General features: G+C 36.4%; 3 protein-coding genes and 1 long non-coding RNA gene across 9 annotated transcripts; 3 read left to right on the top strand and 1 right to left on the bottom strand.

Annotated features, from left to right (window-relative positions):
• The first annotated feature begins 17590 nt into the window (after window positions 1–17590).
• Window positions 17591–45308, top strand: ics (ras suppressor protein 1). 5 transcript variants are annotated; one of them, XM_073967594.1, is made up of 6 exons: window positions 17591–17636; window positions 35249–35412; window positions 35719–35897; window positions 44258–44320; window positions 44396–44954; window positions 45021–45308. In XM_073967594.1, the coding sequence occupies exons 2-6, from the start codon at window positions 35396–35398 to the stop codon at window positions 45109–45111; spliced, it is 909 nt and encodes a 302-aa protein (XP_073823695.1). In that variant the 5' UTR covers window positions 17591–17636; window positions 35249–35395; the 3' UTR covers window positions 45112–45308. The 5 variants fall into 5 exon arrangements, with proteins under 5 accessions (XP_073823695.1, XP_073823697.1, XP_073823694.1 ...); XM_073967595.1 differs by lacking the exon at window positions 17591–17636 and adding an exon at window positions 34349–34584 and having other exon boundaries at window positions 35299–35412; XM_073967596.1 differs by lacking the exon at window positions 35249–35412 and having other exon boundaries at window positions 17595–17785.
• A 7550-nt stretch (window positions 45309–52858) lies between these two features.
• Window positions 52859–54301, top strand: LOC141393948 (uncharacterized). The gene is made up of 3 exons (XR_012410216.1): window positions 52859–53544; window positions 53604–53763; window positions 53834–54301. It is a non-coding gene; the product is annotated as an uncharacterized lncRNA (long non-coding RNA).
• Window positions 54302–56173: 1872 nt separating this feature from the next.
• LOC141393947 (uncharacterized) lies at window positions 56174–62419 on the bottom strand. The gene is made up of 4 exons (XM_073967591.1): window positions 62239–62419; window positions 61992–62178; window positions 60467–60982; window positions 56174–57463 (listed from the first exon to the last, which is right to left on the bottom strand). Exons 1-4 carry the CDS (start codon window positions 62259–62261, stop codon window positions 56684–56686), a joined length of 1506 nt encoding a protein of 501 aa, XP_073823692.1. The 5' UTR covers window positions 62262–62419; the 3' UTR covers window positions 56174–56683.
• A 2684-nt stretch (window positions 62420–65103) lies between these two features.
• On the top strand, window positions 65104–67582 carry LOC141393946 (uncharacterized). Of its 2 annotated transcripts, XM_073967589.1 has the most exons (5): window positions 65121–65209; window positions 65272–65310; window positions 65622–65684; window positions 66140–66323; window positions 66394–67582. In XM_073967589.1, the coding sequence occupies exons 4-5, from the start codon at window positions 66189–66191 to the stop codon at window positions 67177–67179; spliced, it is 921 nt and encodes a 306-aa protein (XP_073823690.1). In that variant the 5' UTR covers window positions 65121–65209; window positions 65272–65310; window positions 65622–65684; window positions 66140–66188; the 3' UTR covers window positions 67180–67582. The 2 variants fall into 2 exon arrangements, with proteins under 2 accessions (XP_073823689.1, XP_073823690.1); XM_073967588.1 differs by lacking the exon at window positions 65622–65684 and having other exon boundaries at window positions 65104–65209.
• The last annotated feature ends 4507 nt before the right edge of the window (window positions 67583–72089 follow it).

The raw sequence follows: 72089 nt of genomic DNA, 5'->3' as shown, positions 1-72089 counted from the left end.
CTACTTCTTTTTTGCCTCTCAATCCCACCTAAATTACAAGATATTACAAAATAATAATTGCTGCTGTTGCACAACAACAATGACAACAAAGAAAGATTTTAATTACAACCTCAAAGTTTTCTTCTTTTACCTCGCCTCACCACACCACGCCATAAATCATAAACAAAAATTCATATAAATGTTATTATTTGACTTAAGTGGCGAATAATTTTAATTAGGACATCCATAAGATGCGAAAATGGCGAATACTGAAAAAAACTACTTATTTTGCCATTGTGTTAAATTAATATTAGCCAAGCATTTACAGTCATCATGGACACCAAACTGCCAAGCTAACATCCACAAGAAAAAATCCAACATTGCCAAATGCCAGCCAGGCAAATAAAACTCAAGCAAGTATCCTGCAGCAGCAGTACCAGCAGTTGTGAAAAAAAAACTCCTTCATAATCTACAATTCAATAAAACTAAAGCAGCTGGAAGAAAAAATCCAAAAATAAATGCAATTTTCTGTCATTAGAAAAGGGTGGCGCGAAAAGTATTACCAAGTTAAGTTCGGCCGGACGGAACTTCTATACCCTTCACCACGAAAACAAATTAGGATAAATTAGTTTCCTTTAGTTTATTAAAGTACTAAGCTCCTCCGCCACTCTGTCCCTACCAAAACATTGCCCTACTAAGACTAAATACGAAATATCAGCAATTTCCGTGTGATAATGAGGTTAAAAGCTTGAAAATACCGAAAATCAGGAGGTGCAGTTCTATGAGGTTAATATCAAACGTGAACCTATAGCAATTAATTGCTTGTGCGAAAGTTTAGCGACGAAGATTAAATACCAAATTTCAGCGATTTCGGTAAGATAATGTGGCTAAAATTCAATATACCGAAAATCGGGAAGTACCCTTCTATGGGGGCTATTTCAAAACGTGGACCTATACTGACAAATTTCTGAGGGAAAGTTTTGTAGCCCCCACAGAATACTAAACACCAATTTTCAGTCATTTCGGTGTGATAATAAGGCTTAAACCTCCAAAATATCGAAAATCGGGAGGTACCGTTCTATGGGTCGAAAATTACGCTGAAACATATAAAATGCCGAAAATTGGGGGTACCGTTTTATGGGGACAACGTGGACGGACCTATACTGATAATTCTCTTCCGGAATGTCTTATACCCCCATCGAAAACTTAAAATAAATACTTTTCGATTCGATAACGACGCTGAAACCTTCACATTATAGAAAATCGGGAGGAAAAATTCTAGTGGGCTATATAATGACATGGACCTCTACCGACAAATTACTGGTGGAAAGTTTTTACCCCCAACGAAGACTACCATATTTCAGCCATTTCGGTGGGACATTGAGCACCCGAGCAAGTAGTGCAACGAAAGCATGCCATTGTGTTGCTGTACCGGAACAATCTTTGTCTCCTCATGTAGATGGTCCCCTGTGGCAGTTCTCAAGCCGGTACCACTAAAAAATAATTTTTAAAAAAATTTAAGATTATTGAAAAATATTTTTTAAAAAAAATTCAAGATTATTGAAAAATATTTTTTAAAAACTTCACGATTATTGAAAAATATTTTTTAAAAACTTCACGATTATTGAAAGATATTTTTTAAAAACTTCACGATTATTGAAAAATATTTTTTAAAAACTTCACGATTATTGAAAAATATTTCTTAAAACCACGATTACTAAAAATATTTCTTAAAAAATACACGATTGATGAAACATATTTTTTTAAAAATCCACGATTGATGAAACATATTTTTAAAAAATCCACGATTATTGAAAAATATTTTTAAAAAATCAACGATTATTGAAAAATATTTTTTAAAAAATCCACGATTATTGAAAAATATTTTTAAAAAATCCACGATTATTGAAAAATATTTTTTAAAAAATCCACGATTATTGAAAAATATTTTTAAAAAATCCACGATTATTGAAAAATATTTTTAAAAAATCCACGATTATTGAAAAATATTTTTTAAAAATGGACGATTATTGAAGATTTTTTTAAATCCAAGATTATTGAAAACATTTTTTTTTAAATCAACGATTATTGAAAAATTATTTTTTAAAAAATCCACGATTATTGGAAAATATTTTTAAAAAAATCCACAATTATTAAAAAATATTTTTTAAAAAATTCACGACTATTTTTTAAAAAATCCAAGATTAATGAAAAATATTATTTTTTTAAAAAATCCACGAATAATGAAAAATGTTTTTTTTTAATCCACGATTATTGAAAATATTTTTTTTTTAATCCACGATTATTGACAAATATTTTTTTTTTAAATCCACGATTATAGAAAAATATTTTTTAAAAAATCCACGAATAATGAAAAATGTTTTTTTTTAATCCACGATTATTGAAAAATATTTTTTTTTAATCCACGATTATTGAAAAATATTTTTTTTAAATCCACGATTATTGAAAAATATTTTTTTTTAAAAATCCACGATTATTGAAAAATATATTTTAAAAAATCTACAATTATTGAAAAATATTTTTTTTAATATTCAGTAAAAATATTTTGTTTAAAAAATCCACGATTATTAACAAAAATTTTTTTTAAATTCCACGAATTTTAAATCCACGATTATTAAAATCTTTTTTTAAAAATAAACGATTATTGAAAAATATATTTTTTTAAATCCACGATTATTGAAAAATATATTTTAAAAAATCTACCATTATTGAAAAATATTTTTTAGTATTCAGTAAAAAATATTTGTTTTAAAAAATCCACGATTATTGACAAATATTTTTATTTTAAATTCACGATTAAAATTTTTATATATTTTTTCATCACGTTGTCCTTATATTCGCGCACCACACTGGTACAGCACAGTTTACCACAGACCGTCCTATCGCGTTATATATGGTCAACAAGGTTTCTTTATCTCCTGGCGGCTAGAAATTTCCAGACCTTGCCTTGACATGCGGACCTTGTAGTTGTGACATACTCAGTTGTCGTGAACATACTGTCGAATTTTACCCCTAGAATATTGTGATAGTTAATGGTCGGAAGTCTAATACCATCGACCCGGACATTCAGCTCTGTTAACTTCCAGTGTCAGCTCCCTGATGTTGACTCTGGGATCACTGGTGTTGGCTCGACAAAGTTCATCACGCTCATGTGCTAATCACGCCGCCTCATCTGGGAAATTTGGTCACTATTTGGGTATTTGACCAGCAGATCTATAGCGAGCGAATGCAGCAGCAGATGATGTCTCGGAACGTCTTTTCTGCTACCCAAACATCAGAAATGTTAGGCAGATCTCTGAAGCGGTGCGTTGTGAACTCTCTGAAACTATGGCAATTAGCTTTCCCAAGATTAATGAAAGTGCGGCGTTCCTTTCCTTTTTTAATGGTAAAAATGGTAAAAGAGAAAACTGTCAAAATTGCTTTCTCATGAACAGTTTTACCAGAAAAGTAAAGGAACGAAAAATTGTAGATCTGGTAGCAATGTCAAAAAGAAACATAAAAAACAATTTTCTTCTTTTATTTCACAGTTTTTAATTTTGTTTTGTCAGCGTTCGCATTTTTCTTCTGTTTTGTTCATTTTTTCTACATTGTCAAATAATCGTCGAAAAATATCGAAGAAACAGTTCTGCCATTTTTTACCCGAAGAAATTCGTGGTAGAAGAGAAAGGTATTTTTGCTCTCTCTCCTCTCTCACTCTCTTGAAAATGGCTCCCAGTTTTTGGGGTTAAGGAGCGCTTTGCTGGTTAAAAATGGTAACAAATGGTAAAAATGGTAACCTCAGGTAAGTAAAGGAACACAACTATCCTATCTGAACAGAATACTGCAGTAGAAAAGCTAGTCCCCCACCTAAACTTCTGAGGCGATCCTTCCTCAGTATACTGTAACCAGCACAACGCTGTAAGCTGATGTTGTTATTGAGCTTGGTTACTTGCACGGCTGCGACCATGATATTCTTCCAACTCATAAAATCCACTATTTCCTCGATCTTACCTCAGAGTCCATTCCCTGAGTCTCGTATTCTGATGGCGACTCACTGGGTGCTGTGTTCACGCATCATGCAGCAACATAGTCTCTATCGTAGTCCCATGGACGACCCCAGAACAACCCCTGAGATGCTTGGTGGATGCGGATGTGACAAACCGAGCGCATACATATTGGTCCTCAGTTTTTCTCCGTCCAGGCAGGGACCAAAAGATTTCGGAGTTGGCGCTCCATGATATGCTGCTGCCCACATAGACAAACGATACAAATACAGACATATGTATACTGAGGTACCAGCGGCTGACCTGAACAGGGGTGTTGTGTGGCTTCGGGTCAATCCGGTCCGTCGCTGTGGGTTTGCTGATATTTTTACGAAATTCTAAGAAATATTAAAGTTCCTTCCCATCGGCTTTTGCATCGCATTCGACCTTTTGTTTATCGCTGCATTGAATTCTTACCTAACAATCCCCTCAATAATAATCAAACACAATACTTCATCAGTCCCAATTTACAACACCCTATTTTGCAGCTCATTTATTGAAGTTTGCAATATGGTTGGTTGTGCGCTCAGCTAATTTTTGTTCAACAAACCTCCGCGAAACAAAAATTCAAAACTATAAAATGCAACTGCGGTACTTTTTTGTACTTCCTCATCCTCCTGCGTTTCATTTTAGTTGGTGTAAAGATTTCGTAAATGCCAAAAAAAATCTAAAGCTGTAGCAAAACATTTTCATAAAATTTTCATTAGAATGTTTTATAGTTTTATTGTTGTTTTTGCTGTTTCGATGGAGTTTTAATTTTAATGTGGGTGTGTATGTGTGTGTAGACCGAACGCGATATTATTTGCTAAGCTAAAGTTTGTGTAGTGGATAAAAGCAATGTAGTAGATGCTTAAAGAATTTGCTCACACAGTTACATACATATAAATATGTTCACATATATTGAAATTGTCCGAATGCTTTGTAGTAATAGTTGTCATAAACTGACAGAAAAAAAGAATATGACAAAAATAGCCCCAATGTCAACGACACCCGCATTGCTGAGGCACCCCTTGTAGTACAACTGGACATTCAAAACGAAACTCTACCCGCAATTTAGGGTTTAGACCAGTGCCCTAAGCTTGCACCAACATCTTTCATTGAAATTTCATGCTCAAGGTAGACAGATAATAGAAACGACGGACTTCACGGATATGAAATTGATCCCTCTAGCAGCAATATAGGAGACAAACTTGTCAAAGAGAAATAGACTTACAAAATCCTCATCCCACTCTGTTCTTAGACAAGACGGAAATAAGGATCCAGGTCCTGTTAAATGATATAATACCCACCGTGACAGCTGGCACTCAGAACTTGGCTGTGATACAAATTACTGCATCATAAATGAGAGCACGCTACCCGTTTAACAGTCACCTGATGTTACACTGGTCAACGCAGTTGCTCTTGGCATTTCGATGTAACATCAAATAGGTACCACCTCTCCACCCCCATTAAAATAGCGATACCACAAACAAAGTTAACTAGGAACTATCCATCAGAATGACAGAATCTGAACTTTCTGTCACCTACCAACATTGGCACCATTAAATTCAGGCAAATTATTCCCCTAACCTGCATGCAAATGCATACCATCAGGACGTATAAAAAGACTAGGCCATATTTTCAGACCCAAGCTTTCTGAAGACAATTTATAGTCCACCCCAACACCCAAAGATGCTGAAACACATTGGGCAACATGATGCAACCTATCTTCACCATACATTTAACCTATTTTTAAGTTAACTTTGAGGTCCTCGAACTGTGGAAAATAGAGAAATAAGTTCCTATGCCTAAACCATACACAACAAAGTGCACTAACACTTCTTTCAGCAGTGTTAAAGGTCCTAAAGAAATCCTGAATCATTTCACTGAAAAATTCCACTTTGGGCAAAATGCCTCTGAACCATACATTTGACCTATGTCGAAGAATCTTCGAGGTCCCCGACTATTACCAGTGTTAAAGGTTCTAGAGGTTCCACTTAGCCGACCACAAACATAGCTTCAGAGCTGGAAGCTAAAGTCACCAACAGGATTACAGAAGGCCGGACTTTGTAGCCAAATGTTAGCGCTACCAGAATACCACACTAAGGACTGCAATAGGGAGCCCTCATGACACCAGTGGGGCATCTTTATTAGGAGGCCAAAATTTTACCGATATTACTGGTACATCAGCACAACAACATTTTATCGATGCAGTGCTTGGTTGGATGTTATCACCATAAACAACCCTGCCACAACCTCATGGACAGTCTTCCCCGAACTGGGTAAGTCAGGAGAGATCGTCATGTTCAAATGATACAAATGAGAACATCTAGATCAAAGAGCCTATCTCTCAGGCTTGGATATCATTTACAAAGGCAAACACGAGTGGCTTTAGGTCAATTATAATCCGGAAAATGCAGCCTTCTGATAATACTAATTCAGAAGGCTGCATTTTCCGGCCCAAATTTATAGCACGATACCCAATAATTGCCGTTGTCGTTGACCATTTGCTCGTTGGCTAATTCAGTAGCATAGCACAGCTCCTCCATGTGGTGACATTTGGTTACATTAGCGTAAGTTGATGGCAGCTCCTTTCCAGTTTCCATGGGCTTTCGGAGTTCCCAGTCTTTTCAGAATATTCAGTGGTCGAACTAACTTCCTTCATGCCAGAGTTCACTTCATCGACCTCTGTCATAGGATTCGGTTCAGTCTCCTCCCCGTGGGTTGTGACGAAATTTGCTCGGCACATTTGAAGGTGACAAGCTCTTTTTCTTCGTCGATGGTTTAGCAGTGTTATGTTTTTCGGGAAATCTAATCCTCTTCCCCTCTTCCGAGGAAGTGAAAGGCAGTGCTTTTGTTCTCCTTTAGAGCATCCTGCAGTTTTTTTATTAAACCGCTTCTGGTCCTTCTTGACCTACCATCGTTGAGCCCCTAACAATTGCTTACTGCGAGCTTTACAATACTATCGCTCACTTCATCCTCTTTAGTAGAGAATTCCACAACCGTTATGTGAGCTTTTGCTATCAGATTTGGAGTTGGGCCGCTGCCAGTCTCTAATGGTTGTATCCAGATTAAGCTCAATTAAGCTTACCTTTCTCCTCCACAATCAAGGAGTATATCCGTACAATGCTTTGAGCACCTACCCACAAAAGACCAAAAATTTTCGCCAAAATGGTTCTCATGATAACTCGAAGGGAGTAGCAGATTTGGTCAACGCTTAGCACATTGTAATATTTCTTCCAGACATAGATTAGGTTCGAATATGGACCATATCGGCGGTCCACTCCATCCTCCCAACCTAAAATAACTGTTGTTTATTTTGAACTGCCCAACAACCACGAAAATGTTCATGGATGAACACTGCTACAACAACAACCATGTATAACCATGTATGTGTGTTCATGTGCTATATAGCATATGATATCATACGCTAAGGTGTGTGTCTTGACTACAATAATACCATACGTGCATATTATTTCAAACCATTTTCTTTTACAGTTTGAAAGTCACTGCATTTGGTCATTAATAATGGTTGGAGTCTTCAATAAATAAATGGAATTTGTTTTCGATAACACTTTATCGAAAAATTGAAAAAAAACCTGAACGACACACATGCACATAGGTAAAAAAAAATTGTAAATATGCAGATAAAATCAGAGCTCCGATTTACTCACGAGTAAAAAGGTAGGGGGGTGTAAGTTTTTTTGGGTGCAAGTTTTTTGGTGGCTGTGGGGCAAGTTTATTTGATGGTAGGGGAAGAGGACAGTTTGCCCTCCCCAACTTGCTCGAATTCAAGAAGAGTTTCACTCGCGAGTGAAATTAGAACGAGTATTCGGAGCTCTGGATAAAATACATACCTCTATGCGCCCAGATAACACGAAGTCTGGTATATCTAATAAATTTCCTGAAGTACTATTCGATATACAATATTATTTTAGTTTTTTGGTTATTTTTTAAAATACCTTGGATATAAGGCGTATTAGCGATGTGGGTGGAGCGGTGGTCTTCGATTACGACTTTCACACTGTACCTTTGTACAGCCTGCTGAACTACATCAGTGTGAATGCTATTCCCGCCTGTCTGATATGCTCGTTGATCTACAGGTTTTCGCTTGTACCTCTCTCTCTCTAACTCATGGAGATCTGTCCTTTCTGAAAGAAATTGTGCATCTATAGAACCCATCTGAATGAAAGGATGTAACTATATACACTACCATAAAGAAAGGGTGCAACTATATAATCTTTCTAAAAGAAAGGGTGTATTTGTATACATTTTCTAAAAGAAAGGGTGTATTTGTATACATTTTCTAAAAGAATGGATCCCTCTATAGTACCTTCTTGAAAGACTCGGTGCTTCTATAAAATATTCCTGAAAGAAAGGGTGCATCTGTAGACCCTTTCTGAATGAAAGGGTGCATCTATAGACCCCTTCTGAATGAAAGGGTGCATCTGTAGACACTTTCTGAGCAAAAGGGTGCATCTATAGACACTTTCTGAGCGAAAGGGTGCATCTATAGACCCTTTCTGAATGAAAGGGTGCATCTACAGACCCTTTCTGCATGATAGGGTGCATCTATATACCCTTTCTGAATAAAATGGTGCAGCTATAGATTCTTTCTGAATGAAAGGATGCATCTATAGACCCTTTCTGAATGAAAGGGTGCATCTACAGACCCTTTCTGAATAAAAGGGTGCATCTATAGACCCTTTCTGAATTAAAGGGTGCATCTACAGACCCTTTCTGCATAAAAGGGTGCATATATAGACCCCTTCTGAATGTAAGGGTGCATCTATAGATCCTTTCTGAATGAAAGGGTGCAGCTATAGACTCTTTCTGAATGAAAGGGTGCATCTTTTTTTTTTTTATTATTTTCTTTATTTGCAATCTATTTAAATATAAAATAATAAGCAAATGTTATAATGTATGTAATATTAACAGAGTAGTTAAGATCCTTTAATCTTAACTCATTTACAAATTTACATTGATCACTTATTCATAAATATATCTTTTCTATACTTCTTTGTGGTTAACATAACTCCTACACAAATATACATTGTTTTTTTATTTATACATTACATTTTGTATGATTATCCTAAAAAGGGAGATCTAAAATGTGTTTTCTTTTTAACCTTCGGACTTCATTACTATCATCTAGTAGAGCTATGGCTAGGGGATTAGAATGATTACTTAATCTGTTGAGGTAGTTTGTACTTCTCTTCGTTATTTCATCCTTCACTTTTGGAACGCCAAGATCATTGTGTATGCAATTATTATTTACAAACCAAGGTGCGTTTGATAACAATCTAAGTGTCTTCGATTGATATCTTTGCAAAATTTCTATATTTGAATTGCTCGCCGTTCCCCACAATTCGATACCATAAGACCATACAGGTTTCAAAACAGTTTTATAAAGTCGGACTTTATTTTCCAAACTTAGTTGAGATTTTGGATTAAGTAACCAATACATCTTTTTTGTCTTAATGTCAACCTCTTTTCTTTTTGATTGAATGTGTTCTTTCCATGTTAACCTTCGATCAATGCGGAACCCAAGATACTTCGCACAGTTTGAAGTAGGAATTTCAGCTCCATTCAGAGTGAGCGATGGACAATTTTCTTTTCTCAAAGTGTAAGTGACATTCGTAGACTTGTGAGGGTTGACTTTTATGTTCCACTTATTAAACCATGAATTTAGTTGATCAAGTTGCCTCTGAACTGTATTGGAAGCTTCGTGTGGGTTAACGCTTGTGGCCAAGATAGCGGTGTCATCGGCAAATGTGGCAATAGTGACATCAGTATTAGTTGGCATATCCGAGGTATATATTGTGTACAGGACAGGTCCCATAACACTCCCTTGAGGTACTCCAGATTGTATAATTCCAATATCGGATTCTTCATTATTAACGGACACGAAAAATCTTCGATCGCTTAGATATGATCTTAAAACCAAGAATAAAGGTGTTGGTAATATTTTTTTCAGCTTAAAGAGCAATCCGGCATGCCAGACTCTATCAAAAGCTTGCTTGACATCTACAAATGCTGCGCAACAATACATTTTCTTTTCCAGAGATTCTCTAATTACTCCAACGATCCTGTGACATTGCTCTGGTGTGCCATGTTTTTGTCTGAAGCCAAACTGATAGTCTGGAATAAGGTTCAAGCATTCAAGTATTGGAATCATACGCTTTTGGAAAAGCCTTTCAAAAATCTTCGAAAATACTGGAAGCAAGCTTATGGGTAGATACGAGCTTAGTATGTTTTCGGGCTTATTTGGCTTATGTACCATTATAATTTTTGCGTGTTTCCACTGAGAGGGAAAATGACCCAACCTCAGAATAGAGTTAAATAAAGTTGTCAGAAAAACAATCGCCTTTTTGGGTAATGATTTTAGTATTTTGGTATTTATGTTATCGTACCCAGGAGATTTCTTAGCTTTAAGTTTTTTTATTTCCATGACGACTTCCTGAAAGGTAAACGGTTTAACAGGGCGAGACATTTGACATGGACTGTCAAGAAAATCTTCAACTATTTGCCTATCATTAGTATTACATAACGAGAATGGTGTAAAAGTTTCTTCCAGAAACTCTTTATATGCATCAGCAATTTCTTTATCGGATCTGCACCAAGATCCGTTCGCTTTCTTAATTGGGGTGTTCCTTGTTTGAGGACGTTTTAAATATCTAGTACATTGGTATAAATTGTGATCATTGTTTTCAAATGGGCTCAGTTCCGAAAGATATCTTCCTGTCGCTTCGTTTTTCAAATCATTTAATCGTTTTTTAAGGTATTGAACTGCTCTGTTTAAGTTAGTTTTATCTTGTGGAAGACGAGTTCTTTGCCACACTTTCCTTAATTGCCTTTTTGATTTAATCAGGTTTCTTATTTCAAGCGATACCTGTATATTTGAACTACAATGATTTTCTTCTTCCGGCGTGGAATAAAACGCAGCTTCATGAATCAATTGTACGAAGTTCTCAACAGCATCATCAACTTCTTCACCAGATTTTAGAGATGTACCAAGGTTGATACGTCTGTCAATCCAATCTTGAAAACATTTAATATTTGTTTTTGATGATATTAGTGGCTTACTTGTTGTTAACGAACATACATTGACTTTGTAATTTAGCAGAACAGGGGTGTGATCAGAGCTTAAATCATCGCAAGATCTAATATCAAAGAAATGTCGTGGGATTGCTGAGCAAATAAAAAAATCCAACAAATCTGGAATTTTTCTAGGATCAGTTGGCCAATATGTTGGTGTTCCGGTGGCAAGAGCTAGATAATTATTTTTAGTAATACACTCATACAATCGTCTGCCTTTAGGATTACATAGGCGGGATCCCCACCAAACGTGTTTGGCGTTGAAATCACCGCCTACTATAAATCTTCTGCCGATGTTTTTGAAAAATTCTTCATAAGAATCACAGTCTATATTGAATCTCGGTGGGAAGTAAACTGAGTATATGTTTGTAAAGGTTTTATTTGCACATTTAATTCTCACACCTGCTGCCTGAAGATAGTTCCTAGAAATGTTAGGAAGAACTTCATATTTGATACCTCTTCTTATGAGAACAGCTGCTCCTCCATGAGCTCTGTCGTCAGGATGGTTGGATATGATTGAATCATATCCGTTTATTCGAAGGAATGATTTAGAAGTTAAATGTGTTTCACATACAAGAAAAACGTCAATACTGTATAGTTTTAAAAAAATTTGTATTTCATTTAAATGATTAATTATGCCATTGGCATTCCATTCCGCAATTATGAGATCTAATTGCATATTTTGGACATCAACATAGACATCATATTGATTAGAGTATTTGTCAACTCAATTTGTTTTTGCAGCATAGTCTCTATCTTCTGCAAAATTACATTTTCATCACCACGTACAGCTTGAGAGTAAGACACACCGTTTTGGAAATTATTTGAATTTGTTTGTTCATACATGCCGTTGTTGTTGTTATATGAAGGTGCAGCTCTTGTTGTTCTTTTTTTAATAAGGTTTTGGTAAAATTGACATCCTCTATAATTAGCAGTATGATTTTGCAAACAGTGAACACATTTAGGTGGAGTTGTTGTTGCTTTAGTACAATCAGTAGTAGAGTGATCGAGACCGCACTTGACACATCTGAACGGCTTGCGACAATAAGACTTGGTATGTCCAAACTCCTGGCACCTGAAGCATTGGACAATTTCGTCTGTCTTCTTGGCAGCTTCAATTTTAACTCTTGCTCCTTCAAAGTTAGTAATTTCATAAATGTCTTTATTGTTTGGATTTGGGTCCAAATCGACGTAAAACATTGGGAGTGGTTGTTTTGTCACACGGCTAACAATATTTCTAACATTGCGTACTTGGTGCCCACGGCTTAACAAGATGGCTTTTATATCAGTAACATTAGTGGAAGGATGAAGATCCTTGATTACAACCCTAAAAGCTCTCTCAGGTTTTAATTGAAATGTATGATAGCTCTTTCCAGCTGATTCTAAGTACTTTATAACTTTGCGATAATTATCAACAGAATGAATAACAACTCTAACCTGACCATCTCTAAGAGATTTATAGTAGAAATCAGTAATAGGAATTACTTTTGTGAAATCAGCTACCATTTTACTTATATCTTCAACATGAGGTATGAATATTGGTGGTGGTTTGGGTTGGGCATCGGATTCATTGATTTCTTGCTCTTTATCATCATCATCATCGTTAACTAGGCTGACGAATCGGTTGGACGTCCCTGCTGTGTTTTCATTATGCGGTCTCTTATTTTTGAAGATGTTTGGCGATCCACTATTCCTTCTTTTGTTGGGTACCTTTTGCCAGTCAGAGTCATCATCATGGTTGTTGTTGGTATTTAGATCAACATCACTGTTGATGGCATCGGTCATCGTGAATAGTTGTTGTTGTTAGCAGTAACAATGTGCAATATGCAAGTGCATCAATTGTGCAAACAATTGATGCACTCACTCTGCGATTGACGGTGTTAAACCGTTTGTTGTTATTTTATGTCGTTTTCGAGACAAGTGATCCAAAACCAAAGTGGTTTTGTTTATAGTAATTGTTTTCGTATTTTTTTTTTTGTTAAATTTGACTTTAACAATCGAACTTTCGTTTGCTAGAACTCCGCACAATACGTGTTTAAAGTATCACGGTTAGACAACGACTGAAAGGGTGCATCTATAGACCCTTTCTGAATGAAAGGGTGCATCTATAGAATCTTTCTGAATGAAAAGTTTCATCTATAGACCCTTTCTGATTGAAAGGGTGCACCTATAGACCTTTTCTGAATGAAAGGGTGCATCTACAGACCCTTTCTGCATAAAAGGGTGCATGTATATACCCTTTCTGAATGAAAGGGTGCATCTATAGACCCTTTCTGAATGAAAGGGTGCATCTACAGACCCTTTCTGAATAAAAGGGTGCATCTATAGACCCTTTCTGAATTAAAGGGTGCATCTATAGACCCTTTCTGAATGAAAGGGTGCATCTACAGACCCTTTCTGAATAAAAGGGTGCATCTATAGACCCTTTCTGAATTAAAGGGTGCATCTACAGACCCTTTCTGCATAAAAGGGTGCATCTATAGACTCTTTCTGAATGAAAGGGTGCATCTATAGATCCTTTCTGAATGAAAGGGTGCAGCTATAGACTCTTTCTGAATGAAAGGGTGCATCTATAGACCCTTTCTGAATGAAAGGGTGCATCTATAGACTCTTTCTGAATGAAAAGTTTCATCTATAGACCCTTTCTGATTGAAAGGGTGCACCTATAGACCTTTTCTGAATGAAAGGGTGCATCTATAGACCCTTCCTGAATGAAAGGTTGCAGCTATAGACCTTTTCTGAATGAAAGGGTGCATCTATAGACCCTTTCTGAAAGAAGGGGTACATCTATAAACCCCGTTCTGAAAGAAGGGGTACATCTATAAACCCCGTTCTGAAAGAAGGGGTACATCTATAAACCCCTTTCTGAAAGAAGGGGTACTTCTATAAACCCTGACAGAAAGGGTGCTTCTATAAACCCTTTCTAAAGTAAAGGGTGCATCTATAGACCCATTCTAAAAGAAAGGGTGCATCTATAGACCCGTTCTAAACGAAAGGGTGCATCTATAGACCCTTTCTAAACGAAAGGGTGCATCTATAGACCCTTTCTAAAAGAAAGGGTGCATCTATAGACCCTTTCTAAAAGAAAGGGTGCATCTATAGACCCTTTCTAAAAGAAAGGGTGCATCTATAGACCCTTTCTAAACGAAAGGGTGCATCTATAGACTCTTTCTAAACGAAAGGGTGCATCTATAGACCCTTTCTAAAAGAAAGGGTGCATCTATAGACCCTTTCTAAAAGAAAGGGTGCATCTATAGACCCTTTCTAAACGAAAGGGTGCATCTATAGACCCTTTCTGGAAGAATGGGGGCTTCTACAGACCTTTTCTGAAAGAAGGGGTGCTCGTATAGACCCATACTGAAAGACAAGGTGCATCTATAGACCCTTTCTAAACGAAAGGGTGCTTCTATAGACCAGTGATGGCCACCAACAACAACTTTCCTATGCCCGCGGGCATACGACACACAAGTACACTGTAAACACATTCGTTCGGTTAACGCATTGTTTACGATTCCACTCACACTAGCGCAGGTTATAATCTGCAAATGTGTGTTTTTGGCCATCACTGCTATAGACCCTTTATGAAAGCAAGGGTGCTTCTATAGACCCTTCTGAAAGAAAGGGTGCTTCTATAGAACCTTTCTGAAAGAAAGGGTGCTTCTGTAGAAACTTTCTGAAAGAAAGGGTGCTTCTATACACCCTTTCTGAAAGAAAGGGTGCTTCTATAGATCCTTTCTGAAAGAAAAGATGCTTCTATAGACCCATTCTGAAAGAAAGGGTGCATTTATAGACCCTTTCTGAAAGAGAGGGTGCTTCTTTAGACCCTTTCTGAAAGAAGGGGTACATCTATAGACCCTTTCTGAAAGAAGGGGTACATCTATAGACCCTTCCTGAAAGAAATAGTGCATTTATAGATCCTTTCTGAAAAAGGGGGCTTTTATAGACCCTTTCTGAAAAAAGAGTGCTTCTATATACCCTTTCTGAAAAAAGGGCGCTTCTATAGAACATTTCTGAAAGAAATTGTGCTTCTATAGACCATTTCTCTCATCCATTATCTGGACTTAGTCATTTTTATAGGGTGCTTCTATAGACCCTTTCCGAAAGAAAGGGTGCTTCTATAGACCCTTTCCGAAAGAAAGGGTGCATCTATAGACCCTTTCTGAACTAAACGGTGCTTCTATAGACTCTTTCTGAAAGAAACGGTGCTTCTATAGACCCTTTGTAAAAGAAAGGATGCATCTATAGAAGCTTTCTGAAAGAATGAGTGTATCTATAGACCGTTTCCTGAAATAAAGATTGTTTCTATAGACCCTTTCTGAATCAAGGGGTGCCTCTATAGACCCTTTCTGAAGGAAGTGGTGCTTCTATAGACCCTTTCTGAAAGAAGGAGTGCATCTAAAGACCCCTCCTGAAAGAAAAGTTGCTTCTATAGACCCTTCCTGAAAGAAGGGGTGCTCCTATAGACCCTTTCTTAAAGAAATTGTGCTTCTATAGACCCTTTCTTATAGTAATTGTGCTTCTATAGACCCTTTCCGAAAGTAGGGGTGCATCTATAGATCCTTTCTGAAAGAAGGGGTGTTTCTATAGACCCTTTCTGAAAGAAAGGTACATCTATAGATCCTTTCTGAAAGAAGAAGTGCTTCTATAGACCCTTCCTGAAAAAATGGGTGTTTCTATAGACCCTTTCTGAAAGAAATTGTACTTCTATAGACCCTTTCCCTCTTCCATTATCTGGACTTAGTCATTTTTAATGTTTCACCCATTGATATTGTGGTTAAGCTTGTTTATGTCAACTATTTTATGAATTACCTTTTTTGGACTACAACAACAAAAAGAAAAAAACACACGCCCTGAAATGGATATTTCAACGCGAAAAATAACCAGCAGCAACGTACCGCAAGAATCATTTGGGGGCAAATATTGCAAATCGATCATCGATCGATTGTGGGGAGATAGATGATTGGGCAAAGAGGACAGAGACATCAATGATTTTATTCGTGGTGGTGGAGAAGATGAAGAAGACAACCAAATATCACTGTCAGAGGCGTGAAAATTGCATTTTTAATTGAGGGACAAAGGCAAGTTTGTGTAGTTCAGATAGCGTTTAAAACTTAAAAATCTGGAACCACAACCATTGATTGTGAAAAAATAACCCTTCACAGCCATGGTAGAATAAGAAAAGGTAGCAGCAATTCACAGCTGACTAAACTGGGTTGTAACGTTAGTGTCAAATTTCATATGACATTTTATACATTTATTTCTATTTCGATGTACATTAGGGACATATATTTTTTGAGAAAAAAAAATATATCATTCGGAAAAAAAATTTCCTAGAAAGACTTCTTCATATCAATGATATGTAACCTCCTCCAAGTTCGAACGATAAGCCGCGCAGTAAACCCCCGCTTGTAGAGGCGATACAACGTTTGTTAATATGTGAGGTATTTTGTTAAAATTTAAAAAAAATAAAGCCCTAATAAGCATGTGCTTCTTAGATTTCTAAAACAAAACATTGAAACAGCTTCTCCTTTTTCTATGAATTTCCAGCGACCCCAAACTTTTCTGCAAGAATTCTACTTTCTGCGAGAATTTATGCATTTAGTGGAATGATGTGGAAACATTCAAATTGAAAATGTAACGAATTTTCATTCATGTTTTCCAAAATATTCAATCAAATGTGAAAAATGTTAGTTTTATAAATTCCAATAATTTATAGACATTTCCTTGTTTTGTTTACAAATACAACTGGCAGTAACGTTACAAACAAAAACAAATTCCTTTGTGGTTGTTGTTCGAGTTGTATTTGTTGTAGTACTAACTTTACCTTGTATTTGTTCTACCATGCTTCACAGCCTTCAACAAAAATCTATTTACATTACCCAGCTCAAGACGGACTAGAAGACGCACTATTCGCACTATGAAAAGTAGAGGAATTCTGGAATAAGTGTGTAAATGGTAGCAATATAAAAGAGTTCTCAGCGCTGATTCTGAACTGTACATATGTATGTATGTATATCTGCCACATCTGATACAATTTTCAAATATCTAAAATACATAATAAATATAGACAGCCTAGGCAAACCACATCTGAAAAGAGTAACTTTCTTGAGATGGATTGCAACATGGTGGCGCCCAATGTTTGCAAAATTAACAAAAAATAAATTTTTATTCTTTTTGATTCCCTTTTCACATTTTTTACCTTCTACGCCTCTGAATATTAAATATTATGATAAATGAGGTAATATCAGTAGTGGCAGACGCACCATCACCGGTAACGCAGCATCAGCCACTAGTCAGTGTTTGAAACAAATAAAATGATATCGACATCTCACATCTCGTTTGCGAGACAAAAACAAAAGGCAAGCAGACACTGAGGCGGACAGACAACCAAACTGGTGGACACTTGTACTTGATTATGTGACGTATATGGGGTGGCAGCTATTTTCGTAAGAAAGAAAAAATCGGCAAACTTTTTGATGCCGTTGCAATGCAGTTGGCGTGATTTAGTCATAGCGAGAAGACGTTCGTTTATCGGCGGTAATTCCGAGTGCATTTCAATAAGAAAATAATTTACAAAAGGAATTTTTTTTAATAAATTGGAACAGAATTAAAATAAAAAACCCAAAATAAAATTAAAGAGTGTTGAAGAATATATTTAAAAAATAATACATTTTATTTTCAAAAAAGTAACGGAATCAATCTGCATATCTCGAAATTGTGTCAATGGCAAAAATGGATATTTTTATCCATGCTCCCACACAGTGCTCTCGCACACATCTACACCCACTTGTTTTTCCAATAAACAAACTTTCACCCTTTAAGTTCCCCTCGTACACAGATGCTGTTTTTGGAGAGTTTTATTTACAATACAGTTTTTATGTTGTTGTTGTATTTTGTGGAGATTTGACATTGCTCTCTGCAACGATTTATGACATTTTGTATAAACAGAAAACACATGTTTCGGTTTGTTTTATTGAGTGACATGTAGCCAATGATCATTGCACGGGTAATGAAGAAAAATATTATGAATGCCAAAAGTGGATTTGTTGGGATATTGCAAACTCAGTTTGTAGACCAATAGAGCTTTAGAACCTGTCACAAAACCAACAACACCATTGAGTAACGATATTGAAAAAGCCAGGACCGAAGAGATCCAGCCTGCGATCAACAAGAGAGTGGATCCGAGAAACCAGAAGGACTTCTGGAGCAGACGGTGGCCATGACTCTCAGTCTGGGTAGTGTTTCTGCTGAGGCCTAGGACAGTTTATCCGATGGTGTACTTAAAAAAATAGTCCACGCTTCAGTGTAAAGCGATAACCCCTTGAAGGCAGGACCGTCAAAAACCCAGAAGGCCCGTCCATCGGTTGAAGTCGATAGGTCTTGTCGTCCGTGGCAGGACGCCATTGAGGAAGAAGCTACAACCAAAATTTTTGCCGAGACCGTCTCAACTAGTGCTGCAAATCGGTTGGCTAAAGAGAAAAGGGCTTACTATAGGTCAATGCACTACCTCAGGAAGTACAACGGTAGGGAACGCCGGAAGATGATCTTCCAAGTCCCTCTCCAAGCTGGATACATCGAAGTAGTTGAAGATAGTCCGACTGAGCAAACCAGACAACTACTAGCCTTTCTGGAGGAAAAGATGGCCGTGAGTCTCAGTTAGGGCAGAGCTTCTGCTGAAGCCGAGGACGGTTTATACGATGGCGAAATTGAGACCACAGTAGTTCCATCAACTGTAGTCGTCAATAAACTAACCACGTCCTCAGTGTAAAGCGCTTATCCCTTGAAGCCAGACTGGGTAGTGCTTTAGCTGAAGCCGAGGACGGTTTATTCGATGGCGAACTGGAGACCACAGTAGTTCCATCGACTGTAGTCGTCAATAAACTAACTACGTCCTCAGTGTAAAGCGCTAACCCCTTGAAGCCAGACAACTACTAACCGAAACCTCGACCAAGGAATAAACCTCGACCGAGTTTTTGGCCGAAACCGCCGCGAAAACCCAGGAGGACATTCCATCGGTCGGAAGACTAGTTTCTTCCGTAACAGGAGAGTACTGAGTAATAAACCTCGACCAAAGATTTGGCCGAAACCGCCTCAACTATGTATTCTATAAGACGACCTCTTGGTCTTCTATGAGTCTCGGCGTCAGTGTAAAGCGCTAACCATTCGGTCCGATAGAACTAGTATTCTGTGGCAGTACGCTACAAGGAACCACAACCTAAGCCTTGGCCGAGACCGCCTCAACTAGTGCTGCAAATCTATTAAGGGAAAGTATATCGGCAAGAAACGCCGGAAGATACTCTTCCAAGTCCCTCTCAAATCTGGGGACACCTACGACAGTTTAAGACGAACTTGAGGCCACATTAGTTCCAGCGATTGTAGTCGTCAATAAACTGGCCTCGTCGTCTGTGTAAAGCGATAACCCTTTGAAGCAAGGACCGTCGAAACCAAAAAGAAACGTCCATCGGTAAAAACCGCTAGAACTAGTCTTCCGATACAGGCCGCTATTGAGGAAGAAAACACTATCAAAGATTTGGCCGACATCGCCGCAACTAGTGCTGCTAATCTGTTAACTTAAGAGAAGAACGCCTGATGCACTACCTAAGAAAGTACATCGGCAGGAAACGCCGGAAGATTCTTTTCCACGTCCCTCTCCAAGCTGAGGGCATTGCATTAGTTAAAGATAGTCTGGCTGAGCAAACCAGACAACTAGTAGACTTTCTGGAGCAAACGGCGACCCTGAGTCTCAGTCAGGGTATTGTTTGTACTGTCATCGACAGTTTTTCCGATGACGAACTTGAGATCAAATTAGTTTCATCGCCTGTAGCCGTAAATATACTGACCTCGGCCTCTGTGTAAGCGCTAACACCTTGATATCAGGGCCGTCGAAAATCCATCGGCTATCATTCGAATCCGATAGAACTAGTCTTCTGAGCCAAGAAGCTATAGAGGAATGTCGTCAACCTGGAGCAAATATTTGACTAACCCCGCCTCAACTAGTCCTACAAATCGGTTGACTAAAGAGAAGAGGGCTTACCGTAGATCAATGCACTAGCTCAAGAAGTACATCTACAGGGAACGCTCGTCCCCTTATTAACAATGACAAATCCCTCTGGGAAGTATCCGATCGAGAGCTCCTTTTCTGATCAACGGTAGATACTCATCCAAGGCTCTATTGACGGCATTAAGAAACCACCATATATGAATCCAAGGAAAACCGACTGGAATAAATGCACTGATAAGCAAACTCCAAGCTGGGGAATTTGTACTGGATGACAACAGCCACAGAGGTCAGCAGAGCAGTGAAGCATGTAACAAAGGTTCTGGTGGAGAGATATGTGGCCTCCTGCCGACTACCTTGTCCAGATAGGAGATGTCAGCCTGTTTGATGGTCGAAGGATCCTGCTAATATTGGGAAGATCACCAGAAGGCTATACAACAAAGCCAACAAAACAAAGTTCGGCGTGGTCTCAGTCCTCAGCTCTTACCAATGGAATTCTTGCATGACTACATAGCTATTAGGCCTCTTTTGGCACGTTCTTCGAAATTTGTTCCACGCTAATTTGCAGAATGATGCCAAGATACTTGGCTTCTACACTGATCTCTAGGGCTACTCCATATGGCATTGGTAGCGTGAATGGTTTGACTTTTCTCTTAATCGTGAACAGAATCAAGTCTGCCTTCGATGGTTTCACCCCAAGACCATTGTTGTGTGCCGCCATGATTTTAAGCAGACTTCCGAAAGGAACTCTCGCCGATGTTTGAGTTCATTACCAGGCTGCTGAGCATTCCGTCAATCCAATTGATCAGTGTAGGGAAAACACCAACTTTATGAGCTGCTGTACGACCTCATTCAGTGCTGTTTCTACCGATTTACCTTTGATATCGGCATGTTAAAAATATGTTCCACATGTGGAATTAATGCCTCTGATGTGTTATGAGCATTGCAGGTATGATACCATTGGTTCGGGCGATTTAAAGGGTTTGAAGGTGTTTTCACTTCATTTAAATTCACTTAGCTTGAAACGTGGATTTTTAAAAAAAAAAAAGTATTTTTCTAATAAGCGGGGATTTTTTAAAAAATATATTTTTTTAATAAACATGGATTTTTTTAAAAATATTTTTTTAATAAACGTGGATTTTGTAAAAAAATATTTTTCTAATAAGCATGGATTTTGAAAAAAATATTTTTCCACTTTGTGGATTTTTTTAAAAATATTTTTGAACTTCGTGGATTTTTATACCCTCCACCATAGTATGGAGGGTATATTAAGTTTGTCATTCTGTTTGTAACACATCGAAGTAATCATTTGCGACCCTATAAAGTATATATATTCTTGATCAGGATAAAATTCTAAGACGATCTAGCCATGTCCGTCTGTCCGTCTGTTGTAATCACTCTAGCGTCCGCAATAATTGAGATAGAGTGCTGAAATTTTGCACTCTTAGGTCTTTTTTCCATAGGCAGGTCAAGTTCGAAGATGGGCTATATCGGTCCACTCTTTGGTATAGCCCCCATATAACGGTACCTGCGGATTTGAGGTATTTTGACGTTCTTCGCCACATTTGCAGACCGAATTAGCTATAATTTGGCACTTAGGGTTCTTAGTGATCAACAAACTTATATCCCAAAGGATATGGGCATAGGTCCATGTTTTGGTATAGTCCCCATATAACGGTACCTCCCGATTTTCGGTATTTTGAGAATTTTAGCCACAATTTTTAACCGAACTATCTGCAATTTGACATTTGAGGTTCTCAGTGGCCATGAAATATCTCCACGAAACATCGTTAACAAAGGACCATGTTATCGTATAGCCCCCATATATCGGTACCTCCCGATTTTCGGTATTTTGAGAATTTTAGCCACAATTTGTAACCGAACTATCTGCAATTTGACATTTGAGGTTCTCAGTGGTCACGAAACATCTCCAACAAACATCGTCAACATAGGTCCATTTTTTGGTATAGCCCCCATATAACGGTACCTCACAATTTTCGGTATTTTGAGAATTTTAGCTACAGTTTTAACCGAAATAGCTGTAATTTGACATTTGAAGTTCTCAGTGGACATAAAACATCTCCAACGAAACATCGTCAACATAGGTCCATGTTTTGGTATAGCCCCCATATAACGGTATCTCCCGATTTTCGGTATTTTTTGAGAATTTTAGCTGCAATTTTTAACCGAACTAACTGTAATGATCGGTATTTTGAGAATTTTAGCTACAATTTTGTCTATTCAAAAATAATCGTCAAAATAGGTCCATGTTTTGGTATATCTCCCCATATAACTGTACCTCCCGATTTTCGGGAATTTTCAGTGGTCACGAAATTTTTTCACTAAAATTCGTCAACATGGATCCATTTTTGAGGGTCTACATTGTTTTGATGAAACTACCCTTAATTTGACTCTTGAAGTTCCCTGCAGCTATAAAACTTTTCCGTCAAAAAATTTAAAGATAGGTTGACTCTTTGATATAGCTCCGTAAGATATAATGCTAATTCATGATGGCTTACAGGGTCTCTTGCAAAAACTTCATCACGCCATAACGCGGAAGTTCGACTCACGGCGCATCTGTCCTTCGGGGTTTTTAATATACACACACCAAGGGCTTTCATCTCCAAAACGAATTATCTCTGCCCCAACATTTGTGTTCACAGTGTAATTTAAGCAATAGTGGGAGGCAGTAGGATTCTATCCATTGTCGAAAAGTTGTTCCACCTAAAATTGTAAAAGGACCCTAACTATACCATTTTAATTAAGACTATTTTATGGTGGAGGGTATAAAAAGTTCGACCCGGCCGAACTTAACGACTTTTTACTTGTGTTTGCGTAGCAATATGGAAAGAAAATTAGAGAAAAATAAAACACGATGTGAAAGTATTTTTTCTAATCGCAGTGGACTGTATTTTTATTGATTTAACGTTCGTGGAACGGTATTACCTTTGTACAAAGGGTTTGACGAGTAGGACGTGATCCTATCGTTGGTGTTAGTTTTAGTAACTCTAGCGTAGATACTGAGAGGCGGGCTTTTCTCAAACGTCACTCATTAGATTCTGTCATTACCTTTCATTTTATGTACGAAGTACATAGTCGTATTTTAAGGTAGTAGACAGGCTCCAATGAGGAGAAAAAGCATCCTTGAAACAAATTTAAAAATTAAAATGGGTTTAATAGAACCTCATAGCAAATTGTTCATTCCGCCGGCCTTGCAATATCCAGCTATGTTGCAAAATTAAATGTTAGTTATTTAAGTACTTTACATTCGTGTGCCCGTGGGGCACGATCGTGCAATGCCTCGTGGAGACCTTGATCATCATGTAAAGACTGTAAAAGGTGATTGAAGACCACCTCTTACAGATTTACGTGGCGAGACCACAAGTTTCTCCTGGAGGAACTCCGAGGAGTCGCCGAGGGCGAAATTAATTTGTATAAAAATAGGACTGTATTCTCCGAAGGAGGTACAGTCCCAGCTGTACTTTTTGCCGTAGGCTTCATGTGGAGTGGCTTTTTAATCAGCTTGTTGTTCCTTGTCGTGCATGGGGACGTCATCCTCACACCATCGTCGCAACCATCATTCGAAATTTTCCAAGTCATAAGAAAAATGGAGAGGAAGCGAGAATTAAACAATAAAACAAACTTTTAGGTCAGAAGGACCTCTTAACCGTTGGTCGTTTTACATATATATAGCCCGATGCTTCGCGGCTCTAACACGGCCATCAAAGCTATATTTTTTCAATAACACGAAAAAGTAGTGAGGTCGCGTAGACGCCTCGAAACATGGTCTATTATTAATTAACTCCGTGGGAGTGGGAATATGGATGTTTGAGTGCCGTCGGGATTAAATTTCGTTTTCAGTATCAGTATTGATACCCTCTTTCGAACGTAGATAAATATTTTTGCCCCGGAGGAGCTTGAATGCAATATCCAGTGACGGAATATTTTAGGACTTTTTATTAATTAAAATTTGAATCAAATGCCTAATGAACATTTTGGGATGTGCCCATTAAAACCAATAAGATAGACGGCCGTAGGGCCAAAGTTTAAGTAGATGGTCGTAGAACCAATACTTGCGTAGCAAGTGGTGGAGAAGTGTAGGCGATGTAATCTCTGTTTTCCGTGGGAAAACTAACCCTGCATGGCTTACTAACCCGTCAACACATACACCACCGAAGGTTAAGTGCATGACTGTCAATAGCGTCCGTATGGATAAATTGGAGCCCAAAGACTCAATGTCCCCAGTCTTCTATCCTAACTATTTCAAGGAGAATCCCTAAATAGAAGGCCCAGTATGGGTGGATGGCATTGGACCTGTAAGGATCCAGCCGAAGACTGTACTTTGCGCTATCAACGAACCTAATATCTTAGTATGAGAGCCCTGTGCCAGAATCTTCGGATAAAGATCTGCACCAAGAAGAAGGTCAACAGAATGGGAAGAGAATGGATCGGTGTCCGCCAAACGTAGATTTGGCAATTGTGGTAGAGTGTCAGTTGGGATGGAACAGGAGGGCAGATTATCTGCAATGGTCGGGACGACAAGAGCAGTTGTGTCCATTGAATGCGTAGCGTCCAAAGGAGACACAATGTGAATGGAACATTCTTTGTCAGAAATGACAGAAACTGACCTACTCACACCCAAAATTGAGGCTCTAACTGCATTTGTGGCAATACCTATTCTACTCTGCATATTTTCAGAAATGAAAGATGATTCAGAAGCAGGATCAATTAAAGCTCTGGCTGGGTACGTAGTACCTTGGTGCACAATATGGACCATAGCCGTGCCTAACAATACTTTCCTATTCTGAGTGGTATGGAATACCTGTCTCGTAGTAGACCCAGATGAAAGAACTGTAGAGGTAGAAGGGGAACATACTGCAACTAAACTCCTGGAAACAGGTGACGTCGGAGACGTGTGAAGTGTTGAGACCTCCCTATGTAACAGGGTGTGATGCCTTTTGTTGCATATAGTACAATTATGTACACTATTACATTTTGAAGCTTTATGTCCGTGAGACAAACAGTTAAGACAACAGTAATGTTTCTTAACTGCACTTATCCTTTCAGGAACTGAAAGTCGAAGGAATTTTTGGCAAACCCTAAGATGGTGCCTTTGTCGTAAACAAAGAGCACACGATTTAGGCGAGGGTGCACGAGAATACCGTGAAGAACGGGGTGTGCTTTGTGGCGTGGCCACAGATGTTTTAGTGCTTTCACCATTCGTGGAATGGGAAAGTCTGTTGTGATTTAGAGGTTCGACGTAGTCTATGCCCCTAATATCACGTAAGCAGGTCAGAGTTTGGATTCTTTCCGTGAGAAATTGATCCAAATCTGCCCACGAGGACAATACAGACTTGTTTTTAATGCATTGTTCCCATAGCACAACGCAGTGTTTAGGTAATCTCTGAAGACAAAGGAAAACTAGAATTGGATCCCAGTCTTCTGTCGGCACGTCATAATTAGACATGGACGAAATACACCCGTTTATGCCTCTTTGCAAAGACTTCAACCCTAAACAAGTTTCCTCTTCTAAAACTGGTAGGTCAAAGAGGCGTTTTAGTTGGTGGTTCACCAAAATACGTGGATTGTCGTATGTTTGTTGCAAAGCATTCCACGCCAGACTAAAATTTGTGTGGGTAAGCGAAAACTTAGCCACTATTTCATGGGCATCACCACTGGTCTTTTTCTTTAAATGACATAAGCGTTCTATATCACTTATGCCGCTGTTGTTTATATAGAGGGCAGAAAATAAATCCCTGAACGTAGGCCAAGAGAGAAAATCGCCATTAAACACTTCAATGTCACAGGGAGGTAAATTAAGTCTGTGACCAGCATTAACATCTCCACAGGATGTGAAGGATGTGTTATTTGAAGGTGTCAATCGATGTGAAACATCGGAAATGGTCGTTGTATCTTCAGAACGTGATACTGTAGGTTTATCTATATGAGATTTTGGAGAAGTGAAAGTAGGTGACTGAGACGAGGTGCGGAGTACACCTAACTTTCTATTAATGGACGATAAAACATTCATAAAACACTTGTATGCGACATCGAATTTGATGTCGGCAGCTACAAGGTTGTCCTTATTGGAATTTTTATCTTCATATAGATAATTGAGGCATATATCAGATTGTAGTTTAACTTTTTCCCATAATGTTCTCGCCTCAGCTCCTAGCAATTCTAAGATATAAACATCGAGCTCATCGTCCCGTTGGGAATCAAATTTGACTAAAGCATCAGCAGCTCTGTTGAATAAATCTAAAGGAGTGAGGGGCATTTTGAATGAAATTCACGATTAAAGTCAAAAACAAAGATAATTTGTGACACGAAATGTCGTATTGAGAAATTAAATGTAGTCGAAGACTAAATGAATTTCCTAAATAATGCACGTAGTTGTACAAATTCAATAAAATTGCACGAAAATTATTTTATTACTTTGGAAATGACACGTGATGTCAAAAATTGTAGGCGAAAATCCAACAAAGGTAGTAAATTTTCACTAAAGTATTAAAAAATAGTTTTAAAACACGTGATGCTTCAAAATAAAATTATTTTATTGGAAAAATACACTGAGTTTATTAGTAGTCGTAGACTATTTCCATAATGTATCGTGGATACGGCAATATATTTGAGGTTTAACGTGATTAAACCACAAAAAATTCTTTAAATTTTAAGAAAAATGTAAAACTAAGTCCAATTTTCTCTCAGTGTATTCTAAATTTCGCAAAATATTTAGAGTGTATCGTATAATACACGTACACTATGGCAATGTATGGAAGATAGCACTTGCCGAAAACAAATTTCCAAAAATATTAAAAAAATTGAAAATTCGCAAAACCACTTCACTAATACCGACGGTAGGGGGCACGGTGTCAAAAACACGAATAAAATTTATTTTTAGTTAATATCCGAAGGATTCAACTCAAAAAATACGAGAAAACAGCACTAAAATATCTTTACGAAAATAATTTTAATTTTTAGTACACGGGAATACCCCTAATACAATCGATCGTAGTGTAAATGGTATATAAGTGCCAAATCTGCCACCCGTATTAATTAAAGGTGGAAACAATCAGCAGTAATGACAAGTGAATGACATTTATTCTTTTATATTGGAATTGTTATTGTTGTGATGATTTTTGTGTTTTTGGGGGAACATGAAGAAGAGAATAAAAGGAAAACACCACAATAACAATAGCTCTGTTCCAGAACTAAAAAGTTTTTACAATTTTTACCACTTTTACACATTTTGTGTTCCCGTACACAAAATTTATATGAAAATCGTTTACGACTTTTAAAACTTTTACGACTTTTACCACTTTATAAAGTACGGGAACAGGCCAAATATGTATTTATATTAAATATAAAAGAAATGTGCGAAAACACCAATAAATGTAGAAATTAATAAACATAAAAAAATCACTGTGATTGTTGTTGCTATTATGTGAGAAAATAGTGGGCGATTTGACACTTAGTTTTGTTGGTATTTTTTAAATGAATTTTACCGACGGCAATATCGTAGGTGGCGGACGGACATTAAATATTTATTGTAAAACGACAAACGGTTTTGTTTTTTTACTTTTAATTATGCACAACACTTGTAAATTTTGGTATGTCACTTTTTCACGTAATGAAATGTGTACATACCTTTGTTGTGATGGTAAAAATCGCAATTTATTGGAAAATAAATTGATGTGGTTGATCGTAGATCCTTTGTTGTTGTTGCTGCGACGTAGTCGTTGCTTTTTTCTGGTTTTTTGGGTTTTCCTTGTAAAGGCAAAGAGACCGATCGTAAAATCCGGCTCGATTGGACCAATGTTTGCGTAGCAATATGGAAAGAAAATTAGAGAAAAATAAAACACGATGTGAAAGTATTTTTTCTAATCGCAGTGGACTGTATTTTTATTGATTTAACGTTCGTGGAACGGTATTACCTTTGTACAAAGGGTTTGACGAGTAGGACGTGATCCTATCGTTGGTGTTAGTTTTAGTAACTCTAGCGTAGATACTGAGAGGCGGGCTTTTCTCAAACGTCACTCATTAGATTCTGTCATTACCTTTCATTTTATGTACGAAGTACATAGTCGTATTTTAAGGTAGTAGACAGGCTCCAATGAGGAGAAAAAGCATCCTTGAAACAAATTTAAAAATTAAAATGGGTTTAATAGAACCTCATAGCAAATTGTTCAACTTGTTTTAAAAATATTTTTGCACTTCGTGGATTTTTTAAAAATATTTTTGCACTTCGTGGATTTTTTAAAAAATATTTTTGCACTTCATGGATTTTTTAAAAATATTTTTCGTGGATTTTTTAATTTTTTTTTACACTTCCTGGAATATTAAAAAATATTTTTCCAATTCCTGGATTTTTTAAAAAATATTTTTCGACTTCATGGATTTTTTAAAAATATTAACTTCGTGTTTTAAAACATATTTTTCCACTTCATGGATTTTTTAAAAACTATTTTTTAATAAATGTAATTTTGTAAAAAAAATATTTATTAATTAGCTTGGATTTTGTAAAAAATATTTTTCCACTTCGCGGATTTTTTAAAAATATTTTTCCACTTCGCCGATTTTTTAAAAATATTTTTGCACTTCGTGGATTTTTTAAAAAATATTTTTCCACTTCATTGATTTTTTAACATTTTTTTCAATTCGTGGATATTTAAATTTTTTTACACTTCCTGTAATTTTAAATAATATTTTTCCAATTCCTGGATTCTTTAAAAATATTTTTCCACTTCATGGACTTTTTAAAAAATATTAATCAACTTCGTGTTTTAAAAAATATTTTTCCACTTCATGAATTTTTTAAAAATATTTTTTCAATTCGTAGATTTTTTATATTTTTAACTGCTGGATTTTTAAAAAATATTTTTCCAATTCCTGGATTTTTTAAAAAATATTTTTCAACTAGGTGGATTTTTTTAAAAATATTCAACTTCATCGATTTTTTAAAAAAAATTAATAAACTTCGTGTTTTAAAAAACATTTTTCCACTTCATGGATTTTTTAAATATATTTTTTCAATTCGTTGATTTTTAAATTTTTTTGAAATTCCTGTATGTTGGTATATATAATATTTATAAACTTTTTAAAAAATATTTTCCAATTCCTGGATTTTTTAAAAAATATTTTTCGACTAGGTGGATTTTTTTAAAAAATATTCAACTTCGTGGATTGTTTAAAAATATTATTCAACTTCGTAGATTTTTTAAAAAATATTTTTCGACTTCGTGGATTTTTTAAAAAATATTTTTCGACTTCGTGGATTTTTTAAAAAATATTTTTCGACTTCGTGGATTTTTTAAAAAATATTTTTCGACTTCGTGGATTTTTTAAAAAATATTTTTCGACTTCGTGGATTTTTTAAAAAATATTTTTCGACTTCGTGGATTTTTAAAAAACATTTTTCGACTTCGTGGATTTTTAAAAAATATTTTTCGACTTCGTGGATTTTTAAAAAATATTAATCAACATCGTGTTTTAAAAAATATGATATGATACCACTGTTTCGGGCGATTTAAAGGGTTTGAAGGTGTATTTCACTTCATTTAAATTCACTTAGCTTGAAACCTGGATTTTTTAAAAAATATTTTTTTAATAAACGTGGATTTTGTAAAAAAAAATATTTTTCTAATACGCGTGGATTTTGTGAAAAAATATTTTTCTAATTAGCGTGGATTTTGTAAAAAATACATTTTTACTTCGTAGGTTTTTTAAAAATTTTTTTTCCACTTCGCGGATTTTTTAAAAATATTTTTGCACTTCGTGGATTTTTTAAAAAATATTTTTCCACTTCATTGATTTTTTAAATTTTTTTTTCAATTCTTGGATTTTTTAATTCTTTACACTTCCTGGAAATTTAAAAAATATTTTTCCAATTCTTGGATTTTTTAAAAAATATTTTACGACTTCATGAATTTTTTAAAAAATATTAATCAACTTCGTGTTTTAAAAATATTTTTCCATTTCATGGATTTTTTAAAAATATTTTTTTAATTCGTAGATTTTTGATTTTGGTTTTAACTTCCTGGATTTTAAAAAAATATTTTTCCAATTCCTGGATTTTTAAAAAATATTATTCAACTTCGTGGATTTTTTAAAAAAATATTTTTCGACTTCGTGGATTTTTTAAAAAATATTATTCAACTTCGTGGATTTTTAAAAAAATATTATTCAACTTCGTGCAATTTTTAAAAAAATATTATTCAACTTCGTGCAATTTTTAAAAAATATTTTTCCACTTCGCTGATTTTTTCAAAAAAATAATTTTTAAAAAATATATTTCCACTTCGTGGATCATCCAGTTTGCGGATCATCCAATGCGAGGATTAAAAAAAATCCCACTTAGTGGATTTTTAAAAAAATATTTTTCCACTTAGTGGATTCATTAAAAAATATTTGTCCATTTTTTAAAAAAATGTTTAAAAAAAATAGTTTTCCACTTGGTGGATTTTCTAAAAAATATGTTTCCACTTTTAAAAAATATTTTCCACTTGTGGATTTTTTAAAAAATATTTTTCCACTTCTTGAATGTGTTTATCGCTTATGCAATTTTTGGGCGACTTTTGATCGCGATAACACTCACTTCACAGGTAACATGGTTGCACGTGATTGGAACACTTAGGCGCTGTATTACATCCGCGCAGTTGGGGAATTGAGAATTACCTAGGAAATCCAGAATCTCTAAACCAGATTTTGTTCATGCACCATCTTCACGTTTGATATTACCGATCAACAAATTGGGGTCCATCGAAAGTAGATACAATCTGAAGCAGAACCAAAATTTACTTCTAGCCTTCCTGATTTCGCTTTTGTATTTATTGAAAGACACCTTAGTTCTCCTAATTTGTGGACTACTTCGTTTTGTTGGCTGTGTTGTAAAGTCTTCTGTTAATCTTCCTAAGATTAGCTAAATTATTTAACCTCCAATTAGGCTGACATCTTCTACCTGGACGATTTAGTCGGCTGCAGGCCTCATGTCTATCCATAAGAGCCTTTGTTACAAGCTGCACCGCGCTGTCAACCTCTGTTGCTGTTTTCAGGCAATATAATGCCTCTAACTTGGAAAGAGTCTAGGAATAGTATACATATTTCGGTTGTCGGAAAAGTGGCTCTCTTTGGATTCTTTATACATATGTATATTTGTGGCCTTATGTGGGGAAAGAAGTATGAACATGTCAAATGAATTATAAAATCATACTATCCGCGAAGAGCCCTTATATTTAGTGAGGGAGGTGTACGCTGCTGTTCTCCGACATAGACCTACTTGGAAGAAAATTTTACGATGTGCATAGCTCGTATACTCAATTCGTTTGCTATCACACTCCGAAGTCTTCATTTTCAAATTCTGCAGGGGTAGAAAACGTACAATGAAATTATGGTAATTCTACATCACGCATTTTTGGGGGAATTTTTACCTGTATGGTTGATATTCATCCGAATTCATCTATTTTTAAAATCCCACACACATAGTTTTGAGCCTCTTTATTTCATAAAAACACACAAATTTATTTTTTATTGCAGACACTTCAAATTGTTTTGGTACATGAATACAGTACAGTAGCAAACATGGGAAGAAAACCAAATTACCTGAATCCAACCAATTTTTCGCAATTTTTACCTGAATGTATGATTTTCATCTAATTAATCTATTCTAAAAATTCCACACACATACACATATGGCCAAAATAATAAGTACATACAAACTTTGGTATGCATATTTTTCGTTCAATTCAGGAAATGTATACACTGTAAAACAAAGTTCAGTTTGAATTTAAGTTTTGCAACATAAATGACACTTATGCTCTGTTCCAGAACCTGCAAGAAGCTACTATTTCTTACTACGATAACATTTTTTCCTTTATGTTATCGGAAAAAATAGTAAAAATTAGTAGATTCTTGCAGTACTGGAACAGACCATTAAAAAATAAATTTTGTGTAGATCTTCAAGATAAACACACTACTAAATGCGATATTAAGAAAAGTCATAAAAATTGATGGACAAAATAATAAGTACATCTTGGAAATCATTGGAATCTGCAAGAAGCTACTACATTTTACTACTATAAAATTTTTCACTTTGTGTTATCGAAAAAATAGTAAAATATAGTAGATTCTTGAAGTACTGGAACAGACCAAGTATTAGTATTCAATTGTTTTAGGATAGATTGTAAATAAGAATCGTTATATTATTAATATTTGTTGCTTCCACCATTATTTTGAACTACTTTTTGTATTGTTTTTGGCATATTGCTTAGAAGTTTGCTGTAATTTTCAAAAGCTATTTAATACCACATTTTTTAAAAAAAAATTTCAAATTTGATGTTTATTTTGGAACGATTGTGTACCAATGCACTGGGTACACATTGTCAGTTTTGAATGACAGCTTTGTTGTTGCTTGCTAGTGTGGCCGTTCATTTTTGTCATTCATCATGCAACCACAAAATGTTTTGTGGTTGCTGGACGGTTTGACAGTTATCGATAATTGTGAAATATCGACATTCAAAACTGACAATGTGTACTGCTCTTAAAGGGGAGTACACACTAACAGTCAAAACTGACAGTCAACGTACTTTTAGGACAATTTTCTGGCAAATAAAAACTTTTTGTTAGCTAAAAATGATTGAAATACAACATTTAAGGTATAATTTAGTGATTAGGAAAGTAATTATTCCGTTAGACTTTGATATTAACGAAATAGACCTCGATGACTGTCAGTTTTGTTGGACCGTGTGTACTATGCTTAAGTCTCCGCAAAAGTTTACTATTGCATTCATGTCCGATTACTCCCTAGGCGAGTCAAGTAACTTTATTATATTGTCCTGGATGCATGTTTTGGACCGGTGTTCTTCTGAAAAATCCATTTAAAAAGCATATTTTCTTCTGTTTGTAGCAACATTGTGTTTTCCAATATGTTTTTGTATTGGAAAAGGGTCCCAGCTTCTGTAATGTGATTTATTGGATGAGGACCATACCAGGAAAATCAATCAGCCTCACAGCATTAAGGTAGAAACACAATGAAATACCCCGTTTTATTACGCTCAGTTTCATGGAAAAGATTAAAGGCCAAGTACTACCTAATTATAATGCTACCTAATTCATTTCAATTAGGTAGTACTTGGCCTTTAATCTTTTACATGAAACTGAGCGTGAAAAAGCGGCGCATTTCATTGTGTTTCTACCTTTAGGTCACCAACTTCGTGTTTAATTGCATTAACCATTATATGAAATTCCTTTCCTTTGAGATTGAAATTCATCTTGCCGTAATTGTTACCGAATAAATTTATTTTATTTATTTTTATTTCATTGCTCTAGAAGAAATTTCGCCAAGGAGGATCTCATCAACAATTTTTTTCCGATACAGTTGAACTCCTTTTGTTAATTATTCTGGTAGCCCCTAGTATTCTCCGAATATGTATAACATCACCAATGTCAACAATAATTACTCAAGATGAGTTTAATAGGCCTCTATATAGTGAGACAACAATCGGACTATGGATTGTTTTTGTTGGCTTTTAGGCCTTCACTGTGTTTCTTCAGATTTGTTTTGGTTTTAATGTGTTTTAGAAAAAACCCACAGCCCTTTCCAACGATTTGGCTGTTATCGATGATTTTTTTTGTCATTTCTTCATTTTGTCGCCAATCTCCTCTTTTCAGGGTAATATGCTGTTTATATTAGAGCTTTTTGCAGGGTTAACCTTCTTTATGAGGATTTGTTTGAAATATACGCAATGGAATTGACATTTAAAACCCAGTCGGTTTGTTAAATCCGGTTATATATAAACGGGGTATAATAGTGCTCATTTCGACCCATCCATTAATTAATTTTTATTTTATTTTTGTTTAATATAATTAGCACATTCAAATTACTAACCAACCTTTATTAAAATTTACTCGATTATTGATAAATAATAAAAAATTCTAAATGTACTTATTTTTTTGGCCAACCAAATTTTGGACTTTTAGACAAAGTGGCACAGGAACAAAATTTTACCAATTTTTTTCGTTTTTTTGCTTGTTGCATCATTGATTACGAATAGAAGTTTCGAAATGTAACTCAGTTCACATCATTTTCGAGAAAAAACTAATGGTGAAGCACAACATCAAATATAAACTATGATGTACGTATTATTTTGGCCATATGTGTAATTTTGGACCTCTTTATTTCACAAAAAACATACAATTTTATTTTTATTACATTTGTTTTGTGCATGAATAGTACATTTTTGTTTACAAAGTGCGTTTAGTGGGGTACACACGATCAGTTTTGACTGTCAGTTTTGCTCAAATAATCGGTTGTTTGCCAGTGTGGCCTTTCATTTTTGTCAGTCATCAGGCAACCACAAAATATTTTGTGGTTGCTGGACAGTTTGACATTTATCGATACCGAAAAATGCAACCATTCTGTGAAAAAACAAGAAAAACGATCAAAAAGGAACTGTAAGATTGCAGCAACTTTTGCGCATGTGTGAACCATGAGTATGTATGAGTTTTTTAACTTTCTCTCTTTCTGTGTAACAGCTGATAATTTCTGTCTTTTTTACACACTTCGTAGTGCCTTTTGGTCTTAAGCTGAAAACAGATAAGCTGAAAACAGATACAACGTTTGATTAAAGTTTTGCGTTGGGCGTCGAGAAAAAAACAACAACAACAGGGCGACGACGATACCAAAGTCCAGCGTTTATCTGTTTGTCGGCATATATTTCAAATGAATTTGAATTTTTCGGCATCATGCCCAACAATGTAAAAACGGCCAAAACGACACAAAACTTTACCCAAACGTTGTATCTGTTTACAGCTATACAACGTTTGGGTAAAGTTTTGTGTCGTTTTGGCCGTTTTTACACTGTTGGGCATGATGCCGAAAAATTCAAATTCATTTGAAATATATGCCGACAAACAGATAAACGCTGGACTTTGGTATCGTCGTCGCCCTGTTGTTGTTGTTTTTTTCTCGACGCCCAACGCAAAACTTTAAACAAACGTTGTATCTGTTTTCAGCTTTAAGCTGAAAACACAACAGCGTTGATCTGTTTGTCGGCATATATTTCAAATGAATTTGAATTTTTCGGCATCATGCCCAACAGTGTAAAAACGGCCAAAACGACACAAAACTTTACCCAAACGTTGGATGTGTTTTCAGCTTTCGTCAGTGGATATTTGTGATGGTTTTTAACACAACTTTTTCTGTAGCGATTTTTGCCTCGGAACAGTTGGCATCACTGGTGCTGTGTGCGTGAGAGCATTTGTAAACAAAAAATTGGGAGAGACTCTCAGAAAAACGGAGAGCATGGCACAATCATACAGGTATCCGCATCAGCCCAGCTGATGTACTGTGAGCTGTCAAAAAAGTTGTTGTAATTGAAAACACAAAATTAAAAAACAAAAATTTAAACGAAAAATTGTGAATTTTTGTCGGATTTTTGTAATAATGTGTTTATTAATAACTGCCTAACAAAATTTTGTTGAAAAAATTGTGTGAATCGCTTTATTTTTGGAAAACATTTTTGACATTTCACAGTACTGAACTCGTTTTTGTTGTAGTTGTCGGCTGATGCATCTACCTGTTAATTGTACCATGATGGAGAGTATATAATTTTATTCTCTCAATAGCAAAAACAGCTGCCGCTCAAGAAAAAAAATTAACGTCAATATGAGTCAGTCGTGTCTGCCAGTGCAAGCGAAAATGTCGAAAGCAAAGAAAGTGTTGGATGAAGCGCGTGAAACGCAAAATCGTGAACTCGATTTGGTGGATAAAGGCATCAGCTCCTTTGAGGAGTTGCCGGGATTGTGTAAGTGTAAAAAAACACAAAAAATGTGAAAATTACAACTCAACGGAAGTAAACAATAAACCACAAAAAAAAACTAAAGAATAAAAAAAAACAGTGGGTGTGAAAAATTAAAGGTGTTGCCATACCAGTGTTAAAATAAGGAAAATCAAAAGAATTCAACAAATGAAAAATAATTATTTTCTTCCATAAAAAATGTCTATAAAGATTTGCATCTTATGTCAATTGAAGAAATGTGAATACATTATTATGCCAGCATATTATGAGGTCATCTGTTTTTTTTTTCATCTACAACATCTGTGTCTGAAGTAGTAGTATGTCTGTCCAACCTTGGCTGTAGCAATTCTAATGAAGTCTTTGACAACTCACACTAGAGTATCAATAATCCTCCATACCATTTTATCTTTTCCAGCATAAATGTGTGTATCTAATGTTGTTGTTAGTGTTTTCGGTTACTAAATGTAAACATGTACATTATTGAACATTATTTGGTATTTATTTTTGTTACGAAAAACTAAAATCAATTGTATTTTTTATATTGTTGTTGTATCATAACTTGTTGCTCGGGTTAATTTTATATTCTAACGTCATAAACAAAATACAATATGAAGAAGAGAGAAAGAACTGTCAAAATTTGTTACCTTTTATGAAAGAGCTAGAGAAATGACCAAAACAATATTCAATGTTGCCATATGTAAACAATTTGTCGCATAATTTGGTCATTTTTGACAATAAACTTTATACGCGTATTTCGAATTTTTTTGAATATTTTACTGAAATTGTGATTGGATTTTAGAAATGTAAGGCTTAACGCTTGTTTAGAAAAAAAGCCTGTTTTTGGCTTAATTCTAGTTTAGTAAAAACTGATCAAGGGAATATAACATTTTCTTGATTCAAAAATGATAGCATCAATATAGGAATGATTTCGATCAGCAACTTTATATTAAAGAACTTTTCGCTATTTGGGTGCCGGCGCTTTGTGCTTAACCTCCACCTCAAATTTCTCTTCATCCTATTCCTCACACTACTCGTTTGCCTCCTCTTCACACCCCTCTGATATTGATTCACCCTCCGCCAATAGCATAGAGGAAGATGAACCCAGTCGGATTATCTCATGTTCGGGATGAGCTGCAGGATTTGTTGGATCATACAGCTGACCCGCGAACATTAGAAATGGGTTCGGTTGGTTACCTAGGCAACATTTTAAAAAGATAAATTTGTGAACATAATCGTTGAAAAATGTTTTCGACGGTTATGTTCAGGAATTGTTCGTTTTAAACGCCGCCATAACTCATCTATGGTATCGGTAGCCTTCTTCCTTCTACTTTCCAGCAGTTCGCCACTAGTTGTTGCTGGCTTTATATACTTTTAAATTAGTGGAAGAATTTTTTTGAGGCAATCCACTGGCACCGAAAGCATTTATTGGATCCTCGTCCGACCACTTCAAAAATCCATTAGCCATCCACTGGGTGTTCACGATTAAGCTTTCGCTTTCCTACGTTCAACTCAACGATCATCCCAGGGCCAGATTTCTATTTGGGTGTGAAATGCACTAAAAACACACTCCAGCCTGGAAACTAATATAAATCTCCTCTCTTATATCCCCAGACCACCGCCTGCCACATTTTGTCTACATGGAAACGAAGACGATGATCTGGTAGATGGACAAATTTGACTTATCATGAAATTGCATTGCCCCTTATGACTGCTAAAAAACAATTACTTAGTCCCAAGTTACATTAGGCGAGTTTACTTGCGGCAATTGTCAGTTTGACGGAGAGAGAGGTGAGGCATATGGTAACCCTTTGCCTCTCAGCCCCCTCTATCACCTACAAACTGACAATTGCCGCAAGTAAACTCGCCTAATGTAACTTGGGACTTATAAAAAATGATTGTAATACAGCATATGTACTCCAAGCCCGTCCATCAGAATTTAAAAATGGAACTAATTTTAAATCGTGCCTTTTGTCGCACTTTTAATTTGCTCTCCACATGAATACCGTTTTGATAAATTTTGTGATGCATGATAATTGTGTGACAATCAAAAATGATTGTAGTATAGCATACTTACCTCCACCATCTTCTTTCACATATTGAAAAAGGGACTAATTTAAGTCGTGTCTTCTGCCAAACTTTAATTTTACACCGCATGGACTATATCCCACTCCTATAGTTTCCAATCACAGTCATGGTTAGCGGCCATTTTGGCACAAATCAAAAGTTGTATAATGTATGATAATTGTGTGACATGAAATGTAGTTTTAAGTGAAAACCAATTAATCAAATCACGGCAAAGACAGCAAAATCGACTACAATATATATTTATCAACGCAGGCGAGTATCGGTTGTTGGTTAAATAGAGAAGAGCATATCTGGGCAGTTTAAGGCTTTTTGGGCGTTATGTCCGCCTTGACCCAGGACTTAACTCCCAAAATGAAATTGGGTGTCATGTTCCCACATAAGGCCCGTTTTCCGAAATAAAAATTTTTGCCAGTTCATATACAATTTCAGATTTATTTCAAGATATAATTAGAAATCAAATAAAAATTTCTATGGTTTTTCCATGATCATCATGAAACAAGATATACAAATTTTTGCATGTCTGTATGGATGCAAAAACATACATTTTTTATGTTTAAAACAAATTTTGCATAAAAGCCCATCCTGAGGGGTTTCATCTTCGGATTCACTGTCATCGGAAATTGTTTGGTTTAAAACCACTGGGGCGAGATTATTAATCTTCTTAGTCATCATCTGGAGAAACATCTTCGTTGTTTTTTATTTATGCGCAATCTGATTTGTAAATATTTTGACTTGCTCATTCTTGTCGCGATTTCGTTTTTTTTTTCTGGTTGTGTAATGTTCACAACACCGTCCAAGATCTGTTTCAAATTCACATACTTCTGAAACCTGTAGAATATCCCAAAACGTATCATGCATTGGGATTTGTGCACACAGAAAGCTGTTGTACGATTCAACTGCACTCGTTGTTCGCACGCACTTACCATGGACAGAATTTTTTTTTTTTGCAGTTTCCTAGGAATAAAACATATTTTTTATGATTTGCTGATTAGTTTTCTTTATGCTATGAATACTTACCAAATCTATCCATTGCCGTTCATAATATTCAAAGAATTTATTAAAGACGTTTTCCGATTTAACGTAGCAGTTGGGGTTTGCGCACGCTTCTTCTTTGCATATATTAAAACCGTTTGGTATCTCATCTGCCGGAAGAAGTGGTAATACCAGCATTTTATTAAAAACTCTTCTTTACTGTCCGTATTTTCAAAAAATTTCGCCAATTCAGAGATACTTGCTACATTTCATCGCAATACTTGGCAGTAATGAAACCAGCACCCCTTCAGTTGCACCCCTGGATATACCTTTAAAATGGCATTTCGCAGAGGCTTTTCAAAATCTGTCGTAAAAGAGGCTGGCTTAAGACGAAACACGTTTGCCTCTATAAAACTCAGAACGTGTTCGGGGATTCCTCGACATTAGCACATAAGCGAAAGGAAACACCTGGAAAATATGTTCACTAGTAACTACATTTGCTGAAGACCTTTAAGCCTTATTGTAAATTACAAATTAAGTCATAAAGCAAACCTAGGCATGTTGAAACAGTTACTAATGAACAATTGTAATTGTATATGTCAATTAAAATTTAACTTAGCAACTTACGTGACGTTCGTATCCAATTTATATTAGAAGTTGTTGTTTGTAGCCACTTGATGGAACCACAGCATCAGCAAGATAGTGTCGATTGTCATGATCCATTTTGTCAATTACTTTTGCCATTGGTGTGGAGCAAAACAAAGTGTAGGCAAAGTCTTTCTCCAAGACTGTTGTCTGATAAAATTTTTCATCCGACACGCTCTCACACATTTCGTACTGCCTCATTCACTATTTGCAAATATATTAATAAATTCCTGAGGGTTTTGTGGACATTTCGGCATTGGTTGACTTTTTATGCGTCTGAAGTGTCTCTGCATTTTGTTGAAAACAACCTGTTTTGCAACGTCCTTAGCATTTATGCACTCGGCATTAAAACGGAACGAATTTTGTTAGTTTTCCAATGTAGGTTTTTGACAAATGTAGTAAAAAGTTTCGTAGTTTGAGATGAATCCAGCCGTAATAATAAAAATAAACCCTTATATGCAGGACATGATTTAATAAGAATGATGATTCAGGAATACGAGTAATATTTTGTAATTTCTTGGCTCAAAAATCTACCAGATGTGTACTAATAGATGTGCTTGAAGGGATTTTCTGTAAAATATGGTATGCATATGTGATTTGTTGTAACAATGGCCCTTTTGGATCAGTAGTGGAATTCTGTAACTCATTTTTTGAGTTACCGACAAAAATCGGTAAAATTAAAACGCAAAATTATGAATGATAAGTATCAATAAAAGTTGACAACACTTATATGTGGTTACCATTTTTAACCTGCAAAGCGTTCCTTAACCCCAAAAAATGGTAAAACCTTTCTCTTCTACCACAGGCTATCAGACAAATTTCTACAGGTAAAAAATGGTAGAACTGATTTTTCGACATTTGTTTGCGGATTATTTCACAATGAAGAAAAAAATTAAGGAAACACAGAAGAAAAAGGCCAACGCTAATAGAAAAAATTAAAAACTGTGAAATAAAAGAAGAAAATTGAATTTTTATGTTTCTTTTTGAATTCTTGACTTTCTGGTAAAAATGTTCATGAGAGAGGAATTTGACAGTTGTCTCTTTAATCATTTTTACCATTAAAAAAGTAAAGGAACAAAGCTATCATTCACCGTTGTTTACCAAAGAAAAGACTCTCTCAGAGCGGCTAATGTAGTTGTTGTATTAAAATAAACACATATTTTGGCATCTGTCTTCATAATATTCTTTGGAGAACATATAGGTTTTCATAGTTCTATTACCGGTTACTCTCTAAACATTCAATCAACGATTCTTATCATGTCGCTTTTTATCGTGTCGAAATCTTATTCACAAGTAAATTCGCGATCGAATCGAATCACGTAATTAGGCCCCAGCTATTATTCTGCTAACGTTTACTAAATACTCTCTTTTTATACCCTCCACCATAGAATGGGGGTATATTAAGTTTGTCACTACGTTTGTAACTACTCGAAATAATCATTGTAGACCCCACAAACTATATATATTCTTGATTAGGGATACGCAGTGAATTGCAATAATCGGTTTTTCGATTATTCGGTTTTCGTGAAAAACTTAAAACTCGATTTTCGGTTAGTCGATTATTTGAGAGTGTTCTAAAAGTCGACTTTCGATTAATCGTTAACCGCCGAAACCCGATTATAATCGAATATAATCGACCATTTTCGTTGATGCGATCCGTGATGGTTATATGTATAAAAAAAGTACCGTCAATTATGCGGTTTTAGCACACCCAATAGTCAACTACGACTAATAGTCGACCACGAATAATAATAGACTACGACTAATGGTTGACTACGAATAATAGTTGACTCCGTCTTCTGAAAGTCGACTAAGAATAATCGATTATTTGGTTTTCGCACAGTCAATAGTCGACTTCGATTTTTAGAGATTTTACGGCTAATAACCGATTAACCGAAATCGGTTTTACGTATCTCTATTCTTGATCAGCGTGCAATTCTACATCCATATAGCCATGTCCGTCCGTCTGTCCGTCTGTGGAAATCACTCTAGCGTCCGAACGGATTGACGTAGGTTGATGAAATTTTGGGAAAATCTATTATATGTACGTAGGACTTTTGGTATTGAAAGCGGGCTATGTAGGTCCACATTTTGATATAGCCCCATAGGACGATATCTCCCGATTTTCGGTATTTTGAAGGTTTTGGCCTCATTATCACACAGAGATGGCTGAAATTTGGTATTTAGTGTTCGTTGGGGGTATGAAACTTTCCCCCAGAAATTTGTAGGTATAGGTCCACGCCATCATATAGCCCCCATAGAACGGTACCTTCCGATTTTCGGTATTTTGAAGGTTGTGGCCACATTAATCCACCGAAATGACTGAAAATTGTGGTGGAGGGTATAAAAAGTTCGGCCCGACGAACTTAACACTTTTCTTACTTGTTACTTCTCTATTTGCGTGTGAAAGATCAAAATTTTTTTTCTTATTCTCTAAAAAAGTTACTGAAAAAGTAAAACAACACAACTAAAGTTTACTTTGTAACGACACCTATTGGCCCCGTTTGCAGAAGTTAGCTAGCGGTGTCCAGGGTACGTCCCAGAAATTTATTGATTGCAGAGACTAAGAGTTGATAAAGGCGATTTTTGGGGTGGGAGATACTTTGGCTTTATTCATAGAGGACAACAGCCCTATCTTAGGGAGACAATCGTGGGTTTCACGCCTTCGCAATTCGGACGGTCTATCCGGGCCTAGCTTCCTCTGAACGGGCGGTGTCGACTGGCCTAGGGTAACTCAGTCGTCTCCGGTTCTGGGCAACCGAGCCGGCACGAGGGCTCGCGAGATGCGTGATTCCAACTGGCCTATGGAAACTCAGTCGCTTTGTTCCTCGGCGTGGAGTTAGGAAAACTGGTTCGGACTGGCTAAAGCCACTTAGTCTCGCTGCACGATGAGAATCCGCGGCTGGCTTACGACAACTCAGCCGTGGGATCGGATCGTTTGTCCTGGCGAACGTCGTAAGTGGGCCTTGTGGCTGGCGTGGGGCAACTCGGTCTGCTGAGTCGCTGTGTTCGTCTTGTAATACGACTTAGTCTCGCGACTGGCTTACAATAACTCAGTCGTGGTATGGGATTGTTTGTCCTGGAGAAAGTCGTAGATCGGTCTTGTGACTGGCGTGGTACAACTCAGTCGGTTGGGATGTACTATCGACTCGGCTACAACGACGCCTTTCTTACCTGTTGCTGGGATATTGGGTTCACTAGTTCAAGCACTCGTGGGTTCAATGTCGACTTCACTACGCACTTTCTCTGACTGTCCTCCCAGTTCTCAGAGTACGCCTTTTTATAGGTCGTCGAGGATCAATTCCTATGTAAGGAATTGTTGTTCCCTGTTTACACTAAAATAACGCCTAGCGGATCCTCCGATATTATTGCAGATTGTTTTCCTCAAAAATAACACCCAGGTGAATTGTTGCTAGTTGTTTACTACTGCGTGTCGCCTAGTTGGATCATACAACGTACATTTTGTTGGTGGTTGTTTTCGTCACATCACAAGATTATCCAGGCGCATTGTTGCTACTTGTTTACTTCTACGCGTCACTCCGAAGATCCTATTGCGTGTGTTTATTTTGTCGGCTGTTTTCATCTAAACATCGCCCAAACATTGACCAGGTGTTGTTGGTTGTTTACATTAAAACATTGACCAGACGCATTGTTATTGGTTTTTTACTTCTAAGTAACGCCTTGAAGTTACCTCCGATGTGCGTTTTGTTGCTACTTGTTTTGATGTAAAAAGCCCTTGTTTTGATAAACAACATACCTCGTTTTGACGCACAACTTACCGTAGTACGGCCGTGGTAGTAAACAACAGCGAGGTCCGCCTGTCCAGGCTAGAAAATAATCCTACCGCAATTAATGCATGCTTATTTAAATTCAGTACAATTCAATCTTGGGTATTTACCAACAAAAACAATTATAAAGTAGTCGAGGTAATGTTGACAATTGGTGTGGGCGGAAACAAGCCGGCGACTTCCGCCGTCACAACTTTAAAATCAGCCGTGCTCAAAACGTTCAAATTTTTCCCCATCAATTCGATATTCGTTGAAACACAAATAAGTGAATATTTTTTGATTTGTTTCTATTTTTTATTTAGTTCTTTAATCTAGGGAATCGTTTTCGAGAATAATAAAGATCAGAAATGTATGAAACATTTACAGAAAATTTAAAAAATCGTGTTTTCCTACTTTCCCTTAAATGGTATTTTGTTCCCTATTATTAAACTACTGAGGAATTAAGAATCGAGTTAAATTTCGCGAAACACAACAATCTCTTAAATTTGGGCATATTTGGGTATTTTAAAACTTCTGAAGAACAACGCCACACAGTGGCAACCTTGCAACAGAAAAACCTAAAGAGAGCCTGTTCTCTTCGTGAATGAGAATTATTTAATATTGCAGGGATGGAAATGTTCAATTTGTTCCACAGTTATAAGTACAGTACAGTATTGTTATATGTATTTTCTTGCATATAAATAAAATATGTTTGTGTGTATTTTTTATACACTTTTTGTATAAATTTGAAATATTTTCACTTTACGTAAACTTGTATGGCAACACCTTCGTTATACCCCTTGATCTTAAATACCAGGTGGTTTTGTTCCCGATATTCTTTACTCGTCTAGCTTTATCCACTACAATTAAAAAACTTCTCTTCTTTTTGCATTTCAGTCAACATGTCCAACATCACCCGCCTAACGCTGAGTCACAATCGTATCAGTATCATCAATCCAGGTAAATTAGAATCATTAAACTTGCCTTTAAGATACACTCGATTGGTAATTGTGTATTCTTTTGTGATATTTTCAGGTATTGCCAATCTACTGAATTTGGAAATTTTAAATCTTTCCAATAATCAGCTACGCGAACTGCCCGTATCGTTGTCTTCCATGCCAAAGTTGCGCATTCTCAACGTATCCATTAATCGTTTGGATAGTTTACCACGTGGGTTTGGAGCCTTCCCTGTCCTTGAAGTTCTCGATTTGTCATACAACAATTTAAATGAAAAAGTTTTACCGGGAAATTTCTTTATGATGGAAACGCTACGTGCCCTTTATTTGGGTGATAATGATTTTGAATATATTCCTCAGGGATTGGGTAATCTAAAGAATTTACAAATTTTGGGTTTACGTGATAATGATCTGCTGGAATTGCCACGAGAAATTGGTGAACTGACGCGCCTACGTGAGCTACACATTCAACACAATCGTTTGCAATTTTTACCCCCAGAGGTGGCACAATTAGATTTATTGGGCAGTAAGTCGGTTATGAAAATGGAAGAGAATCCATGGGTCCAACCCATTGCCGAACAATATTTGTTGGGTATTAGTCATGTCATTGAATATCTGAAAACGGAAACGTATAAAATGTAAGTTATTATATTTGAAGATTTTGAGATCTAGATTTTAATTTTGTTTTTATTTTGTAATTGCAGCATCTATAACCGTCACATACAAGGTGGTCGTGGTGGTCCCCCACCACCAAAAGCTGATAAAAGCAAAAAAGCCTCACGTGTTCGAGCCTAATTTGATGCGCGGATTTGGTTTTACATCACATACTAACTTCTGCGAATAATAGTGCCTTTAGATTTTTTCGTTTAAGTCACTCATATCAATGTCTATGCGTGTGTGTTCTTTGTACTAATTTTATAACAACTTTAACCTATAATAATTTATATTATATTTAAAATAAAAGTTTTTAACCAAATTTTGTAAACTACAAAGAGGATTTGTTTGATATACGATAAATATGTTCGAGATTTGGCAAGACGTACATATCTGGTTGTAAGGTCTGAAACAAAGGGTTCTTCTATAGACAATTTCTAACAGAATGCGTGCTTCTATAGAACCTTTCCAAAAGAAGTTGTGATTTTAAAAACCTTTTCTAAAATAAAGGTTGCTTCTACAGAACGTTTCTGAAATGAAGGGTGTTTCTATAGTCCCTTCTTGAAGAAGGGGTACTTCTATAGAACCTTTCCTGAAGAAGGGGTACTTCTATAGAACCTTTCCTGAAGAAGGGGTACTTCTATAGTCTTTTCCGATAGAAGGGATGCTTTTATGGAACTTTTTAAAAAAGGGACTTCTATGGACCCTTTCTGAAATAACTATGGGTGGAAACTTAATACGTAAACAAGTTGAATATAATAGAACAAATTTTTCGATTTATTCAGATCTTAAAAAAATATCCTCATCGTACTAAAGTTGACTAGAGTTTATTCATGTAAAAGATGGAACATGGATCTTTATACAGACATGTTTAATGTACAATTTGTAAATCAAATTTCCAACTCTAGATTACGGGAAAATTACGCAACAAAAGAATTCTTCAAAGGTATGACACCTTTTATTCAATTATTAGCTAATGAACAAAACTATACATTAGAAAAGAAAAATATCATTGTTGAGACGTTTATTGAATTTTTACGACATGTTAAATGTACTGACGATGATCTTTTATTACGTAAAACATTGACAGCTTTCATTTACTTATGGCATACACATGGAGATATTCCATTTCGAAAATTAACCACACATAATACTATAGAAGCGTTCATTCACAACATAAAACATAATCTTATTAGTAAAGATACTATACCAACCCCTGAAAATTTATTATTGATAAAATCAAGATCAGATGCTGAAATAAGAAGCACATATTCTATAGATAGAAAACTATTTTGGGCTTAAAGATTTGTTTCACGCAATTAACGTAGTTTATATAAAATGTTTGTCTGCATATGCACAAGCGAAGGTAGATCTATTGCTTAGCACTAAATGCATTTCCAATTTATTTAGAAAATGAAGCCTTCTATTTGCAACATACAATATAGATCGACGTCTTCACCATTCACCCCGGAAATCTCCCGGATCATCAGAAGGAAGGCATAATGGCCTGGCGATATCACCTCTGCAGGCAAGTAGACTTAACAATAAGCATAAACTCACATTATTATAAATAACCAAGTGTTATTAATCTTTAATCTTTTTCCTCAATGTAGTTCTTGTACTCATTCTTGGCGCGTGGAAGGAATAGGAATGATGAACATGAATGAGTTCATTGGTGTGTAATCATTGTAAGTTTTATTTTTTAATTTTGAAATGTTTGTATACTTACACTATGCTGTATACTTACACTACACTTCGTTGGGGAGTTATTTCATTTACATTTTTAGGGACTTATTTCATTATGAAATAAAGCCCCAAATTTAGGGACTTTTTTATACCCCACACCACACTGTGTAAGGGGTATTATGTCTTTGTGCATTTGTATGTAACATGCATAAGGAAACGAAATAGACTCATAGTTCCTTTTGAGGATATACAATATAATCATTTTCTGAGTCGATTTATGCATGTCCGTCCGTCCATTCATTTTTGTTCGCAAAGTACAGGTCGCATTTATTGTCCGATTCAGCTGAAAATAGGGGAATATCATTTTTTAGCCATAGGAAGAACGCTACTGCTTTTCATTTTTTAGCCATAGGAAGAACGCTATTGCTTTTGGTAGAAATCGGTTCAGATTTGGATATAGCTCCCATATATATTTTGGGCCGATTTCCCGTATTTGCTGTACCAAACAGGCTATATAAGTCCGATTTCGATGAAATTTTAGAATGTGTTACTGAATTCGGTCTAGAAATAAATGTGCCAAATTATATCGAAATCGGTTAAGATTTAGATATAGCTCCCATATATATTTTCCGCCAATTTCAAGTATTTGCTGCACCAAACACATATACATACATACAATGTACATAGCATCCATTTTGGAAAAATACATATGTATGTATGTATGTGATTTGTGCTCGGGCTCATATATTGATAAAATTGGAATGTTGTCCCAAATCCCATTTTTTCAGCGCCTAAATTTCAAATTATCCTTTCAGAATGTTTAAATAATACATCTTATCCTTAATTCATTCGATAAAGACACGATTTCCTACACCGGGAGCACTCATACAACGCCATACCACAACAGAAATTTTTAGAGTGCATACTTTTCACTGTGAGGTAGAAATCGATGTTGTTTAACCATTTTTATTTTTATACCCTCAGCCTTTAGGCTAGAAAGGGTATATACACTTTCATACGGGCAAAATGTGCCTCGTCGAAATAATGGTTTAAGACCCCAAGTATGTTTGGACGAAATGTGTTTCAGACAATTTGGAGTTGATTTAGCAATGTCCGTCCGTCTGTCTGGCTGGTTGGAGCGCAAGATAACTCTCGAACGGATCTGTCGATTCAGTCCAAAATTTGGCCTTCGTAATATTTTATCAAAACATAGTTTAAATTCGAAGATGGGCTATATCGGTCCACTACCTCCCCCACTCCCCCACAAAACTTCAAAAATTTTCGGAAAAAATTTGCGCACGATAACTCTTGAAGGGAACGACCGATGTAATCTATACTTTGCACATCATAATATATCTACCAGATATAGATCACGTTCGAATATGGACTATATTTGTCTACTCCTTCTGGTACCTCGCACACAAAACTTCGGATAAGTTCACTTTAAGACCTGCTCTCGAATCACTTTGATTTTATTTTGTTTAAGCGATTTGCATTCGCTACCTCCATTACGACGGTAAAAGTTTTCTCAGTTCATATTTCTTGGGAAAACAGCCCGAAAGGTGTAAAAACCCCTATGTCACCAAATGTGGCGGTCGGAGAGCACGATAACTATCGAACTGTTCAACCGATTTGGTCTTCGTTATATTATATCCAAACTTAGTTTCATGGGCAATACCGGTCCACAACTTTCGGTACATCTCCCCAATATTTAAAAAATGTCACTAAAATGCTAGGACGATATCACTTGAATGGGACAATCAATTTGGTCCAAACTTTGGATCTCCTAATATTTTATCAAAATTTAGTTTAACTTCTAAAATGGCCCATATCGGTCCTCCCTAAGAGTACCTGCCCTAAAAAAGTTCAACATTTGTGTCTTAGTGCAGTTAATTCCTAATCCACATTTTTGTCGGCAAGTTCAAATGTCCAAAAAGGGTCACAAAATTCTGAAGAGACCTTAAATATGTACATTCGATCTGTCCGGAGGTGAAAGTTTCCCTTTACATTGGCTGAGGGTATATATCTGTCGGCAAAGCCGACCGACACTTTTTTACTTGTTTTATCTAAATTTACCTGAATTTCGTTAATTTTATTTTATTATATTTAAGTTAAGACACTAATGTAAAAATATATGTAAAATGGAATGAAATCGCTATCATTAACCAATTTTTAGCAATCGCAGTTTTAATGAAAGAAACTGGAGTGGATACTTTTGACTGTTATTCACTGTACATAAGAAAAATGTGATAGATATGATTAACTATGACAATAATTCCCGAATTTTGGACGAATATAGCTAATAGCAGTCCTTCTGCAACAATATTCGAGGTCTAATATGAAAATAAATGTTGTCAGCGTTTGGAAATGCAAAGAAACGTAATCCGGGCTTAAGTAAACACATTTTTTGTTTCTACTTGGTAAAAATCGCAAGTTTCGTTTTATATTTGACATAAAATGTATTGAAGTTTTAGAATACGGCTTCGAAAATCAATTTATGTCGAAAACTGTGAGAAATTATAAAGAACAATGACACTGAAAGAGTTTTCATCTGTCTGCGTACGACTGAAATTCTACGCTTCCCAGCAAAAAGTTTGCCTCCAAAGAGGCAGTTAAATGATATGTACAAGTGATCTGGAAGTGCATCAAATTATGCATTTTCACTCATGATTTTTACAAGAGCGTGACTACTGAAAGAGGCACTCCATTGCACTGCATTTTAACTGACCCTTTGGCACTGCATTTTAACTGACCCTCTGGCACTGCATTTTAACTGACCCTTTGGCACTGCATTTTAACTGTCCCTTTGGCATTGCATTTTAACTAACCCTTTGGGGTAGAATAGGAGGCAGTCCAAAGCACGTGTTTTGATACAGGCATTCTGCGGAAATTGTGCAAGCCATTACAAAATATGCCAGAACAAATAAAATGCATTTATTATAGTTGTGTCTTTTTACTTTTTCAGTAATAATTATTCAGTAACTTGTTTTCAGAGAGTAAGAGAGATTTTACTCTTTGATACGAAAATAGAGAAAAAAGTAAAAAGACAGCATTTAGTAAACTTTAGCAAGATAAAAGTTGATGACCAAAACAAAAACATTGGTGCCAATGCATGAAAGGAAAACTAACTCCAAAGCAATGAAAAAGTTCATCAATTAATCATTAATATATTAATAAAATAATCAATAAATATAGCTGAATTGTAATATTTATAGTATTTTTCCACAAAAATAAGGTAAACATTGAGCAGCTGACCATTAGCAGATGATTAAAAAACAGCTGATCGAACTTGCTAAATGTTGCTGGGAAAAATTCTTTCAGCAACTTTTAGCAATTTCACAGCAAGCAACTGTCAAAATTGTTCTCTGACTTCGCTCTCTTTTACTGAACTTTTGTGTAAAAAGACAGCATTTAGTAACATTTCGTAATAATTATTACAAATTATCACGTAAAAAGACACAACTTATTTGTGTAAAACAAAAATATTAAGAACTTTATTACATTAACACAAATTATGAAAATTCTCAATTGAATTCAATCGCAAACATGCGTGTTTCCTCCGCCCTCCATTTGTTCCAAGCTGTACTGTTTTTACTTCATTTGCTAAATGGGTTGCCTTCCCATCACCAGTTAAGATTTCGACATGTACTCCAACAGCACACCATTCGGAAATTTTCTTCTCGTGAGTTACCGGAAAAATGTTCACAAATTAAATATTATTTAGTTTGTATTAACAAATGTTTGGAAATGTTAACACGCTTATCTCTTTTTGGAAAATGTAGAGATGTACAAACTGATTTATGTACATGTAGGGATCTCTAACAACTGCTAATAAAATGTAGCCAACGGAGTGCCTTTTTCACGACTCCGTTTGCACTGCATCCGGATGCTGTTAAATTGTGAGGAATTGGAGTGCCTTTTTCACGACTCCGTTGAACTGCCTCCGGATGTTGTTAAAATGTGACAAATGGATGTGATTCTTTGGATTGCACCCAAATGCGGTTAAAATGTGAGGAATGGAGGGCCTTTTTCACGACTCCGTTTGAACTGCATCAAAACATGCCGTGACAGAACTAGTCCACATTGCACTACTTCCAATTTATTTTGCTGGGTTACTATGAAAGAGGGAACCGAAGGATCCAAAATGAGTACAAAAATGTCAAAAGAATGAAGTAAATTGTCCAGGAAAGAACGTGGGGTAACCTATCGAAGAAATGCACTATTTTAGGGGAAATTTTCTTGCTTAGGCCGCCATCAGACCATCTGCTTTTTCACATGTATGAATCAGCTGTTCTGTATATTAGTATACCCAAAGTGACAACATACATATGAAAAAGCAGATGGTCTGATGGCCGCCTTAATAATTTATTATTCCTCGTAATTTTCGATATTTCTTGAGATTAATGATTTTCGAAACCGTATTCTAAAACTTCAATACACACCAGCAAAATTTTCGATGTCAAAGATGCCATTCAATCATGGATGCAAGTGATCTGGCATGGCATCTTCATCGATGAATTTTATATGATCGTAGACCACAAGAGATGCCATTCATTTTTGGATCCAAAGCATGTCATTTACACCAATGCTTTGACATATCATTTTCACCAATGCTTTGGCGTGCCATTTCCACCAATGCTTTGGCATGTCATTTTCACCAATGACATTATCATTACGACGAGAGTTTTAACAGCGTTGGTTGTGACTTCGAGTCTCCGACAACATCAAGCCTATTGTAAATAATTAATGTTATATATGTATGTATGTATTTAGAAAAATGTGTATAAATATAAACACAAAATCCATCTCTATTGGATCGATGGAATGGATTCAAATGTTGATGAAAATATCGGATCTTTCACGACTTCCTTTGCATGGGTTCAAATGCTGATGAAAAGATCGGAACTTTCACGACTTCCTTTGAACCAATGCAAAAGATTCCATGAAATCACCTCATCGCACGGAACAGCTTCCTTCAAATTTTGCTGGGATTTTATGTCAAATATAAAACGAAACTTGCGATTTTTACCAAGTAGAAACAAAAAATATTTTTACTTTACCTTAGCCCGGATTACGTTACTTTGCATTTCCAAACGCTGACAACAATTATTTTCTTATTAGACCTCAAATATTGCTGCAGAAGGACTGCTATTAGCTATTTCCATCCAAACTTCGGTAATAAATTGTCATAGTTAATCATATCTACCTCATTTTTCTTAAGAATTTCAAATGTTTGTCCGATTTTTTATTCATGCAAAATTTTTAACGAAATTATCGTTATTTTTACATATGTATGTATTTCTATAGCAGAGGCATTCCAAAAGAAGAAAAGAACAAAAATTGACGGTATTTTGCTTTAAAAATCTCTAAAAACACTAAATATATAGTGCTTATGCCCGTAATTTCTAGCCCTAGGTAACCGGGTAGGTAGCTACCTATTAGTTATCTTTACCTACGCGTTTGGTAATTTCTTCGTGCCATTTACCGAGGCGTGTAAATTTTGAAAGCATGTGGTAACATTGGTGATTTTCATTCATGATTTCGTAAAAACATTGCCACATATAAGTGTTTTACAATTTTTAACACATTGGCAACGATCAACCAGGCAAAATCCTTGGTGTAAGTAACACGGCCGTTTTCGACCCGGTAACGTTACCTATGGATTGAAATTATGAAATTTTGCTTACACGGGGGATATCTATGAACTCATAGATAACTACGCGTAGAAATTACGGGCATTATAGGTGTACGAATACGAACTTTGCCACCCACATAGGCGCCATCTATACCTAAATGACGGAATAAATTAAAAATTTTTGGAATTAATAACGATTTTATTCAATTTTTAGAGGTGTACGAATATGAACTTTGCATAATGTACTAACTTCTGCGAATATGTCCCAATTTACATTAGGCGAATTTACTTGCGGCAATTGTCAGTTTGATGGAGAGAGAGGTGAGGCATATGGTAACCCTTTGCCTCTCAGCCCCCTCTCTCATAGTGCCTTTCGATTGCAACTCAACTGTAGTTGCGTTGCCAGATGACAAAATCATACAATTAAAATGAGTAAAGCGACAGAAATTTTTATCGAATTCATTCAACATCAGTGTTTCATACCAATGTATGTATGTCTATGTGTGTGCGTGTTCTTTGTACTAATTTTATAACAACTTTAACCTATAATAATTTACATATCCCCCCATACCAAGTGCGGATATTATTCGAATGTTCACCACAAAAATTCGAAAGTGATATTATTTTCGAATAGTAGGCAATGGTTTTTTCGATAGTGTAGGCAAAAAAATAAAATTTTTTGGAATTGTTGTCAAATTTGATTTTTTGAAATTAAAATCATTTTGAAGAAGTTCCTTGTGAGTTCGTTTATTTAATTCAATTTCAAGAGTTTGGTGTATTTATAAGTTCTGTAAACAATAATCGCGAAATTTTTCTGTGAGTGAGTGTGATATGTCTTATAAAAGAAAAAGTAGAACATATTTGTGTGAAGCGAAGCATGTAATCGAAAGTCTGGGTGCTGTGCAAAATATACCAGATGAAGCGAATTTTGCTTCAGATGACGAGATGTATGTCCCTGAAAGAAGTGGGAACATATTGCCAGAAGAATCCATTGAAGGTGAGTCTCCTGAGGTTGAAGAACGTTTGGCGATAGTTTACGTTCCTGGAAGAAGTGGACACATATGGAAAAGAAAATGGATCGAATTACGACTGAATTAATTTCAATAAGAACAGAGATAGCAAAAGTAAAATCAAGGATTTTGGGAAATACTACTACAGAAACGATTATTGTGCCAAAAATTGCACTAAAAACAATGGAAGATTATAAAATATTTGAACAAAATTTGGAAAATGAAGAAACATTAAAAACATTTGTAAGTATTTCGAAAATTCTAATAGGGGATTGGAAATTTAGAATGTAACTTAATTTTAGATAAATGAACTTTGCTCTGCACCAGAGAAATCTTTTGAAAAATTTGTAAGAAACTCGTGGAGAAAAATATTCTCCGATGACCTGGCCGAAAAGTTTTCTTGGCGTGGAACAGCAACTAAAGTTTGCATAAGAGGGTCAGTTATAACGACCGCAATTCGGAGTAAGTATATTTATATTAAGTCTATTTTAAAATATAATTTTAAACATATATCTTTTCTCTCGTTTTAAAGGTGCATTTAAGCAACGGTTTCCCTTGGATGATTCCGATTTTGATAGGATATCACAAAAGCATTTCCAATACGCTCATGACAGAGTTGTAAAAGCCGCGAAATTCCAAATGAAAAAGCAAAAGTTCGATGAATCTCAAAAAGAAAATGAAGAAATTTAAATATACATAGTCTTAGTTTCTCCCGCTATCTAATACTTTGAATTAATTAATTAAATTAATTATGTTTTCTGTCTGTTTTGCATTTCTTACATTGAATTATATTATTTTTTGTTTTTGCAATACATTTTCCTAAATATACACAGTATTAGTTTCTCCCGCTATCTAATACTTTGAATTAATTAATTAAATTAATTATGTTTTCTGTCTGTTTTGCATTTCTTACTTTGAATTAAATTATTTCTTTGTTTTTGCAACACACTTTGCTATTAACTAACTCAATAAAAATATATGTCTTAAAATTTACCTAAAATACCAGTTTTATTATTGGGGAACGGATGGAAAATGAAACACCAAAAAACATCGATAATAATAACATTAAAGAGCTTCTAGCGATATCTAAATTGAATCGTTAAAGTATCGTTAAATTATATGTTCCCGTATTGTTTTGGATTCGAAAATAATATTACTATCGATACTTCGAAAACGAAAGTTTTACTGCCACAAACAGAGCGACCAGTGAATCGTTTTTGATTCGTTTTCGTGTGTCGTTCTCGAACAAAATATCCGCAAAACTCTCGCAAAACATCCGAAAACGAATCGTTTGCGATAGCAATGGTATGGGGGGATATTATATTTAAAATAAAAGTTTTTAACCGAATTTTGTAAACTACAGAGAGAATTTGTTTGGTATCCGTTTAGATGTTCCAGATTTGGCAAGATGAAACAAAGGGTTCTTCTATAGAACATTTGTAAAAGGAAGGGTGCCTCAATGGACCCTTTCTTAAAGAAAGAGTGCTTCTATAGACCCTAATACTATGTTTAAATTTACGAAATCCACTCGATTTCAACTGTCAATTCCATTGCTCAAACGTCAAATGAAATCCAATCGATTTCAGGTGAGTTTTCATTTGACGTATACACAAGGGAATTGACAGATGAAATCAAGTGGATTTCGTAAATGTAAACATAGAATTACTGAAAGAAAGGTTGCTTCTATAGACCCTTTCTGAAAGAAAGGATGCTTCTATAAACACTTTTTGAATGAAACCGTGCTTCTATGGACACTTTCTAAAAGAAAGTGTGCTTCTATGGACACTTTCTAAAAGAAAGTGTGCTTCTATAGACACATTCTGAATAAAAATGTGTTTTTTACCCTTCTGAAAGAAAGCGTGCTTCTATAGAACCTTTCTGAAAGAAAAGGTGCTTCTATAGACCCTTTCTGAAAGAAACCATGATTCTATGGACACTTTCTAAAAGAAAGGATGCTTGTATGGAGCCTTTCTGAAAAAAGCATTCTTCTATGGAACCTTTCTGAAAGAAAGGGTGCTTCTATGGACCCTTTCTGAAAGAAAGGCTGTTTCTGTAGATCCTTTCAGGAAGAAAGGTGGTTTCTATAAAACCTTTCTGAAAGAAAGACTGCTTATATAAGCCCTTTCTGATAGAAAAGTTGCTTTTATGGAGCCATTCTGAAAAAAGGGTGCTTCAATGGAACCTTTCTGAAAGAAAGGTTGCTTCTATGGACCCTTTCTGAATAAAAGGTCACTTCTATAGACCCTTTGCTTCTATGGACACTTTCTGAAAGAAAAGTGCGTCTTTTGGCGCTTTCTGAAAGTAAGGGTGCTTCTATTGACCCTTTTTGAAAGAATGGGTGCTTCTGTAGACATATTCTAAAGGAAAGCTTCTATAGACCCTTTCTGATCCCTGGAACTTTATAAAAAAGGGACTTCTATGGAGCCTTTCTGAAAGAAAGGGTGCTTCTATAAAACCTTTCTGAAAGAAAGGGTGCTTCTATAAAACCTTTCTGAAAGAAAGGGTGCTTCTATAAAACCTCTCTGAAAGAAAGGGTGCTTCTATAAAACCTTTCTGAAAGAAAGCCTGCTTCTATAGACCCTTTCTAAAAGAAAAGGTGTTTCTTTGGATACATTCTGAAAGAAAAGATGCTTCTATAGACCCTTGCTGAAAGAAAGGGTGCTTCTATTGACCTTTTCTGAAGGAAAGAGTGCTTCTCTTGACGCTTTATGAATCTTTTTGAAAGTATACGGAGAAGGCAAAATCTCCAATGTAATAATCAAGTGAAAAAAGTATAAAAATTGAGAGGTTGGAAATATGTTCTTTTAATTTGGCTAAAGAAGGCCATTACCACGTGGTTTAATATTCCAGTGACCATTAAAATAATTGAGAATTTATATTAATAAATTACTAGAACTATAGTATTTATTTACATATGAAACCATATATGTTCCTATAATAATATATACATATGTAGGATAAATTGTAAAATATTGCAAATAAATATACAACCTGCTTATGAAACTCCCTGTGAGTTTTGTCTGTCGTTGCAACTTAAAGGAGAGAGTGAGAAAACTCACGGGGAGTTGATATTAATGGTCCGGCTGATAAATTTAAACATTGCACATGCATTTTCATTTCTGAATCCACATGATATTAAAGTTGCATACATATAACGTAATATTTTCATTTTAAGCCTCACAGATGAATAACCATAAAATTGGTGAATATTGCAGTATTTGGTACTTCAAATCAATTCTTAAAAGAACATAATTTGGTTTTAAACTAATAAAACTGTTTATAAGCTTATTTACATTTCTATATATAGAGACCAAGTTATATTAATAATCATAGCTAAATCGATCCTTTTATGGTAAATACGAAAATACTGCCAAATAAAATATCAAAAAAATTCATAGAATTTTTTACTTCTCCCCTTTGCGCGGTTCTCTCTACGCCTTTGCATAAAAGTATTAAACGAATTAGTTTTGCTTTGTCGTTCCATTGCTTGGGACATTTTTTCTGTAGCTGTAACATGTCGTTCCAATAGATTTGCCAATGTCACTGAGATTCCAGTTAAATGTTGCAATAATGCATTGTTTTGTTGCATTTGTTGTTGCAAATTATATAGGGCATGTTCTAAAGAACTAACTTTATTTTGAGATTCTTCTTGTTGCTGCTCTTGGGATGGAATGTTTAGGGCGGAATGTAATAGTTTTTTATAGTCTTTTGTTTCATTCTCTGACGCTTCTAATGGTATTTCATTTTCTATGGTACTGGGTTTGGACGGTAGGTATGGATGGGCTGATATGTCATCTTCGTTCACTTCTTCATGACAGACATTTACCAAACTAGCTGCATAAGTTTTATCTCCATCATCATCATCATTTTCTACGGTATTTTGTTTGGGCGATAGGCAAGAATTGGCTGGAATATCATCTTCGTTCACTTCTTCATGACAGACATTTACCAAACTTGCTGCATAAGTTTTAACCTCATCATCATCAGGTTCATCACCCTCAACATAATCTTCATATGAACTCATGGAATACATAGAATTGTTGAGGGTGGTTTCCATTACAAAATCGTCATCGATTTCAGAATCTCTTTTACGTAAATAATGCTTTTTCATTAGTTGATCACACATGCGTTTCCTTAAACGTGATCGGGCATCGGACCAAACCTGAAAAGGAGGAAAAGTTAAGTTAATAAACATGTAAGGAATATGCACAAAAATGGAGGAAATAGTTTCCCTTTAGTAAAGCTTCTACAGACCCTTTCTGAAAGAAAGGGTGCTTCTATGGACCATTTCTGAAAGAAAGGGTGCTTTTTTAGACCCTTTCTGAAAGAAAGTGTGTTTCTACAGACCCTTTCGGAAAGAAAGGGTGGTTCTAAGGACCCTTTCGAAAATAAAGGGTGGTTCTATGGACCCGTTCGGAAAGAAAGGGTGGTTCTATGGACCCTTTCGGAAAGAAAGGGTGGTTCTATGGACCCTTTCGGAAGAGAAGAGTGGTTCTATGGACGCGTTCGGAAAGAAAGGGTGCTTTTATGGACCTTTTCGGAAAGAAAGGGTGCTTTTATGGACCCTTTCGGAAAGAAAGGGTGCTTCTATGGACCCTTTCGGAAAGAAAGGGTGCTTCTATGGACCCTTTCGGAGAGAAAGGGTGCTTCTATGGACCCTTTCGGAAAGAAAGGGTGCTTCTATAGACCCTTTCGGAAAGAAAGGGTGCTTCTATAGACCCTTTCGGAAAGAAAGGGTGCTTCTATGGACCCTTTCGGAAAGAAAGAGTGCTTCTATGGACCCTTTCGGAAAGAAAGGGTGCTTCTATGGACCCTTTCGGAAAGAAAGGGTGCTTCTATGGACCCTTTCGGAAAGAAAGGGTGCTTCTATGGACCCTTTCGGAAAGAAAGGGTGCTTCTATGGACCCTTTCGGAAAGAAAGGGTGCTTCTATGGACCCTTTCGGAAAGAAAGGGTGCTTCTATGGACACTTTCGGAAAGAAAGGGTGCTTCTATGGACCCTTTCGGAAAGAAAGGGTGCTTCTATGGACCCTTTCCGAAAGAAAGGGTGCTTCTATGGACCCTTTCGGAAAGAAAGGGTGCTTCTATGGACCCTTTCGGAAAGAAAGGGTGCTTCTGTGGACCCTTTCGGAAAGAAAGGGTGCTTCTATGGACCCTTTCGGATAGAAAGGGTGCTTCTATGGACACTTTCGCAAAGAAAGGGTGCTTCTATAGACACTTTCGGAAAGATAGGGTGTTTCTATAACCCTTTCGGAAAGAAAGGGTGCTTCTATGGACCCTTTCGGAAAGAAAGGATGCTTCTATGGACCTTTTCGGTCAGAAAAATGGTGCTTCTATGGACCCTTTCGGAAACAAAGGGTGCTTCTATGGACCCTTTCGGAAAGAAAGGGTGCTTCTATGGACCCTTTCGGATAGAAAGGGTGCTTCTATGGACACTTTCGCAAAGAAAGGGTGCTTCTATGGACACTTTCGGAAAGATAGGGTGTTTCTATGACCCTTTCGGAAAGAAAGGGTGCTTCTATGGACCCTTTCGGAAAGAAAGGATGCTTCTATGGACCTTTTCGGTCAGAAAAATGGTGCTTCTATGGACCCTTTCGGAAAGAAAGGGTGCTTCGATGGACCCTTTCGGAAAGAAAGGGTGCTTCTATGGACTCTTTCGGAAAGAAAGGGTGCTTCTATGGACTCTTTCGGAAAGAAAGGGTGCTTCTAAGGACCCTTTCGGAAAGAAAGGGTGCTTCTATGGACCCTTTCGGAAAGAAAGGGTTTCTTCTATGGACCCTTTCGGAAAGAAAGGGTGCTTCTGTGGACCCTTTCGGAAAGAAAGGGTGCTTCTATGGACCCTTTCGGATAGAAAGGGTGCTTCTATGGACACTTTCGCAAAGAAAGGGTGCTTCTATGGACACTTTCGGAAAGATAGGGTGTTTCTATGACCCTTTCGGAAAGAAAGGGTGCTTCTATGGACCCTTTCGGATAGAAGGGGTGCTTCGATGGACCCTTTCGGAAAGAAAGGGTGCTTCTATGGACTCTTTCGGAAAGAAAGGGTGCTTCTATGGACCCTTTCGGAAAGAAAGGATGCTTCTATGGACCTTTTCGGTCAGAAAAATGGTGCTTCTATGGACCCTTTCGGAAACAAAGGGTGCTTCTATGGACCCTTTCGGAAAGAAAGGGTGCTTCTATTGACCCTTTCGGATAGAAAGGGTGCTTCTATGGACACTTTCGCAAAGAAAGGGTGCTTCTATGGACACTTTCGGAAAGATAGGGTGTTTCTATGACCCTTTCGGAAAGAAAGGGTGCTTCTATGGACCCTTTCGGAAAGAAAGGATGCTTCTATGGACCTTTTCGGTCAGAAAAATGGTGCTTCTATGGACCCTTTCGGAAACAAAGGGTGCTTCTATGGACCCTTTCGGAAACAAAGGGTGCTTCTATGGACCTTTTCGGCAAGAAAGGGTTCTTCTATGGACCCTTTCGGAAAGAAAGGGTGCTTCTATGGACCCTTTCGGAAAGAAATGGTGCTTCGATGGACCCTTTCGGAAAGAAAGGGTGCTTCTATGGACTCTTTCGGAAAGAAAGGGTGCTTCTATGGACTCTTTCGGAAAGAAAGGGTGCTTCTAAGGACCCTTTCGGAAAGAAAGGGTGCTTCTATGGACCCTTTCGGAAAGAAAGGGTGCTTCTATGGACCCTTTCGGAAAGAAAGGGTGCTTCTGTGGACCCTTTCGGAAAGAAAGGGTGCTTCTATGGACCCTTTCGGATAGAAAGGGTGCTTCTATGGACACTTTCGCAAAGAAAGGGTGCTTCTATGGACACTTTCGGAAAGATAGGGTGTTTCTATGACCCTTTCGGAAAAAAAGGGTGCTTCCATGGACCTTTTCGGCAAGAAAGGGTTCTTCTATGGACCCTTTCGGAAAGAAAGGGTGCTTCTATGGACCCTTTCGGAAAGACCTTCTATGGACCCTTTCGGTTAGAAAGGGTGCTTCTATGGACCCATTCGGAAAGATAGGGTGCTTCTATGGACCCTTTCGGAAAGAAAGGGTGCTTCTATGGACCTTTTCGGAAAGAAAGGATTCTTCTGTGTACCCTTTCGGAAAGAAAGGGTGGTTCTATGGACCCTTTCTGAAAGAAGATGGTGTAGGATAATAAACTCACTCAAACCTCATTTTTCAACTTACCTTCTTCCACTCCGACATAGAGCGATATGGTGGCCCTATGGCATTCAGTTTATCCACAATTTCTTGCCACTCCCGATCAGCTTGTTGGCGATCTACACCTGCCACATAGCCCCGCGCCGCTGAAGGATGCCGTGACATTTCTAAATTTAATAAATTAAATTGTTTGGTTGAAGTTTTCTTTGTTGAAGTTGAAGTTTTCTTTGCCGCAGCCTGATGCGAATTTGTTATCATTTCGAATTGTTGTTGTTGCGCTGGGTGGTGTTGTTCTTCATTCCTATTAAGATCGGGTTGATAGGTGTAGTATTGTTGCAGATCTGTTGTGTTTTGTTGGTCATTAAAGTGATGTTCATTACTTGACCACGATTGGGAAGCACCACCATACAACGATTGTGAACTCGGTATTGAATCCAAAACAAAATCTTCTTCTGAATCAGATTCTCCTTTTAGAATTTTTCGTCCCTTTCTGATTCTTTCACTAATACGCTTTTTAGTGCGCAAGCGTACATCTGACCATACCTGCAAAAGAAATTATTGATATATTATGAAAGGGTGTAAGAAAGCTATGTTGACAAGAATGGACATGGACTATCCGCTATTCAATTCTCAAAAATGAAGGGAGAAGTGGTTTGGGTCATCAAATCCTCTGAAACAATATTTAAACCCATTTGTAAGGAATATAGAACAGCGTTCTTAGCGTGATAATTTCCAATGCTTTGACCACAGATGTCAATGAACCGAAGGTGAATTTTGACCAATTTTAGTGAAATTTTCGTGATTATTCACCTTGGCGCCCATACAAATAAAGATCGCTTTAAGGTGTATGAACCAAATGGAACGAATTTTCAGGGTAAAGCTTTAAAAAAAAATCCTTTTTGTGGTCCCCTAAACGACACTTTCACAATTCCTAAAGAGAAAACTTGAATAACCGTATAGCACGTCATACCTGTCAATCTTCCATAACAGAATCCCCATACTTGCTATACCATCTGTGTGACTGTACACGACAAGTCAGCCAGTCACACAAATACACACACGTTAAGCTAGTCACGCCACTTTGATTATAATTTCCATTTTACCTCAAAAAAAGGTTGAGATCATGAAATGCATAATACTACGTCTATGTATGAGAATGAGTAGTTGGATGTTTTTATCACGATTTACATTACAAACTTCGTGACGTGACATACGAACGAAACGTGACTACAAAGGTAGGTAGTAATATGTGATTAACAAACACGCACATCATCATCAACGTCGTTATCGTCGTCAGGCAACAGTTCCTCATACAATGCAGACGCACATACACAGACACAACAAAAAGGTTATGTTATTGTAAAAAAGCTTCATCTTTCCCTTGACCTGACCACTATTCCATGATGAACTTAATTTCTATTTTCATTTTATACAAAAGCATTATTTTCGCCTTGATGAAATTGATTGATTACTACCTCCATTTTCCATTGATCGCTATTTTCACAAAAACATCTACATTCCCTTCCGTGACCACTTCCATTGTACTTCTTACCTTTTTCCATTCTGCCACTGTCCTATGAGGTGGTCCCAGAGCATTTAATTTCTCCACTATTTCCTTCCATTGTGCATCAACTTTAGCACGATCCACTCCATGACAATAGCCCATAGCTGCCTCTGGCTTCAAAAGCATTTCATGTTTCAGCAAATCGAATTGTTCCGTTGAGGTGATTTTTACGAATCTGTAATGCCAAGGAGTTTGTGAGGATAATGAATGGAGGATGCTTAGCTATTTGATTTACCTTCTAGATGCTTTGTTGGACATCCTTAATTGTGGGCAGATATTGGTAGTTTGAGGCCCACGGAGAACACTATGTCTAGATATTAAAAACCTGAAGAAGTTGCCCCACTCACAACGGGCAGATTGCTTTGTTATTGAATGGACACAAACAACCAAATGTCAAAAGGTAGTTTTGGTAAATCAGCTGATGTTTTAGTTTGTGCCACAAAGTGACAGATGTGTGTGAATTTAAACAGTATGGTAACTACTTATATTAAATTATAAGCTGTGTTCCTTTACTTTTCTAATAGTGAAAGTAGCAAAAGAGAGTTCTTTCTTCTCTCAGAAAACTGTGAAAATTGCTCTCACGTAACAAGTTTTGCACAAAAGTAAAGAAACGGAAAATAGTAGATCTGGCAGAAAAAAACAAAAAACAAACATGGCTGCTTAAAAAAAAATAACAAACAAAAAATTTCACTGTTTATTTTTTTATTTTACTGGTTTAAATTTTATTATTTTATTTCATTACACATTTGTTTTAAAATAGTTGTTTGGTGGATAGAATATACGGAATCGGGAGAATATATGGGAGCTATATCCAAATCTCAACCTATTCTCGTCAAAAGCAATGGCTATAGTCCTTTGGTCAAAATTGCGACCACCATAAATTTTAACCCGGATAGGATAATAAATGCGACAAAAGTGCATTAACGGATGGACGGGCACGTATAAATGGACTCAGAATGTGATGCTATGTAGATCATCGAAAGGAACCATTGACCTATTTCGTTTCCTTTTGCATGTTACATACAAATGCACAAATTGATAATACCCCTTAAGCTACTTTGCTTCATCAAAAAAGTCATCCCAGTGAGCAGTGGGAAAACAAATATGATCGGGAACTTTGTTTCGCAACTATTTCTTAAACTGGGAAAGAAAAGGCAATTCAAAACATATTGCACGATTCATCAGTCTTCGAATCTAAACAAAACCAAATGATATTCAGTAGTGCGATTCACAAACTAATTTTGTGAGTTACCGACAAGTGTCGGTAAAATTAAAATGCTTATAATTTCGGTAATTACCGAAAGAATATGTGGTAATACCTTAAACTGTCGTACTTTACTGGTTAAAGAATTTGTAAATAGGAACGGGTGAAACTATACTCTGCATTTTAATTTATTTATTTATTATCCTCCTTTATATTCGTGTGAATTCTCCGCTAACGAAGTAGCGGGCACTTGCTAGTAATTAAATATATGGCTATTTTCTTTTCACTTGGGCATGATGTACATGAAATTCCCTACTCAGCGACCGATGACTTCCCATATAATAAATATGGAAAACTACATGCATTTATTTATTAAAACAGCACATTTATGTATTTGTATAGGACATTCAATTTAGACACCGGAAGGTTTTGTGCACATTTTTCCATCAGCAAAATACACAAATTGGTTTTTTTCTTTTTGTTTTGGCGTCATTTACTTTTTTCATTGTTATCCCATTCACTGTTTCGTCAAATTTCTTTTGTTATGACCGCTTGTATGGATATTTCCAATAGCAAACCCCGAAATGTATAACAGCAAATTTTTTTATATTTATATTTACACTGCAAATTTTTTCCTTGAATTACGCTTTTTGGTTCACACTATCAAACAACAAATTTTTTGTGGTTGCATGATGAATGGCAAAAATGAACGGCCACATTGGCAAGCTCATATCAGATCATATAACATTTTTCCACCCGAGGAATATGAAAATATCCGCCACAAAATTTACGGCCACTCTGTTCACCACATGGAGAGGTGAGCACTGAGTTCAATGTCATGGTCGATGGTAACAGAATTTCGACCAACAACTACCCCAAGGGGTCATATTCGACAGCATTTTGACGGTGTTCGCGCATGCCACATCTATCTGCGACAAGCTAAGATGTAGGAAAGAGGTCCTCAAGTCCCTAGCCGGCAGCCCTTGGGGTGCAGATAAGGTACCTTGTTGACCACATATAACGCGATAGATCGAGATGTGGTAAGCTATGCGGCGCCAGTTTGGTCTCCGAAAATAAGTGCATTGCGATTGAAGAATATTTACAGCCAGTTTCTGTATGTCGAAAGAAGAATGTGTGCGAATGAAACACGCCCGAACTTTAGTTTTCGAAATAATTTTACCTTTGCTTTTGCTCCAAAACAAAAAACTAATTTGGAAAACACACAAGAGTTTGGGCGTGTTTCATTCGCACACATTCTTCTTTCGACATACAGAAACAGCCTGTTAAACCTGTCAGAATACTCCCTGAGAACCGCAACAGTGTGCCTCCTCATGGCTTTTGTGGACCATCTATATGAGGAGGAAGAGGTTCTTTCAGTGCAGCAACAAGTACTTGCTCGGGTGTTAACGTGATAGCCATCCTAATATCCTAATCACCATATGTCTCCTCCACCACAATCAGGCATGTCAGGAGGGATCTTCATGATCTGGAAAGTGAGGTCCAACGTTACTAGAGAGAACCCCTAGAGGATTTATTTCATGTATTGCAAATCACACGTACAAAATTTGCCGTACAAAATTTGCCGTAAAGTAAATTGAGTATTTGGGAAACAGGGGGTAGGAAAGAGTGTACATGAGCTTTTTCCTCTCCGCTCTCTCCCAAAAACTTAATTTACTTTAACCAAAAATTTAGACGTGTGACTACTGCGTAGTCCATGAAATTAATGAAATTATGCGTTTCTAGGTCGATTTCCATAGTAGAGACAAATCATGAAATTGCTTTTGTGGCTATCGTAAATGTATCGCTTTCCGTTCTCATTGTGTTCTATTGAAGTTAATCATAACAAATCGATACTTGGCAACCCTATTGCTTATTTGTGACATTTGCTGTGAGAATAAACAACAACAAAATGTAAACAAAGTGAATGGTGTCGACGAAATCTGCGTATTACTACGTGAAAAGATCAACAAGTTTCTTTTTATTATTTTTTGGTTTTGTCTAAGTAATGAATTTAAGAAACTTTAAGTTTTGTTTAAATCTTATTAAATTCTTTATTATTTTTAGAATTTGAAATCTGGAATACAAAACAATGAACAGAAAATCGTGAGTATTTTATTCCAGTCTTTTAATATCTTTCTTTTCTTAGCTCAAAGCGCTCTACTTCTTGAGTTTGTTTGTAAAGGTGTGAAATGAATCACGACATCACGACGACGACGTATGAAGTTTGGGATTTATGATCTTCGACATCGACTGACTTTCGCCATAATCGGTGAATTTTATGGGACTTGTTTTATTTTTATTAATTTTAAACTGAGAACAAAGTACATACATGAATGTGAAGGAAAACTGAGTGTAGTATTAATGGCGGTTAATTTGAATTATAATTAAAATATTAATTAATTAAAACTTTATAGTGAAAATTTTTGCAGTGAAAATGTAAATTATCCACCAGTATAATGTTCATGACGAGCAACTGTGTGAGTATTTTAATACAATTTATATGTTCAAGAGCCAATACATTTTTAATTACCCCTTTCAGACCTGAAAGCAAACAAATGACTACCCAAATTGTAATTTTGTTAATTTTGTTAAATCATTTTATGCGAAAATCAGACTTGAATGAGTTAAGCAATAAAAGCCGTTCGGATTCGGTTATAAAAAGCAGTTTAGTAGGTAGTTGTAGTAGTTTAGAAGTAGTAGTATATCAATGATATAATATAAATAGGGTGCCTACATTGAAAGTCTATTTAAGGATTTATAATTGTTCCCACAAACATGCCGGAGGACCTCCCATTCTCATCTTCCGGCATGTTTGTGGGAACAATTATAAATCCTTATATAGACTTTCTATAGAGCGGACTTAGAGGAATGTAAGCTTTATATATTCGGATCACTCGACATCCAATTTTCCTTTTTGTCCTTTTCATTACAGCATTCGTGGAAAGGCCTATAAAAAGACGACAAACCGTCAGTACACCGTAATGATACGTGAAATTGGTAGGCATCTATCGGGCTCACCTAAAAGCAAAGGAGAACATTACATGTTTTGGTGTGAATTGCGAGACAAATTAAATAGTCTGGGACCACCAACACGCAACATAACCGAATGGAAAAAGGTAAGGGGTGAAAGAAAAAATTCTTCTCAAAAATCAAAATGTCCAACTCCCATTTATTTTTTGGCCTTAGGTATGGAACGATTGCCAACGTAGTCGCAAACGACGTGAATTATTTCGTCAATCATTACGCCGGCCCAAAGAAGAACAAATTGAAGTGAGAGATGAGCCAATATATGATGATTGTGGAGAACCTATTGATATGTACCAGCAAGATGATCATTATAATGATGGTGAGGCAGAGGAACAACAAGAAGACAATATGCACATGTATCACAATGACTCAACACAAAATTCTCAGGACCTACATAATAATTATGATGACACAGTATCTTCTTTTATTATTTCCGAACCTAATGAACCCAATTATGAGGGGCCTGTTATACAAAGATCACTGCCACCGCTATATAGATGCCCTCCACTGGAGCCACATCTTCCTAGGGCTTCTATACCACCAGCACCGCCACCACCATTGCCACAAGCAATACATGCAGCAACGCCACAGACATTTAATCATTTTGTCGTCTCCACAACCCCAAAGCCAAGTGATGCGAATCATTCGACGTCCACATCCACCTCCTCCTCGTCGTTTAATCAAGATATTTTAAATGTACTTAAAAGCCAAATGTTACATCAAACAAAATTACTTGAACATATGTCAAGGGTATCCAATAATATGTCACAGCTAATGGAGCGTCAGGTGGCGGCAATTGAAAAACAAACCGAGGCGGTGCGGCGTCAGGCCATTGCAATGGAACATCATACTTTGGTTATGAATTCCTTTGTTGATATGATACGTGATAAAATGCCCAAAACGAATAGTAATAATAGACAGTCGTCACAAAATGGAAAATTGTGAAGATGAAGAAGCTGCAGGCCTTAATAAGTTGATCTTACATTCCAACATTTTGGAAAGTATTTTTTTTAAGAAATCTCAATACATTCCATTGAATGGAACTATGATTCAGCAGAAAGTTGAATCTTATGAATAGGTATATAAAGTGTCCTATGAGGAATACATATGTATTTGTTGATATATAGTTCCCTCACAATTGTGTAGCTATATTAAGAATATTAGCTTTAGATTATTTTATTTTTATACAATATTATTATGTTATATGTATATGAAAAATTAAAAAAATAACTTCTTGAGAACTCTTCTTAAAACGTTAAACATGTTAACCTTTTGAACTCAAACATTTAGTGATTATATTTGTTTAACATTCCAATGAAATAAAGAAATGAAGGTACTTATTTTTAAATATTCTGTATTTGTTCCCATGTTCTTAAAAAAATATTCGCTTAAAAAATCAGATATTTCAGGCTACTAAGCCTTTCAAAATATATCCATTAGGAGAACACCCTAACACCCTGTAGACGCACTGTCCCAACATTTGAGAGTTACGTATTGCTATAGTAACTACTACCTTGCCACATCTCTGCCTTCATGCAGAAAAGAAAACTGATTATACCACCGTCTAAGTCTACCGTTATCCTATTTATATCCTGGATCCGTGAATAAAAAACAGAACTGGAGATCAGAGTCGAAAGTAGCACCATCCCACCGTCCAACACCACAAGATATTCAGCGTTGTGTTCGACAACACTCTTAGTTTCACGTGAAACGTGTATTATTTTAAAGGAAAAATATAGTCAAGAAACGAGATACTTAAAGCTCTTGCACGAACTTCTTGGGTCGTAGATAAAGCAGCACTCATAGTCACGTCCGAAATTCCGATCCGGACATCATTTTTAAGTGACGACCAATGGCGTAACCTTCAAGTAACTCAAAACAGTGCCCTTCGGATTGCTACGAATATGCCCAGATATTGAACGAGGTTCATTTACATGAGGAGAAAAGGACACTGTTAGTACGGCAAAATTTCGTGTTGCTGGCCAACAATTTCGGATAGCGAGAGACAACTTCCCAAATCTACCAGAACACTCCTGGCTTAACTCCGACCTAGACGGAGGGATGGATTATTATTTAGAGCATGGATAGGCAATGTGCGCTTACTGAGAGCAAGTGAGCATACATTTGAATGCATTTTACATTAAGGGGTCGATTATGGATAGCAACTCAACTGTAGTTGCGTTGCCAGAAGAGAAAATCATACAATTAAAATGAGTAAAAAGACTGAAATTTTTGTCAAATTCAATCAATATCAGTGTTTTGAACCTTCAGCTATTAATTTAATTGTAAAAAAGTATACATTTTAAAGAGGAAATAGAAAATTCTATTACTAAATTTGCTGTGGGCAACGCAACTGGAGTTGGGTTGCTATCCATAATCGACCCCTAAAGTTTTCGCTCACATGCTTTCAGTAAGCGCACATTGGATATCCATGATTTAGAGGCATGTTCGATAACTCAAAAATGTGTACAAATATGTACAAACTTTTACAAAATGCTGTTCGATAACAAACTTGTTCAATAAAAGAGAACCGATAGAACTTGCAAGTACTTAAAAGTACTTGCAAAGTTATCGAACAGATCTAATAATTCTTGCAGACCAATGCCCAACATGACAACAATCTTTGCATAATACTTGGCTGACTTCCGAAACGTCAGTTTCTTTGTATTCGTGCATGAAACTAGGGGTTCTTAGATCGAGTTCCATACTAGAGTAAATTTATGAAACTGCAGTAGTGGGGAACTCAATCTGAGAACCTCTAGATTCATGCACGAATACAAAGCAATCGACGTTTCGGAAGTAAGTCCTTCTGCTCATGTGGTGGTACTAGCAACGGTTCCTATCTAGCACCGCAGCTACTTATTCTACTAGATTTCCATTCGGGCCCAGTTCCAGTGGTACCCCTAATCGAGCTAATTATTGCACAAGCAATTCATCCAGTACCACAATTCCATCCAATGTTACACCTACAGTTTTCAATCTAGTGTTCCTACTTCCTTTCCATAGTATTCCGGCTAACATTTCGTCTAGTCTCTTATCCAGTATCCCTACTAGTGTCCATGTTAATTGTTCAATCTCGTTGTCCGGGAATTATAACGTCTTCAGGAGAGATAGGGAAATGATCACAAAGTTGGTATTGCATTCATTACCATAGTCCAACAGATCCAAAGAAACAATAGAGTTGTCCTTGACGATTTCAATGTCTATCACGAGATATGGAACTTCCAGTTTAAGAAGGACCCACTCGGTGTTTTATTCAAAGCGGAATTCTCCACCTGACTTCCAAACAGATGTTATAAAGAGCTTTTCTGGATCAAAGCTAAATAAAAATCTCTCTGCAATCGGTTTTGATAACATACAGTGTTTTAATTGGTGATTCCAAGCGTCCGGAAGGTTGCCCGCGTTATTCCGATTCTGAAGCCCGATGAATCCGCTACCAATGGACTATCGCAGGATTTCTTAGCTTTCATATGTAGAAAAAGTAGTCAGAACGGACCATTATGGCAGCTCTAGGCGTTCGATAGGTCAATAATTCAATGCCGAATTTCACCCTTCCTTCGTAAAATTCCGAGGGCAAATAACCAAAGCTCTTTCGCCCATATTGTTAAAAGATTGGTGCAAACCGGTCTACGATGGTTGACAGGGACTGTAAAGACTAATGAAGATATCTTAGATCGTCAAAGCAACTCCTCAAACAACTGGAAAGACTTGTTATGGATGAGCAGAGATCAGAACATACCCCCGGAGGACATGTTACTCAATTTTACCCTAACTGGCGATATCTACTAATGAAGATGAGACTAACATGGAGGGAGGGAGTATGGACTCAGATGCTCAACTGGCAGCAAATCCAATTGTAGCAGGTCCTATATAGGCACATGCCGCTAAAAACATTTCAACAGCAGAATGCAACAGGATCTTAGATTGACGATGGGGAATTCAAGGAGGCTCCAGCATCAGTCAATGACGTTAACTAAGGACAGATCTGTAAGAAAAGTCGAGAGAACTTACTGTACTAGTGTACTTCGCTGGGAACTTCAGATGGACAAAATCTTCTTTCCAAACCCTGTAGCTACTAAAGCCAAAGACTCAAAAGAAGCAGAAATGACGAAACCTACTGTCCCAAGTAAAAAGGTGGACTCACTCTCAACTCCGAAGTCGAACACAACACAGAAGGAAATTGAGAAGGCAAACGACATCCGTAAAGAAGATCAATTGGCGAAGGGGTCTGCTTTTAAGACCGACTCAAACTCGAAAGGTAAGGACAAAGCAGAGGGGTCGGGTCTGGCAACCACCACAGTCTGTAACAGGGTTTCGGAGTCGAGCCATTTTTAGTTCGACTCCGGCTCCGACTCTGGAGTCGACTTTTTTCACGACTCCAGACTCCGGAGTCGACTCCGAGGGCAATTTTCAACCCACTCAAAAATGAATAAAATATGTACAAGATTCCAATGACAAGTTAGTAACTTATGGTGAAAAGTGTCTTTTGTCTGCCACCTCATAAAGAATACAAGTAAAACCAACGTTTAGTACGGATAAGTCGAACTGGCAATCGGAAATGACTAAATAGTTCTGGAAATTTATATATCCACCATCCTATAGAGGTAATGCTCATAATTTAACGCCAATTTTTAAAATATTTTTCATTCCTCAGCATAAATATATTGACAAATGTATCCCAGATGCATGACTTAATCGAAAAATCATTTGATCTCTTCTCATCGAAGAACAACAGGATAGCATAGGAATATCCCCTTAAATAGAGAGAGAAATGGTTAAGTAGGTTTACTTATAGATAACCACACACTATTCTATGTATTATAAAAAAGCAGACTTCTTTATAAAAGACGTTTAAAAATAGCAGGAACATCGTCTTTAAGAAGATTCTAACTTTTCTCATACAAATTCAGCAAGAAGTCTAGTAGGTCTTTCGTATGATTTCCCTTAAAGTACTACAAGGTCTTTCATAGAAGTCTAACAGGTTTTTTCACAGCAGACATAAATGACTTCTAATAAAAAACAAAAAGATAAGTCCAGTGAGTCTTCTATAAAAAGGCCTGTAAATCTTCTAAAAGATCTTCCCTAAGTATATTTGGAACATGCAAACATTATTCCAATCAATTGACCCAAAAATGTTTCCGATATGCATTTTGTAGTCAAAATAGAGATTAAGAGTTTTTTTAAATTATGATCATTTAATTAATTTAAATTGATTTGACAAATTTTGATAAATGTAGAACAGATTGTTGCCCGGAGTCGGAGTCGAGCTTTTTTTCACGACTCCGGCTCCGACTCCAGCAAAATTTGCTAGACTCCGACTCCAACTCCGACTCCGAAGCCCTGGTCTGTAAGGAAGTCAATGTAGGTGGGCCGACTGAAAACCCATAATCTTCTGCAAAGAGGAACACATCTTCTTGTCAAAAAACTCTGAAACGGGTTTGGTACTCCGAAGGCTCCCAACCTTAACCCAAGAATACGATGGTTTCTCAGATGGTCAACTCATCGACCTCCTACGCAGCTGCCCTTGCCCACGAAACCAAGGAGAGAAGGCAGCCACATTTCGAGAATGCAGCCAAATTCTCGGAAAATGATACCTTAAAGGCACACATACGCCGATCAAGAGTAGATCCCTCACGATTCTGAAGTATATATTGTCATAGTTCAGGAGCAAGAATATAATTTCTTGACTAAGCAGTGTCAAAATTGACGTCTTCGTTTTGTCCGAGGTGGACAAGGCGAGGACTTGTGTAGTAGGTAGGAAGACTTAACATTTAATCTTTCTATCTAATTACATTAATGGAGACATCTGCATTGGGAAGGCCACACTCCGGTCCACAGTCTACATGCCTTTCGAG

The sequence above is a fragment of the Musca autumnalis genome, unplaced genomic scaffold, assembly GCF_047663935.1.
Source record: "Musca autumnalis isolate F117 unplaced genomic scaffold, ASM4766393v1 scaffold_2, whole genome shotgun sequence".
Taxonomy (NCBI): domain Eukaryota; kingdom Metazoa; phylum Arthropoda; class Insecta; order Diptera; family Muscidae; genus Musca; species Musca autumnalis.
The sequence above is the reverse complement of the archived record's forward strand: the minus strand, read 5'-3'. Positions and strand labels throughout refer to the sequence as shown.

Bases quoted from the DNA above. Each gene is read 5' to 3' on its own strand.
- ics (XM_073967593.1), top strand. From the start codon at position 35,759: ATGAGTCAGTCGTGTCTGCCAGTGCAAGCGAAAATGTCGAAAGCAAAG. The intron at 35,898-44,257 runs GTAAGTGTAAAA...TTTGCATTTCAG, and splicing joins TGAGGAGTTGCCGGGATTGT to TCAACATGTCCAACATCACC. The intron at 44,955-45,020 runs GTAAGTTATTAT...TTGTAATTGCAG, and splicing joins AAAACGGAAACGTATAAAAT to CATCTATAACCGTCACATAC.
- LOC141393947 (XM_073967591.1), bottom strand. From the start codon at position 62,261: ATGTCCAACAAAGCATCTAGAAG. The intron at 62,179-62,238 runs GTAAATCAAATA...TTGGCATTACAG, and splicing joins TCCAACAAAGCATCTAGAAG to ATTCGTAAAAATCACCTCAA. The intron at 60,983-61,991 runs GTAAGAAGTACA...TTTCTTTTGCAG, and splicing joins CAGTGGCAGAATGGAAAAAG to GTATGGTCAGATGTACGCTT.
- LOC141393946 (XM_073967588.1), top strand. The intron at 66,324-66,393 runs GTAAGGGGTGAA...TTTTGGCCTTAG, and splicing joins ACATAACCGAATGGAAAAAG to GTATGGAACGATTGCCAACG.